Source organism: Molothrus ater, chromosome 10, assembly GCF_012460135.2.
Source record: "Molothrus ater isolate BHLD 08-10-18 breed brown headed cowbird chromosome 10, BPBGC_Mater_1.1, whole genome shotgun sequence".
NCBI classification, from domain to species: domain Eukaryota; kingdom Metazoa; phylum Chordata; class Aves; order Passeriformes; family Icteridae; genus Molothrus; species Molothrus ater.
Window position 1 is genome coordinate 5,638,064 of NC_050487.2, and position 71,235 is coordinate 5,709,298.

A 71,235-nucleotide genomic window follows, 5' to 3' on the forward strand; every position below is an offset into this window, starting at 1 on the left:
TTATTATAAAGCCTATAAAGACAAAAAAACCCAAGAAGTTGAGAGCTTAGGGTGGTTATGCCAAGGAGACCTCTCAGGTGGAGCTGGGCATGTTTCATGCTGGAAAACCAGTGGGAAAAGTTCCTTGGGCACCTGCCATGTGTCCTGGCATCCTTGCAAGTGTCCTTAGAGAGCAGGAGTGCTTCAAGTGCTGAAGAGGATTCCCACCACAGGCTGTGCTCCTGGGGGAAACAGGCTGGGAACCTGTGAGGGACCAAATCCTGCCTCAGAACCCTGCTGGGAACATCTGTGGGATGGGCAGAGGACTCTGAGAGGAAACCACCCCATTCCCTGTACCCCAATATGTGATGGGGCAAGCTTTACCTGGGAAGGGATTGGATTCTCCCTCTCCACTTCCATCCCTTGTTTTTCCCATAACAAACCTTATGGGAAGGAAAACATTAAATCCGATTTATTGTGTTGTGTCAGAGGAAAAAAAACCCAAACCAACAGCATTTAGCTTTTGTGAAATCAATGCATTGCAGGAGAGAGGAATCACTCCTTCTTTAGCCTCTGGGTTAAGGCAACTAATTCAGATCTGATCCACATGGAAATTTGCAGCCCATTCCCATGGCCAGGGAAGAGCTCTGAAATGCTCCCAGTGGTGTAGGGATGATTTATGAGGCAGGCTGGAAAGAGCAAAGGAAGCCTGGGTTGTTAGTTCTGATATTTAGGGATGATAAACAGCAGAAAAGGGAGATTTTTTTTAATGTCTCTCCACAGATGCAGAAGAAGCAGAGTGGGCCTGAGTTATGTGGGATATTGGGAAGAAAGTCTGTACTCAAAGGGTGGTTAGGTCTGGCACAGGGTGCCCAGAGCAGCTGTGGCTGCCCCTGGATCCCTGGAAGTGTCCAAGGCCAGGCTGGATGGGGCTTGGAGCAACCTGGGACAGTGGAAGGTGTCCCTGCCCATGGCAGCAGGTGGGGCTTTAAGGTCCCACTCAACCCAATCCATTCCATGAAACTAAGAATAGAAAAAATGGGAGCTGAGGTGACAAAAAGCCTTTCCCAAGAAGACTTGGTAAAAAAGCCTTTCCCAGGAGACTTGGTAAAAAATGCAGCTTCTCCTTGTGCACTTTAAAAGTCACCATCGACATCGGCATCGCTTGGAGAAAAAGTCACCCATTAAAAAAATCCTGTGGCAGGAAGGGAGATATTTCAAAATGCAGCTGGGAATTATTCCCACCAAAGATGGAGTAATAATTTTGTGAAAAAAATTTAACAAACCCCAGAAAATAATTTCTCCTTTTGCACTTGAAACTGTTTTCCTGGAAATCACTTCCCTTTGCCAGATGCTGTCTGAACAGAGAAGTCCACAGCAACTCCTTGGAGCTGCTGGACCTTTCCTCGTGCTGCCACTGCTCCACCTTCTCTCCATCCCATGAAGAAAGCCCTTTTTAGAGGAAGGAGGATGCATTTTCCACCAGCACAACAGAAGGAAGGAGCAGGATGTGACAGGATGTGAATAACCCCATCCTGCAGCTGTGGGATGCAGCTGTTTGAGATCCCTTCTACCCCACTTCTTTCCCTGTGATCCTCTAAATATTCAAGTTTTCAGCCCCTTTCCAATGTTCAGATGCCCTGTGAAGGGCAGAAGTAGGAATGCAGCTCCTGTTCCTCCCCAGAACCCTGCAAAGGCAGGAGGTAAGATGCTGGTACCTCTCACCAACCTCTCCATGCCCTCAGGGTTTATTTGAGGACCATTTCCTAATTAATATGCACAGCTTCTGATCATTTTCTCACCTGCTGTTTCTTGCACATCCCATCCACAGAAAATTCCCCCCAATTTCCAGATAAATCCAAGGCCCACTTTTGAGCTCGAAGCTGTACATTAGTCAGACTCATTTGCCTGGGAACATGAAAGTCCCTTCCTATTTATCTTCTCATTTGAACTACATAAATAGCTCCCAGCACAAACTCCTCATCTTTCCAACATTATCCCAGCAAATAGCAGCCTTTGAAAAAGAAAAATTAGTGGTGGGTAATTATTTTTGCGGCAGATACCAAAATGATAATTTCTTAAACAATTACTTTGAAATATTAACAATTGTTCTCTAAATTCCAATTTAATTCCTGATATGAATTATAGTTTGTCAGATCTGGGCTTAGGAAACATTTGTTCCTTGCACAGAACATAAAAAATGCCAGTGTAACCTTTCGCCTCCGCAGCCTCCGAGCAGAGCCAAATGCCTCTGCTCTTGTTTTATCAACACAAATAATTAAAACACAGGAGAATGTTTGGGATTTATACAGTTGTTTTTGGCATCTTATTCATATTTATTTGATCTGTAAGATATCATTTTAATTAAAAGCTCGCTCTCTCTTCCTCCCTCCTCTGCCCAGAGAATAAATTATTTATAATAGCCCTGCTGCCTCAGACACGGCTTGGAATGTGGGATACTGTGCTGGGATCCCTCTGGAGTGCCAGGCACTGCCCTGGGCACAGCCCTGCCTGCCTCAGCAAGGGTAAAATCCCCACAGTGATGGCTGGATCCACCAGAACCCTTTGGCACTGTTTCCCCCTAGAAACAAAAAGGTGTTTTCTCCTGTGTGAGGGCTAAATTTGTTTAAAAGCCTCTCTGTGCTGCCGTGGTTTGGGGCAGGGGTTGGGATTATCCACATGCCCCCGTCAGCAGAGGCAGCCCAGGAGGATCTGTGGGATCACACAAGACCCCAGCCAGCAGCTGGGAAGTCTCCAGTGGAAGCACAGTTACTACAAAGACCTTTTCATCTCATTTTTCTCTTGCCTGCCTTTGCTCCCCACAGCCCAACCTTTACTCACTCCTTTTCTCTTCAGTCAGTTTCAGATGCAGCTCAGAGCAGTGGGTTAAAATACAAAAAAATGGGATTTTTTTTTCTTATTGCTTTTGAAGTCTGAGGGTTAAATCTAGAGAAGGAGCCTTCCCACTGAACACAGCACTTATCAAAGCCATCCTAAAGCCTCTGGAGTTCAGCTGAGCTTCCCAGGCATGCCTGGCTGGCTTTTGCACTGGATCAAGAGCCAGGATCCTCTTTGCAAGCCCAGTATTTGGAGGGAACAGGGTCCTGCAGCTTGCAGAACAGAGCCTTCAGCACATCCCACGGGTCACAGCTTTCCTGGGCAGCACCACCCTGCTGCTAAACGGGCTCCTCTGGGACTTCTCATGGAGAAAAAGCAGCTCCCAACGTCTGTATTGAAGTTCAATTATCCTTGATTAGTGCTGGGATGGATGAGGAGCTGCAGGTAAGGGTTTGGGGTGGGCCCATCCCTTCCTTCACCATGGCTGCTCCCACAGCAGCTCCACGGCCACTTCATGCCCTGGGCTCCCTCCAGACTACTCTGATTTCCATAAATGAGGCCAGAATTCCTCCCTGGTATAGGTCAACTAATTAAATCCCAGCACCTCGAATTATTTATGATCCTTTACAGCTATGCAAATTGAGCACTTGGAGAATTTTCAGGAGTATTTCTGAGTAACCAGTGGAGCCCAACCTGAGATGAGGGTTTAAAGCAGAGCTTGGTTTTACCTAAAATTGGTCCAGGGGCTTTTTGCCAAGCTGACCTTGCACTTTGGGAGTTTTTCAGGGTGGATTTTTCCAGCACCAGGAGCTGGAGGTTGAATGGCCCTGGTGTAATGCAGAGGAAGAGGCTGTGGTGCAGCTCCAGGATCAGCTGCACATGGACACGTTGCTGCTTTGGAGGCCATGGGGACCATGAGGGGACATCAGGGAGCATCTCCTGAGGGTTTGGGGAGCTCTGCTCACCCCTCAAAGGCAGCATCAGCTGGGGCAGAGCTGGTCCTTGGGTTTGGAACCTCACAAGTTCTCCTGGTGTTCCCTCTGGGGTGCAGCCATGTCCTTCCAGGGGATGATCCCGGTGCAGGGGATAATGGGAGAACAGAGTGCTTAAGGAAAAAAAAAACCCAAAGCAACCCAGCAGGGTTAAATGGATGGGGTGCTGCATTTCAAACCCTGAGCAATGGGGATGTCCAGTGTGCAGGAGGATGAGGGGATTGGTACACGTCCATGAGCTGCTTCCCAACCAGAATCAAAGCCCACTGAAATAAAAGGGAAAAAACCAAATGGAATCCCTCTTGCAATGGGTCTGAGGGAATTCCTTCAGGAAATACAGCTTGGGCAAGGACCAGGGGAGTCACACTGATGGTGCCTCTGTTCCCCACAAGCTCTGGCCAGCCTGGAGAAGTGGAGACCTCCCAGCACCTTGCAGGACCTGAGCTGGCTGCAGGGAGGACAGAGAGGCACTCTTTATCAGGATCTGTAGGGATAGGACAAGAAGCAATGGGTTCAAATAGAAACAGGGAAAAATTAAGTTAAATATATGGAAGAAATCCTTCCCTGTGAGGGTGGGGAGGCCCTGGCATAGGTTGCCCTGAGAAGCTGTGGCTGCTCCAGCCCTGGAAGTATCTGAGGCCAGGTTGGACAGGGGGAAGAACATTTCCCCTAGACATGGAATTTCATCACAGTCACCAAGCCCATGTGGGTATTTCTCCAGCTCAGTTTACATTTACTCTGTTTATTTTCCATATTTCTTCAGTTCACCCAGCTCCCTTTTTCCTTTTTTCCCTTTCTCACTAGCCCCAGTCTCCAGATACCTCCAAATTTTCTCAAGGAAAGAAGCTGCTTTCAAGCAGGACAAAAATAAACAAGGTCATTGGAAAAGATAAAAAATAATGAGTTCCTTTCCTTAGCACTCCTTGCTTGCCTCTCCCTCCCCCTCCCCCCCTTTCATCTCACTCCAGAAAAAAGGAAAATAAATCTTTTCTAATCCCCTCAGAACTCTGCCTCCAGATCCGCCTGCGATGCTGGAAACGGCAGCGTGGCCCCAGAACACATGAAAATCAATTTATTGCCCATTCCCCAAACCTTCCTCTTCCCCCCACACCAGCAACATCCCATCCCACCCCACTCCACCCCTCCAGTCAGGCTCATCCCAGCCAGTGGCCTCCCCTGTGCTCCTTTTCCTGATCTGTTTGATTTTTTTCACAAAGTCTGAGAGATTTGGAAATTGATGGGAAGTCTCGGAGCTGGGTTTTAAATGCTTGATTAAAGAGCAGCCAGCAGAGTCAGAGAAAGTAGGAGAGAGCTCTTGGGAATGAAGATGATTTTGGCCAACCTGTGCTTCCAGCAAAATCAGCTCCATTGGGGTTTGGTCATATCCCTTCTCCAGGGGCTTAAAATCCAAAAAATTAAAAAATCTCATCTTTTTTGTCATCAGAAAAGAAATTTGTTCCTACACCCATGCAGGGAGGAAAAGAAAGGTCTTAAAAGTTGAACTTCTTTGCTCTGGCACTTTTAAAAAAGGAATATTATTCCAGCTAATGTTCTGAAATGACATTTCATTCTGCAATTGAATAAAACATTTCATGGGATCTAAAATTAATCAGGGTGGGAAGGAGAAGGGTTTATTTTGGGAGGAGAAAAAAAATAAAAATGAAAGGGTCTGTACTTTGTACTGATCCAAACCATTCCTCATTTGAATTTCTGGTGGGGGATTGGGCAGTGAGCTGAGAAGGTTTTCATTTGCCCAGCTCTAATTGGAAGCCCTGAACCGGCGAGGGCTTTACATTTGCAAAATGCAAAGCGTGGAGAATCCCAGTGGGAAGGCTTTGGCCCAGCTCCTGCCTTCACTCTGTTGGTTTGATTGATGATTTTAGGCCTGAGATGTTGGACATGATGGGTGGGAGGGGGTGAATACATCAAAGAAAGGACGTGGCAAAATCTTTTCTTCCTCGACATGGTGTAGGGGCTCCTCCTTCTCATCAGATTTCCTAAAAAAATCCAAATATTCCCTGTAATCGCTAAAGCCACATTGTATTTTACCTAAATCATGTGTTAGTGTTAGCTACAGAGTTGGGAAACCCCTCTGGAACAGCTGGTCCAGCTTAGCTCCATGGTCTTGAGGGTATCTTCCAGATGTGTTGATCCCCTGGGAAGAGGAGGTGGCTGAAGATCCCCAACTCTGGATTAAAACTCTCAGTGTCGGTCCCAGGAAATAGATTTTAAGTAAAATCATGGAATCATGGAATGGTTTTGGTTGGGAGGGACCTAAAAGCCCATCCAGTCCCACCCCCTGCCATGGGCAGGGACACCTTCCACTGTCCCAGGCTGCTCCCAGCCCTGTCCAACCCTGCCTTGGACACTGCCAGGGATCCAGAGGCAGCCACAGCTGCTCTGGGCACCCTGTGCCAGGGCCTCAGCACCCTCACAGGGAGCAATTCCTTCCCAATATCCCAGCTAAACAGGGTAAAATGTCAGTGGCAGCAGATTTCAGGCCTCAGCAGCTCGGCCTAGATGGGGCAGCCATGGTGTCCCCTGTGCCAGGGCAGCACATCCAGGCAGCCCCTGTGCTGTGCCAGCACTGCCAGGTGGGATTCCCATCCAGCCAACAGCAAATCCAGGCTCAGACACATCAGCACCTGGCCCCAGGTTGGGTGGGCCAGCTGAGCTGGGACCGTTTTGGGCTCAGTTTTGATGATGGCTGCCATCTCCAAAGGACACCCTGCCCTGCAGGCCATGTGTCACATCTCCAGCTCGACTATCTCCTCCACCAGCTCTGGTCTTGCTCTGGGCTGGAGCCCCAGGCTTGCCTAAGCCAGGCCTGACAACAATGGACCTTTAGACCCTCCCTGACGCTCCCAATCCCCATCTCAAGGTGGGTTTGCAGCTCCAGCCTGCTCTGGGCTGGGTGAGGCAGGATGTCCCCTCGTGTCCCAGCTCCTGCCAGCCCAGGGGCTGCCTGTGCCCTCCCTGCTGGCTGGCCTGTGCTCAGAACCACAGATGGAGGCCAGAAACCAGGAAACCCAAGAAGCTTTACATGAAAATCACTCTGAAAAGCACTGCAGAGAGGAGGGGGAGGCAGGGGAGGGGGAGCAGGGAGCAGCTCCACAGCTGTTGCCTTTCATGTCCTTTAAAGCTCCTGTTATGTCGTTTTTTTTAATTAAAATGTTTTTTAAGAGGCTGCTGGGATTTACTGCTCCTTGTCCTTGGTGGAGGTGAGCAGTGCCAGGAGCAGCCAGGGGCTGCTGCAGGGATGGGGAGGCAGAGCCACGGGGCTGAGGGCACAGATCCTGCCTGCTCCAACCTCACATGGGAAAGGGAGATCCAGAAAAAAATCAGAATGCTGCTCCAGACCCTCAGACAGGGCAGGAATAACTCCAAATCCCTGTGTTTGTGCCTTGCTCAGGCTCAGTTTTGCTGGTTGTTGCTCTCCACCAGCCACCAGTGGCTCAGGCTGTGGCTAGGGGGGTGAGCAGTGAGCTTGGGAAAGGGCAGATCCATGGAAAACCAATCCTTCAATCCTTCCTCCTGGTAAAACATGCCCTGAAAGCCTCACCTACAAAGAAAGGCTGAGCTTTAATCCCAGCCAGGCAGAATTTTCTGTGGATTTGTGAAATAAATGATCTCTCTGTGCTTAGCCAAAGCTCTTATTAATGTTTTCACACCAGAGGAGACACGCACTGCAATTGCAGGACCTGTGAGTGATGAATAATGAACACCTAAAAAACCAGAGGAAACATCAGCATCTGGTGATGTTTGTAGGCCATCAGCAGAGAGAAGGCAGGGTCGGGCTGAACACTTAAAACCACAGTTTGACCCCAAGAAAGCTTCTCAGGGAGAAGGAGCCCTGGTCCCAGTGCCCCGTGCTGGTGATAAGTGGGTAAATGATGGCAGAGGATAAGCTCAGCCCTGCTCCAGCCGGGGCTTTGCGCAATCTCACGGTTCATTATCGAGGAACGCAGACACCCGGCAGAATCCTAACCTAATGAAAGTCTTATTTTCCTGAGTAACAGTTCATTACTGGACTTGCTGTGCTGCTCAAACCCCTAGGGTAGAAAAAAAAATAATAAAAAAAAGCCCTGTGCAAGGGCTGAACAGGCAGTGAAATCCTGGTGGGTTGGGCATTTGCAGTTGTGCTGCAGCTCCCTTTGCTGCTTGCTCTGAGTCAGAAGGGGGGTTGGAGCCTCTGTGGGGGTTTTTAGGGCTCTGTGGGGGTTTGGGATAGGGATCAGGTTCCCATGCTGTGCCAGCAGAGCTGCCCAGGTTGGTACTCACCCAAGGATGGTGGCCTCTCCCTGCTGGCACAAAAGGAGGTGTCCAAAGGTGACAGATCTGACTGGCAGCTTGGCAGTCTGAATCCAGACACATTTACAAATGAGATGAGATGAGCTGGGAGAGCTACTGAGCCCCAAATTCCTGACCTGCATCTCCCTAGAGGGACCTCAGCTCAGCAGGGTGTCCTGAGGGCAATGTCTGGGAGCAGGATGAGGGCTTGGATTAGAATTATGGAATCATAGAATGGTTTGGGTTGGATGGGACCTTAAAGCCCACCCAGTTCCACCCCCTGCCATGGGCAGGGACACTTCCACTGTCCCAGGCTGCTCCAAGCCCCTTCCAGCCTGGCCTTGGACACTGCCAGGGATCCAGGGGCAGCCACAGCTGCTCTGGGCACCCTGTGCCAGGGCCTCACCACCCTCACAGGGAATAATTCTTTCCCAAAATCCCACCTAATCCTGCCCTTTTTCAGCTTAAAGACACTCCCCCATGTCCTACCAAGGGATCCCTTGTTCCTTTACAGAGGAGACTTTCCAAATCCATGTTTGGAAGGAAGGGGAGGATGAGCTTTCCCTCCCCTGTAGAGCCAGAGCCCTCCCAGTCCCCAGGACCACCATCACAGACCATGGTCCATGGACAACCTGCCAGGAGCCTGCAGAGACACTGCTGCTCAAACAAAGCTGCTCATCCTCACTTCCAGCAGAAAAAAGTGGCAAAATATTGTCATCTGTGCCTTTTCCCTGCTCATCTGTTCCCAAATAGAAGGGGAAAATAGCAAGACAGCCAACTGAGAGCCTCAGCAAGTGCTTGCTGAGATCCCCATCCTGGAGAAGAGGCACCTCCCAGTAAAGGCTGCTTTCATCCCACTGTTGTGGGAGCAGAGCCTGGGGCCAGCCCAAAATTGTGGCTGCTTCCACACCCAGCCCAGCTCCAGGCTGTGCTGGTAATGCAGGGGCCTCAAGAGCTGATGTACAACATGTTTGCACTCTCCTCTGAATAAAAGAAGGGGAAAATAGGACAGGTAGTGGTGCAAAGCTGCAGTCATGGATCAGGCAGATGGACAGGGAAAGGCTTCCCTATATTCTGTTCCAGGGGAATCTGCCCTTCATGTTTTCAGCCCACCCATCCTTGGCTCCTGAATCTGTTTGGCTACATTATTTGAGGGTGTAGCAGGCAAAATCCCAGTGGGTTTTGGTAAGACTGAAGCTGTTCCATGGAAAATGTAAGGAAAGCTCCTTCCTCAGCCTGCTCTGCAGTGCAGGACAGAGCAATTCCAGAGGTCTGGACCGTGCCCCTGGAGCCAGGGAGGGCCATCAAGATGCAATCCTGCTGTCAGGCAGACACAGCAGTGCCCTGCTGTTGCCTCACTCCACTTTACCAACACCACCCCCTCCTCCCAGAGCAGCAGCTCCTCCTGCCAGCCAGGGCTGTTGAAAAAATGAAGACTCACTGTCAGAAATTTGAGGAAATTACAGTTATTTGTGTTTTTTTCCAGGAGAGAAGAGGGCTTGTTTCTGTTAACAGCCCCAGCTAAAATTCAGGTATTTAGTCTCAAAGTTGCCTGTGCTTTCTCTATTGTCACCAGGATGGCAAAATCCCCAAGGGCTCCTGATCCCATCCATCATGGACACGTTTTGGGACAGGAAAAATGTCCTTCTGGAAGGAACCATGCAGACATGGAGCAGAGAGAGAGCTAAAACCTGAGCATACACCTTGTTTTGCTGTGATTGGTGAGGTGGGAGGAATCCCAGCCCATAAGTTTGAACACATCAGTTCTTCCTTCCTGACATCCTTCCAGTCATGGTGAGTGCCTCATCCCAGCTTCCTTCTCCAGGATGTTATTAAGAGTCTCCATCACTGCACAGGAGTTTGGCTGCAAACAAGGAAGGAAGGAGAGATCCTGGGTGAACCAGCAGAGCCCTCCCACAGCAGGTTTTACACCTTTCTCCCCAAAATCAGTCTCTGTAGAGCTGAAAATAAGGGCAGCCATCTCCTTCTCCAGCCCCTGGAAGTGACAAGGACAGCCATGCACACTGATTTCCTGATGTTCCCATCAAACCAGCCCATCCTTCCCAGTCCTGGCCAGCTCTAACTGCAATTCTTCTCCATCATGGATGGCAGCACCTCCAGAATGTCACAATGGGACACAAAATGAACGGCACTCACGTGCTGAGGTGTCCAAAAAAAGGTGTGTTTATTTCTGGACCTCAATATTTATAGAATTCCAAAAGTGACCGTGGATTGGAGGATGAAATTGCCACCTCTCCAACCACACTGGTCAAACCAACAGTCCATCAATCTCTCCTCCTCCAGAAAGGAATGCAAAACAATCATCATTTACATGAAAAGTGCATGAGAAACTCCATTACAAGAATATAAACCTCAGAAGGCTTAGAAGGACTTCAGAAGAACAGGGCGACACCAGAAGAGCTCCAAAGGGCAAGGAAACAAGAATGAAAATTCACTCCTGGCTTTCAGTGGACAGGATCATGTGGGGATGGAAGAGGGGGATGGTTCACTCCCCTTTAAAACAGAGATTGGGAAACAGAACTCTGGCTCCCAGCCAAGGCTGGTGGGACCATTTGCTGCCACATCCAACATCTGCACAGAAGGGACATGCTCAGATGTGGACAAAGTCCAGCTGGGAATGAGGGTCATCCCCATCCTGGGGTATTTCCCAAGTGCCAAAGTCCACACAAGGTCCAGAGAGAAATAAAACACTCTGGATCCAGCAGGGAAGAACCTGCAGGAGCTGCCACCTGCTCAGTGCTGTTTCCAGGAGGAAAGAGGACAGCTCCACACACAGAGCTCAGGATGGTGCCTGCTGGGTGCTGACTGCCCAAAGTCCAAATCAAACCCTATAAAAAAAAAACCTCAATGTTCCCATCTCCACCCCAACCACAGCCCTGAGGGGTGGCTCAAGTGATTGGCTTCTGCCTCAGTTTCTCCATGTACAAAATGGAATTAACTACATGAAAACACCCCCAGAAATCACATCAGGTTCTTTGAAGAACAGGGAACCTAAAATTGGTGGGTCTATTTATAAGAGTTGCAGGTAATGGAATGCTAATCCCATTCATTAACACTCAGACTCTGCTCATTAGTGTCGTTTTACTCTTCCTTCACAAGGCCCAGATTTCTATTTTGCACATAATCTGTTTTATTAAGCAGGTTTTTTCAGAGCAAAAAGTTTTCTCTTCCATGCATGTTTTTTTTATAAGTCCCCTCGAATTTAATTAGGCCTCAAAAGGTTCAAGGAAGTTTGGGTATGCATCCAAACTTCAAGAAACTCACTGGGAGCTCTACCTCCAAAGCTTTCAAGTTTTACTGATCATTGCTCCATGTTCCACATTCTTCCTCCATAATTATTCTGTTTTTCAAGATGAGAGCTCTCCTGGGGAAGAAAAGAGCTTTTGTCATATCAAACATCTCCCAGTGGGTGAAACCCCAGTGCCAACCTGGGCAAGGGGCTCTGCCCACCCTTGGGAAATGTCCATTTCCCATCCCTTGGAAAAGGAGAGAAACAGGGCAGAGCTTTTAAAGTCCTTCCCAGATTCTTTTCTGCAGGGAATTGTTCAATCTCCTGAGTGATGGATTCTCCCTGTGGGCTCAGTTCTCCTCATGGGATGCTGAGGTTGAACCCCAGCACTGCACCAGCAGTTGAGCTCTGCTCCAGCCAGGAGAAATCACTGGGAAAAGGAAAGGCTGCTCTTTGGTGCATCCTGCTTGGTGCTCCATATCATCAGTGGAAAGCTCAGCCTGGGACCAGCTCACAGCAGACCCCACATCCTCACAGAATCATGCAATCATTTAGGATCAAAAAGCCCTCTCAGACCATCAAGTCCAGCTGCTCCCCACCACTGACATGTGCCAAAATGCCACATCATGCCACATCCACACGGCTTTTAAATCCCTCCAGGATGGCGTCACCCACTCTGGGCAACCCTTTCACTGAAGAAATTTTGCTGATATCCACCCTGGTGCAACCTAAGTCCATTTCTGACCATCACCTGATCCTGGCTCACATCCCAGTCCCAGACTTCATGTGGCAACGTTTTTGCTAGCAGCATTTTTGGGAGAAAACATCCCAAACAGGAGCAGAGATCCACCTGCAAGGCCTCCAGATGCATCCCTGCCATCCAGAACATCCCCCAGCCCAGGATCTGGATCTTCACTGCCCTTCCCAGTGGGTTTTTCCAGGGGCAAACATCCTCAAGCTCCCTGGTGCTGCAGAGGCACCACAACAGGGGCAGCACCCACTTGGAACCTGAGTGATTCCTGCACGTGGAGCCCTCCCAGTCTCTGGGATGTGCACCCTGGCCCTGCAGCCTCTTTTCCTGCTGCCAGGCTTCCCTGCAGCCAGCAGGATTTGCATTCCCCCCCTGCTGCCTCTCCATCCACTCCCCTTCCCCCTGCTGAGCCCCCTCCACCACCAGGTAGAGGATTTTGGGAGCTGCCATTCCTCCTCATTAGCATAACCCAGTTAGCTCCATATTGCTCCAATTTAGGCAGAAATTGCAATTTCATCTGGTGCTTTAAACAAATGAGAAAATGTTCTAAACCACGGGCTGTTATTGAATTAAATATTAACATAAATACAGAGCTGAATGGAGCACTGGATTATTAATTTTAATATTTAATCCAACAAGAAACCTTATGGCTGTTTTTGGGTGGTTTATTTTCTTTAATCCAATTTCCCATCAGCACTAAAATTAAGTTTTCTTAATGAAGGAAGGTGATCAGCAAAGTGTCCTCTCGTGGTCCAGGATTCCAGAGCTCGTGACTGTGAGCGTCCAGACAATAAAAAGAGGAAGCAGCAGCAGTAATGATCCCTCTGTGCTGGCATGGGCAGGAATAAAAGGAACATAATTAATATGATGTGCAGCTCAGATGAATACGAGCCAGAGGAGATTAAAGAAAGCAGGTGACCCTTAAGTGTTTATCACTCCCAGAGAAAACAGCACAGATGGCTGACTTTGAGGGAGACAGCTTTGAACAGCAGCTCACCTCAGAGAGTGTGTGCCAGAGAGAGTTTTGGGGTGCAGCCTCCAGCCCAGGCCTGTGCCCTGTCCCCACGTCACTGTCACACCAAAGGCATCGGTGGGGACAGCCGGGGAGCAGCTGCAGGGCCACCCTTGGGAGGATGGGCTCCTTCCAGCTCCACTGGCACATCCAGCAGCCTTTGAGGGATGCCTGGGGAGTGCTCTGCAGGAGGGACTGGGGGTGCTGGCAAGAGAGCAGCTTTATCCTGGGGAGGGCAGCGTGGTGATTCTGACTCCAGGTCTGATTCTCCTCAGCCACCCTGCTGCTCCCCACATGGGCTGCAAGGGGAAGGTGGGGCAGGACATGTGATGGCATTCAGAGCTGGAGGGAGATAGGAAAAGAAAACCAATCCCATCAGGAAAAAGGTTTGGGAAAAGCATTTCTCAGCAGCTGCAGCTTGTGTAAACCAGTCTGGTGCTTCTTTATTTACACCAGCTGGGGATCTGCTCTGGGAGCCTGGGAGGAGTCTCCCCCCTGCCCGTGGAGCAGCGTCCCTTCTTCTGCTTGTATTTCCATCCTGACTTCAGACATGGTCAGTTCTCTGCCCTGGTGACATGGTAAGGTGGCAGTTGTGTTTCCATAGGGTGTGAGGGGCAGGAAAAGCCCCTTTCCTGACTCCTGAGCTGGCCTTTGGCCTTCCTTTGGCTTCTTGCACCACTGCTGCTTCCTCAGTAACTCTGAGGAGTGGAAGGAGGGGAAGCTCTTGCTCTGTGGTAGGAGCTGGGCGTGGAGAGGGAGAGGGAGAGGTGGCCAAGGGTGGAGAATGTTGGAACTCAGTGCATCCCTCTGGGTGTCCAGAGCTGCCAAGGACCCTGCCGGGGGGCTTGGAGACCCTGGCACACAGCCCAGAGCACCTGGGGATTTGATTATGACCCGTGGAACAAATTACCAGCTTTGTATGAGGACCTGAAAGTCACAGAAGTTTAACCAGTAAAATAATAAAATGATCACAGGGTGAAAATGTTGATTTTAGGATTTTTGATATGGAGGTCATGTGGACAAGATGGAGCATGTCCAGCCTTTCTTCTTCTTCTTCTTCTTCTTGGTCTCTGTCTTCTGCTGTGATGAGATTGGTTTAGAATAGGAGTGCACTAACATTGGTGATAGGTATTGGAAAGTAATTGTAGATATGTTACTCGTAGTTTGTAGTATAAAAAGACAACACCGCCCCGAGGGCAGTCAGAGTGCCTGTGGCTGCCCTGCTGAGCTAACCTCGGCTGGGCAGAAAGAAAATTTTAGATAAGAATTAATAAACAACCTTCAAGACTGAAAATTGAAGAGTTCTGACTCGTTCTTTGGACACGCGGGCCGAAACAGAGACACCCTGCACATCTTGGGGCAGCAATCAACAACGGCTATCCGAGAGGAGGAGACCAGCTGAGAGGGACCAAGCTGGAGGGGATGGATGCCAAGGGTTCATTGGGATTCTGGAGGATCCAAGTGAATGAGCAGACAGCCCTGATCAGCAGCACTGAATAGCAACAAAACTCTCTTGCCCAAGTTATTTTCAGGCAGGTGCATCCAGCTGGAGCCAGGCTGGGGATGGCAGTGCCTGGGTGGCTCCTCGTGCACTTCACCCTGCCCATTATCCCCCCCCAAATCTGAACGTGCCCTGCAAGAGCAACTTCCCAAAATGGAGCCTTGGTGACCCCAACAAAGGCACAGATGGCATCAGGGCAGAGGGAGAAGGCATGGAAAGGGCTGCTGGAGAAGTTGGATCAGTGTATTTAGGATTGCACAACCCCACTGGAATCACAGAATCATCACAGAATGTCCTAAATTGTAATGGGCCTTAAAGTTCATCCAGTCCCACCCCCTGTCATGGGCAGAGACATCTTCCACTATCCCAGGTTGCTCCAAGCCCTGTCCAGCCTGGCCTTGGACACTTCCAGGGCTGCCCTGGGCACCCTGTGCCAGGGCCTCACCACCCTCACAGAGAAGGATTTCTTCCCAGCATCCCCCCTGACCCTGCCCTCTGGCAGTGCAGAGATGTTACCCCTTGTCCTGCCACTCCAGGCCCTTGTAAGAAGTCCCTCACCAGCTTTCCTGAAGCTCTTCCCACTTGTCCTACCTTCCCCAAGGCAGTGAAATGCCTGGAAAGGCTGCTCAGCTCGTGGTGGGCAGATGCAGGTGTTTTTCTGCCCAGGCTGATGCCAAGCAGAGCTGCAAACAGGAGAGGAGGCAGCCCAGCCCTGCCAGCACATCCTTGTGTTTCATTGTTTAAGCTCTTAAGCTCCTATTTGAATTTGAGCTGTAAAACATTGAACTGATTAAAAAAAAAAAAAGAAAAAAAAAAGAGGAAGAAAAAAAAAAAAGCTTCAGCCTTCCTTAGTCCAGAGAGCAGGGCTGGAGGAATGTTTCAGGCAGCTGTGGCTTTGCTGAATGGAGGCACAGCTTTTCACATTTCCCAGGGCACAGGGATGGAGACCTGTCCCTTTCCCACTCCAGGAAAGCCAAAGCAGGGCCCTGCCAGGTCCCACAAGTCCTGCCTGGTGCCAGTGCTGGCAGGGGCAGGAAAGGCAGCAGGAAATGTTTCTGTGCTGCTGGTTTTGGCTAGAGAGGGGCCTGCAGTGCAACCCCTGGCTGATACTTCAGATATTCCCTGTCAGCACAGAGGCACAAAAACCCCCTGACCTCCAGCACCTGCTCGTTGGGGGCTGGAGAGGAAAGGAGGCTGGTGCAGAGCCAGCAAAGGCTGTCTTGGGAACAGTGACATGGTGATTGCTGATAATCACCCATAATGATGGCCCAGGAGAGCTCTGTGGCCACGGGGAATCCACTGATTGCCAGCCCCTCCTGCTCTGACAGAAAGCACTGAAGAGAAATGTCCTGGAATTGCAAGGCAAGCCCCCAAGGAGTGTGTCCACCCCTTGGCCACAAATTGGACATCAGTGATGGCATCTCTTGGCCCACTGTTGGATCTCACCTTGTGCTGGAAAATAACCCAGCCAGGGGCTGCTGAGGCTTTCCTTGGCAAGAGTTCAGTTCATTTCCAGAGAATCATGGAATGGTTTGGGTTGGGAGGGACCTTAAAACTCATGGGCAGGGACACCTTCCACTGTCCCAGGCTGCTCCAAGACCATCCAACCTGGCCCTAGACACTTTTAGGGATGGGGCTGCCACAGCTTGTCTGTGCCAGGGCCTCACCTCCCTCATAGCCAGGACTTTCTTCCCAATGTCCCATCTAAACCTACCCTCTGTCAATGGGAAGCCATTCCCCCTTGTCCTGGCACTCCAGACCTTTGGAAATTCTCTCTCCATCCTTCTTGCCAAGGACTGGAAGGCCACCATTAGATCACCCCAAAGCTTCTCCAGGCTGAGCAGCCCCAGCTGTGCCAGCCTTTCCTCCCAGCAGAGCTGCTCCATCCCTCTGCTCACCCTGGTGCCTCCTCTGGACTCTCTCCAGCAGCTCCAGGTCCTTCCTGTGCTGGGCCCCAGGGCTGGGGCAGCTCTGCAGGTGGGGTCTCACCTGAGCAGGGCAGAGGGGCACAATCCCAACCCCTTTGCTGGTACCCAGGAGAGCACAGAGGATTTCTGGGCTGGGACCTGTCCAATCCCCAGCCTGGCCCAGCCCCTGTGGTTCTGGCAGAAAAAGGTGTGATAAATGTGGCAATCAGGTGTGATAAATGTGGCAATCAGGTGGGAAATGGGATCTGTGAAGGGATGTGACTTTGGGGAGGGCAGCTGGAGGGATGAGAGCCAGCACTGCAGCTGTTCACAGCTGGAGCAAGCTTGGGAAGAAAAAGGGATCCGTGGCAAAATGGGCTGGATCTGTGCTGGGCTCTGTGGAAAGGCTCCCATAGAAAGGTGAAGCATCTTCCCCACAAAGCCAGGAACAGTCAGGGCTGTGCCTGGGAAGGAATAGAGCCAGGACAATCAAACCTGCCTGATTCCTGAGCCAGGTTATCCCAGATGTGAGGTCCCTGCAGATGCAGCCTCTGTGCAGGTGGGCTGGCACAGCCACGCGGGGCCGAGCCAAATCCCAGCGATCCCAAAGGAATCTGCTGCCTCCACACCACTCCTCCTGTTCAGCTGGGGCACTCCAGAGGGGTGGATCTGTGCCTGGCACCTTGGCAGGCCCCAGGCAACTTCGTGGAGCAAAGGGAACCTGCAAAACAAAAGGACACACGGGCAGTTGAGGGATGGTCAGAGGTGCCTTTGCTTTCCAGTGATGATTTATTTGCTTTGTACCTGGTGACAAACACGAATAAAACTCGATTTCAGCAGTGCTTCTCACTCTCCTTTTTCTGCCAGGCAGAAGAAGAAGAAGAAAAAAAAAATTGTGACAAAAATCCTCCACTTCAGGAGAGATTTTTCTCTGGGACAGGTTTACAGCAGAACATCCCTGGGAGGGGCTTGCAGGGGTCCTGGGGATGCAGCAGAGGGATGAATCCTGTGCCATTCCCAGGACAAGCTGTGGCTGCTCCCCCCGAGTGTGTGCTGTGGACAAAGACCACCACTGTGGCTGTGTCACAGGAACAGGGGCTGGAATCCCAGGCAGGATGGATGGACAGCAGGCTGCCCTCCTCAGATACTTGCATGTTCCTTATCCTCCTCATTCATATTCACAGAATTATTGAATGATTTGGGCTGGAAGGGATCTTGAAGCTCATCCAGTTCCACCTCCTGCCATGGACAGGGACACCTCCCACATGGCTGCTCCAAGCCCCATCCAAGCTGGCCTTGGACAATTCTAGGGATGGGGCAGCCCCAGCTTCTCTGGGCAACCTGTGCCAGTGCTGAACTCCTCTCTGAGTAAAGAACACACCCCTCATTTACATCTAATTTACATTCAGGTAAACCTTGACTCAGGAATTCCTGCTGGGCAGTCTTCTCTATTTTCTGATGGGCTCTCTGCCTGTTGTCCCTGCCTGCATCTCTTCCTTTGTCCTGCTCCCAGCTCTCCCCTGTCTCATTTTGCAGAGACCCAGGGGATGCCAGTGCAGCTCTGGGAATCCCAGGCCTGGGAGGGACTGGAAAATGCTGTGTGGATGGCTCAGCACCAGGGAGCAGCAGGATGAGTCCCTCCAGAGGGAGCAGATCCCAGATCCAGGTTTCCTTTGGTGGCAGGGCTGGGACACGGCTCTCTGCAGCCTTCCTCTGCTGGGGAAAGCTGGGACCATTCCCCTCCCCCTGCCTCATTTTCCTCCTATTTCCAGGGATGGGCTTGGAAAACTGAGTGTGGCCAGTGGCCCCCAGCTGCTCTCTTAGGGATGTGCACAGAAGCCCAGGGGGGATTTCTCCCACAGCATCAGGGAGGTACCAAGATGTTTTTGACCACAAACTCCGGCCAAAGAGCTTTTCCCCTAAAATACCCACCCTCTGCCAAGGTACCCCTTTCCCTTTTCTTTTTTTCCCCCCAGCTCCGAGGCTGCAGAGATGGCACAGACCACGAGAGGACACCCTCCTACCTCCGACTTCCCCGGCGCACCGCGGCTGGCTGGGGAAAAATATCCGTGATAATATTACAGGGAGCGCCTGGAACACACACGTCGGAGAGGAGAGCGAGCGAGAAACAATATGTTTATCCTCCTGCCGTATCCAGCCATTTATTTAGGCAGCAAGCAGCCCTTTAAATATACAAATCCCAGGCAGATTAGGCTGGAATAGGCAGGGCAGGGATTAGGGGCTGCATTCCCAGTGCCTGCGTGTGTGAGGGGAGGGCTGTGTGCTTTCCTTTCTCTGTGTGTGTGTGTGTGTGTGTGTTGGGTGACTTTAAAATGGAATAAACCACATTTAGCAGCTAGGTAGCTATGGAAACATCACCAAAATTGTTCTCCCACCTTTCTGCCGCACTGCTTTCCGCAGCCCTGCAAACGCTGTCAGGGGAGGGCTGAACATTGTTTCTTATAAATAATAGAATGTAAAGAGCTACAGGAAGAATCATTGCATTAGGATCGTGGAGTGGGGATAGTTCAGGGGGAAAATCGTCCAGCAGCTCTAATATTAGTTTCTGATGATTTAGCAATGATAAGGCACTTAATTTTGATCTTTTTCTGTTTTTTGGTTTTTTGTATTTAGTTTTTTTTTTTTTGCAGTTTATGGAAGGTTGCAGACTGAGATGCACTGTGGTGTGTGCATCCACGGGGAGGTGTGTGTGTGTGTGTATGTACATAAATATACGTGCAAAACATCCTCCAAAAGGCTGAGCACAAACAGGAATATCACAACAGCAATTCCAGGGTTCAAAAGAGAAGGGTTTCACCTGCTTCCCAGCTTTTCCTGCATGCCAGAACCACCAGCAGAGGCAATTCCAGCTCTGTGGCTCTGCCCTGCCCCAGCCTGGCTCCCCAGTTTCTCTCCTGACCTATGGATTTGCAGGTTATCCTGCCCATGGCCCTGCTGGAGCACTGCCAATCTTGTTGAGGTATTTAGAGGCTGAGAAGACTGGTTATATATCACAGCTGATTTTAAAGAGGCTTTAAACCTGGGAATTAAACTCCAGCCAGCTGGACTCAACCAGAAAATGCTCAGCTGTTTTCGCTGGGGTCAGAATTTAATCCTGAAGGTTTTCCAGGGCTGAGGGAGGAGGCTGAGTCCATTTGAGTCCCTCTCCTAGGGCTGAAGTTTGTGCTCTGGTGCAGCCCAGGTGACAGTGTGATGTCCAGTGGCACATTGCTGCTATGCCCCAGCAGGAGGGGCTGGCTGGGAATGGCCAGGACAAGGACAGGGAGCAGCGTGGGGCTTGCTGTCCTACAGTGGCTCTGATCAGGAGTGCCCTGATGTCCCCTCATTTTGGGTGCTGCCACAAGTCCAAAGTGCCAAATGTAGGAGCCAAGTTTGGGGTCTCTATCCAGCATCAGCCCTGGCCCTAGCAGGGACCCATCCAGCTCCACATCTGCCTTCTCCAGGGCACTTTATTCCTGATTTTTGTTCCTTCAGCCTCTCAGATCAAGGTCTCCTGTCCCCTGACGGTCCTGCTGCTACCACAGGTATCTGTGCTTTCCTCTCACACCATTCCTGGGGCCTGAGACAGGGACACCAATGATGCCTCAGGTTTTAGCTTTTAACTTTTTCAGATTCTGTACCTCTTTAATGTGTAGTTCTGAGCTTCATATTAGGGGATGGGGAGCTCTCTGCACACAGTAGGGAGACAAAACAATTCCTTCTCTACCTGGGAACCAAAGACAACCACCCAAATTTTAGACCCAAGAGCACAAACAACATGGACTGAAGAAGGATGGGACTGCATAACCATAAGTTGTAATTGGACAATGAACTCCAATATGCAAATGGACCAGAACTTAATAAAAGTTAGAGACCCCATGACTGATCATGCATCTTGTGACCATTTTTGTTCATCTTGGGTGCAGCCCTGGCTGGGCTCTTATGCTGCCCAAGGTGGATCCATTGATGCCTTCTAATAAATCCCTGCTTTATTCTTTAACTCTGTCCAGCCTCTGTTCTAGGTCAGCCTGGATAAGGAATCACCAGGACTCCTCACAGCACCCAGGGATGCTCCAGGATGGATCCAGGGGGATGGTGACAGGCTCTGCTTGCTGCTCCATTTCCCCCCTGTAACTCCTCGTGCTGCCCATGCCTTTGTGGAAATTCCTGCTGGCATCCTCAGGAGGGTCCTGGATGCCTCTCCAGTCTCCTCCCAGAGGGCTGACAGCTCATTGGGACCTCACAGCTGCAGCTCCTGTTGGTTTTCCCCATGTGCTGTTGCCAACAATTAATCAGTTGGACTCCATGGTCCCTGTGGGTCCCTTCCAGCTCAGGATATTCCACAGTTCTACATCATCTCATTATGCTGCAAAGCCTCTCTGCAGTCACCTTTTGCAGGCCCTGTCCTGAGCAGTGCCATGTCATAACAAATTTCACTTTCCTGCCTGCTCCCCTTCCCCCATTTTTTGTGCAGAAGGCAGCAAAAGCCCTGGCACACATCCCTGGAGGGCTTTACCTGTAATTCCTGCCTCCTGTGCAGAGGGATTGCTGCTTCTCAGACTCCACTGGAGTCTGGTTGGTTCACAGCTTCACCTCCACTCTTGCAACTCTGAAAGACTTTTTGGAGGCTCAGAGAAGAGTTCAGTGCCCAAAGTGTTCTGAGCTGGTACAAATCCTGCTATCAACCCTCTCCTTCTCACCTTGATGTGTTCTCAGCTGTTTCCCATCCCTCTTTCCCCCCCAAGCCCAGCAAACACACAAAGTCCTGCCTTGCCTTGGGGTCTGGTCCATTGGCTAAAGCTCCCTAGGGAAGCAAGACTTGGATTTCGCACCCCACCACAGCACAAGAGGGAGGGAGAATCTTCTGCTACAGCTGCCCTACATCCCTGACCCTCCAATGAGATCCACAGACTCCCCCTGGATGGGATCCTGTGCCAGCACTGAGGCTGAGCTGGAAAGGCACCTTGTTTTGGGGCTGCCCAGGACTCCAGGAACTCCATGAGGAATCTCACATTCCCCCAGCAGGGCTGCTCAGCCCCCAGGGCTCTCTTGCAGGGAGCCAAAGGAGCTGGAAGCTGAAGGACACACTGAGTCTTTTAGGGTTTGAGGTAAGATTTTCCTGTCTATGTCCAAGAGAATTCACCTGGAGCCCCACTGGAACATGAGCAGAGGTGTCAGGGCCCTCTGGAGGCTGACTGCACATTCCTTAGGCAGGATGAGCAATCCTAGCAAGTCCTGGTGTTCTCCTCTGCCCCCAGGAGAAGCCAGACCAGCCAGCTCAGCACAGGAACCAGCATGAAAAGGGGATACCAGGAGAAAACTCCACAGAAATTGCAAACCCCTCCCTTCAGGCCTCTGGAGCCATTTCCACAGTTCACAACAAGGAGCCAGTGACACCCAGGGATGCCTGAAGGTGTTTTCACACCCAGCTGCAGGGACAGAAGAGGGGGCAGGGACTGTCCATTCTCCATCCCCATCTCCAGGCTGGAGACCTTGGCTCCCACCAGGGTCTCTGAGCAGGGCTGCCTCTGCCAGGGAGGGAGGGGGTGAGGAAGCAGCACCTCTGGCAAGATCCAGAGTAAATCCTGCTGATGGATAATGGCAGAGCTGTGCTGCTCCAGCCCCTGTCACACTCCAGCCAGCCTGGGGACACTGCCTGCCCAGGGAAGAGGCCCTGCCCTTCCTCAGACATTGGATTTGCCACGCATGGAAGGGGCAGTGCCAACTTCTTCCTCCTGCCCAGTCACATCACAGCCCACTCTGGATGCAGGCACTGGCAGCAGCTCCCTCTCCAGCCCAACGTGGTGCTGCTTTAACAATCAGAAGGATGGAAAAACAAAACCTTTTATTGTCTACTGTTAAACTTTACTGTCTAATGTTTTAATAAACAGTCGAGTTCTTCCTCTGATCATTAAATCTGCAGTAAAGCAGGGTGGAAACCGGTTTATGAGATTCTATCTGCATCACTACCACACAAATGGGAGGTCCTGGCAGCTGCAAACAGCTACTCCCAGGTCCACAGCTTCCTGCCCACTCTGAGGATCTGCTGTGGGTTTGGGAGAGGAGCAGCTCACCCCTCCTCATGGGAGATGGGCAGAGTGAGGCCTCTCCAGGGCCTCCCCAGCCAACCCCCTGAGCTCCAGTGGAGAGAAGATAGTGCTGAGATGATGCTCTGCTCCTCAGAAGGAGCAGGAATTCCTCCTGGAGAGGGCCAGTGGGAACACCACCCTGAAATGGTGTCTGACAGGTGAGCAGCTGACTCCTGGATTTGTGACAATTGGAAGCATTTCCATGGCAGCAGTTTGCCATGTTCAGTGGTCAGGGGCATGGTTTAAATCTGGAATTATTTCCTGTTGTACCCATGGAATCACAGAGGAACTGGAAAATCCACTGGATAGGAACTAAACCAGTTACAGATAAAGGCTTAAAACCAGAAATAATGAAATTATTAAATTATAACTCCGCAGGGTTTGGGGTGACAGGGATGAGGAATGTCATCCTACAGGTGGGAGCAAGCCGAGGGCCACCCTGCAGCAGCAGCTTCAGAGCTGGGTCAGTGCTCAAGTGCCTGGAGAAACTCAATCCCTTTGTTATCTCTGGGATGATCCCTGTTTGCTTGAAAGCATTAACACCCTTTAATCTTTGTCTTCCCTGGAATCCCCAGGCCCCAGCTGTTGGCCCTGTGGACCTGAACATGAGCAGTGCTGGTGGTCCCTCACACTCATTGCCAGCAGGATGAACTCCCAAACACCTCCCAAAAGTTCTTTGCCACTTTTCCTCTGCAGGAAACAATGCCCATCCCACCACCCTTCCCCACAGCAGTTTTACTGGCTCGCAGTTGTTGCAGCAGCTTTGATTGCCAGCAGTGAGGCTTCATCTCCTCGGGGGTGGCTCTGTCAGCAGCAGATCCCAGATTTCCTGCTCACCACCATTTGTGGGCTGTTCCAACCGTTTGTCCAGTCATAAAATTATCAGCACATTATCCCTGGGCAAAGACTTGTAATTGTCTCTTTTTATTACTCAATAAACAGTTTGGAAACCAAACCCCAGAGTGAGAGTAGGAACTCACTCACTTCTTTACAGCAGTGCAAAGAGAGAGGTGAAGGAACACTGAAAGGTACCAAAAAATCCCAGGAAGGAGAGCATTTTGTTTAGATTTACTTTAGTAATTAATGGGAAATGTGGTGTGGGACACTTACAGGGGGAATGGAGAAAAAGAGGCACAACCTTGAGAAGTCCTGCAGGGGAAAGTTGCTGGGATAAATATCCTTGATAACAGCTCCAGCAGCTCACAGCCCAGTTTTCCATCCCTTGGTCCCAAATGTCAATATTCCCTTGTGAACACGCCCGGAGAGCCTTGGGAAAGAAAAATACAGCAGTTAGCTGGCACAGCAGAGCTCCAGTCACTGCAGCTCTATTAGAGCCATATATTCCCAGCTGCAGCCGTATATTCCCAGGAAAAGGGGCTGTGATGGAGGAAGGAGATCGTTCCAAATGAAAAAGAGATGCAGTTTACACAGAGCCAGAACTACTCCTAAATCTAAGCCTAATTGAATTATAAATAGCCTGGGTGCTTTCTTTCTATCCACCATCTCGTTAAACTCCCAAATATATGGATATATAATCCCACATTTTCTAAACATTTCTGTTTGAATTTCAGTTCCAATGTGATGTTTTATATCTCAAAGTTGACCTGTTTTGAGGAGGAAAAAAATTAGCTGAGTTCCCCCAATCAAAATGCTTCACTCTGGGATGAATGAAATGTTGGGAGGGATTTTTCCCCTTTTTCCAAATATATTCCTCACTGGGAAGGAGGAATATATATATATAAAATTATAATATATATTATTTTATATATATATATATATATATATATATATATATATATATATATATATATATATATATATATAAAACATATTCCTCACTGGGAACTACCAGAATGGATTTTATTAATTCATTTAAGCCAAGTTGAGCCATGGAAGAGAAAACAAGCCCACCCTCCACCCAATTTGCACAGCAATGATTTCCAACCTGCTTTCACATTTCAAATTAAGCTATTCAATCTATCCCATGGATTTGGGATATAGGAATTTGAGGGGTAACTAGGGATTGATAAATTGAATAATGGGTTGTGTCTAAAACAACGGTTTATTGGGGAAATATCTCTGGCAAAAGAAGTGGCCAGAGCATGCTCTGTCCTGTTGGACATGGATTTCTCCCAGTTCCCATCACTACAGCTCATTGTCAGCTTTGGAAATGAAAGGAGTGGAGATTTTGTCTTAAACACACTGGTCTGACAGGCCAATCTCTAGAAGAATTAGGTTTAAACTGGATATTGGGAAGAAATCCTTCCCTGCGGGGAGGCCCTGGCACAGGGTGCCCAGAGAAGCTGTGGCTGCTCCTGGATCCCTGGCAGTGCCCTTGGCCAGGCTGGATGGGGCTTGGAGCAACCTGGGACAGTGGAAGGGGGTGGAATGAGATGGGATGGACTTTAAGGTCCCTTTCAACCCAAACCATTCTGGGATTCTATGAATCCACTCCCAGGCTGTGTCACTGGAAAGTCTGGGCAGGATGACACAGCAGGAGGTTTTTATGGGATTTTTTTTTTTTTAGATTTTTCTGATGCCATCCTTCTATTCTGCAACAGCATTGGGCTGGAGAGAAAAAACAAAACTCCATGTGGATTCTGATTTGCACTTGTCAGAGCTTTTGCTCCAGGCTGCCTGGAGGCTGTTGGACAACTCTGTGCTCTCACCAGGTTTTCCTGACAATGCAGACAGGATTTTGTTTCCAGAGCCAGGCTGGGAAGCACAGATCCCACAGCAGCCCTCAGCTGAAGAGTCAGTCCCCAGCACATGGGCTGCAGTGGGATCTGAGCTGTTTGCAGAACACAGAGCTCCCACCTTTCCCAAGCCTCTCACAAAGGGCTCAGCAATCAGGAACACCAACGTGGCCCTCCTGACTGCCTGCAGCAGTCACAGGGGCTGGGGAGGCTGTGGGATCCCAGGGAAGATCAGGCACACCCACACAGAGTGACAAGGACACCTCAAAGGAGCAGCCATTCAGCTGGGAACTGGAGATGATTTACCCCAAGGGAAGGTTGTTTGTTCACAGCCTCTTGAAGAGTTTCCAGTAGAGCTGAAGGAAGGGTGGCAATTCCTCTGCACACCAACCCCCAGGATTGTTCATTCCACTCTGGAATGAAAACTAAGGCTTCTGGCAGGAGGGGGACAGGCAGCAGAACAGATGTTCCAGGTTCAAATCCCTGTTGCCTGAGGGGGACAGAGGTTCTCCAACCCTGGTGACCAGGAATGACACCTGGGATGTCCCAGGGTGTTCCCCCAGCTCGCTGCCACTCCAGGTGGGCACTGAACCCTCAGGGATGCTGCATCACCCCTGCAGCTCCTGTACAGGGGCTCAGTACCCATCACTGGTACCAACCACCACAGACAGGTGCCTGCATCCCCACCCAAAAATACCAAATAAAGGGCATTTTAGAAGCAGAAAATCCTCTTACTCAGGCAAAAGTGCTTCTTCTCACTCCTCTACCATCCATACCCCCTGGATTTGGAAGGCACCTGTACCACTGAAGGCTTGCCAGACCCTTGGCTGGCCAATTCCCAAAACCAGAAATATCATAAATAAATCATCTTTACTTCTTTCCCTTTCCTGATCCTTCTTTAAATATCCCTGTGAGACCACCAGCCTGAGACACACCTGGGCCCTGCTTAGCTCCAGGCAGTCCAGCGTGTTCCCACATGGACACCATTCCGCTGCCTTGGGAACAGGATTCTTCTCTAAGCCTCTTGGAGGCCTGAGGACATAGAAGAGTTGGCCAAAAGGAATAAATCCCCTGAAAAATCAAGGAGGTGAGTTTAGACAGCTTCAATCTGAACAGCCAGTTCTGGGAGGCTGTGGAAAGCCAGAAGTTTGGGATTGGGAAGCAGAGTTATTTCCTCCTGGGAAGCCTGGTGGGTCACACTGCTCTCCCAAACCACCAGCTCAGGCAGAGATGTACATCCATTTTAATCCATTCCCAAATGTCCTGCAGGATGGAGAGAGTTTAACCCACTAAAACCACAGGTTAGGGGATCACAGCCCTGCAGAAGGGAGGATGCTCCATGCAGGAATCAGCACAGGAGCATCCAGCCCCAGGGCTCTGCTTCAGACACAGCATCTGACTCCAAACATGAGCAAAGACAAACTGAGGCTCAGACAGAGCAGCAAAATAAATCAGTGACAGAATCTCCAAAAGAGACAAATGAAGCTGGAATTCGTCCTTGTTTATTTTAATGTTTGGAATGTTTTCCAGGTGATTTATGCCCCCACTTCAATGTGTTTCTCTCTGTCTCTCTCTCTCTCTCTCTCCCTTCCCTTTTTTTCTTCTTTAAAACAGGAAAAAAAAATTTGGGGAGTTAATTGGTTTTCCAGGCTTGGCAGCCAGACACTGTAATTGATCTCTGAAGAGATGGATTTGTCGGTGGGCTGGGCATGAATTTGACAACCAGGCAAGGAAAGAAAGAAATATTTCCCTCTGCACACCAAGCAAAAGGGGGGTCACCCTGGCAGAGCCAGTGCCCCGGGGCCAAGGCCCCACTTTTCCCAGATTTCCAAGTTAAATAGTGCTTGGTGCCTTGGGCCCCTTCCAGTGAGAGGGACAGGAGATTTGAGCTGACTGGGAAAATCCTCTCGTTTAGAGCTACATCTCAGATGACATTTTTGGCTTTTCTTTTATCCCAGCTTTTCGAAGGTCCACATGGGAAAATGCCTGTTTGCCTTTAATGTGTGGCATGGGACACTCTTTGCCTTTCCATTCTCTCTGCTGTTTTTCCCTGTCTTTTGGAAGTCTATTATCCCTGGATACCTCAAGCAAGACACCTGTAACTGCAGCTCCTGCCACCCCACACATCCCCAGTCAGCACTGATACCTCAAACCCCACATCTCTCACCTCCACTCTCCCCAAAGAGCTGGTGCCACCCTAAACCTCCAGTAGCTTATTGTGAAAGCAGAGCTCTTCCCACTGGGAAGGAAGAGGAACCTTGAGTTGGGGGGACAAGGATGCCTCCCACTCCCCACATCCACTCTCTTCCACCAAACTAAGTTCCCACTGTTGGGCAGCACAACAAACCTGGACCACGCACACAGGTTTTTCGCAATTGGAGCAAAAAATTTCCTATTCTGGTGAGGCAAGAGGCCTGATCCTGCTGCTCGTGGAGGATGCTGTGCTTGAAGGCAGCTCCCAAGCCTGCCAGGGTGCCCTGCTCCCCACTCCCAGCCCGCAGCAGATGGCAAGCAGCCGTTCCCGACAGACGTTCCCGCGGCGCCCGCAGGGAATCCAGGCTCCCACTGATCTCTGCAGGTAAACCCACCTGGGAATTCGGTGCAAAAAGCACAGAGCAACAGATTTCCCAGAGCCAGCCCCGGGGTTTAGGGCTGTCTGTCTCCACAGGGGCTGAGCAGGGCATCCCAGGGTTTGTGGCCACACTGCAGCCAGGCAAGCGCTGGTCCTGGGAACAGAATCCTCCTCCCATCACAGAGGGGCACCCATCCCTCTATGCCAGAGCTTCCTAAAGACTTTGCTTGTTTTGGAGAGTGCACATCCCAGGAAAAAAACACCCTGCAGAATTCCTCTCTTCAGCACTAGGCTCTTCCTGGCTCCTTTTGCTTTTTGCTGCACATTTATTCCAAACACCTGTCTGAAGATCCACTGGCTGAGCTCGGAAGGAGCCAGGAAAAACCAACAGCCTCTCCCAGACAGACTCTCCTTCCCCTTGTGAGCAACCCAGAGGGGGATATCACATTCCTATACACCTGCCAACCTGCCTAGGAGATGAGGAATTGCAGTCCTTTCATCCTTAGAGCCCTCTTGGAAAAGCCAAGCTCAAGCCAAGCCTGGTCTAGTTAAGCTGTGCTGCTCAGAGTGCCCCCTACAATGACTGAGGCAGCGATTCTGTGCTGCTGACACTCCCCTGGCACAGCCCTGCAGCAGGAAACCCGGGCTTTGCTCAAGGCAGAGTTAAAGCCTGGAGCTGACTTCCACGGGAAGTTGTGGTGGCCAAGAATCCGTGACATTTCAGAGAGGAAGCAGGAATGTGCGTGGATAACAAGAATAGCCGGAGTTACGCCAGCTAAATACCAACATCTCTGCTGAAAGGGATATTAATATTGCAGGCCACCTCCAGCTAGAGGAGATGATGAGCAGTTCTAACACGAGGCAGGTTCTTGCCTTCTGCTGCTCTTCCCTTTGCAGCACCCGCTCCTCGGAGAGGAGACCGAGTTACACAGATCCCATCCAGCTCCCGCAGTTCTTATCTTCCAGCGCTTTTTTCTAAAGCCTCTGTCAAAAATACTAAACAGCCTTATTTCGCCGTTGTTTGCGCTGGGTATAAAACTCTGTAATGGGAGATTTCTGGAATTGCAAAGCAGGTTTATGGCAGGAACGCCGCTCCGTGCAGGTGTAAGATATCACTCACTCCCGAGCACCGCTGCTACCGCAGCCTGTGACAGGGAAGCAGCTCACAAATGGTCACGCGAAGGAAAACATCTGTTCGGAGCTAGCAGGTACACAGATCATCTGCAAATTGCACAGCTTGTGCCTGATTTTCCCTGGCTTTGTTTAGCGACTCGCAGCTCGGCGCCGCGGGAGGGATGCAGGCAGAAGGGACCTCCACGGCGCCGAGCTGGGGATGGGAACGCCAGGCACAGCATCCCGCCGACCGTGCTCATGCTCTAGGACGGGCTGCAGACACCGTGTAACCCAGGACGGCTCCAGAAAGCCAGGTCAGGCTTTACAGCAGGCGTAGTGGCCCTTCCCCCGCCGAGCCAGGTCTCTCCTGCCCCAGGGATATCCCGATTTCCCTTCTCACAGGTTCCTCGGGCACGCAGCGTTGCCTCCACCTCACACACAAAAGATTTCCTGATCCCTGCTAGCCCTTTACATCTGCTTTATGTTATGGGGCTCGGATTAGGAAGCAGGAGGATTGTGTTTCCAGCAGACAGGATCTCTGGTTGATCTCCAGCCAGCCCCAGGACTCGAGCACAGTTCCCAGCACCGTGTGTCGTGGCTGGATGGAAGGAGCACAGAATTGTGGAATGGTTTGGGTTATAGTGACCTTTAAAGGCCATCTAGCCCAAGGCCCCTGGCATGAGCAGGGACACCTTGCAGTGATCCTGAATCAGAATCCTCCTGTGCTGCTCAGGATCACTCACTCCCTGCCTTCCCACCTCTGTGAAAGGACTCAGACCCCTCTGACTCCAACCACAGTGCCAGCTGTGTCCCAGATCCCTCTGCCTGCTCGGGATTGTTCCAAGGAGCTAAGAGGACAATTTTGCTTTGTTGTCTCTTAAAAAAAAAAAAAAAATAGCAATTTTGGTGTGCTCTTTATTCCTTGAGAAAAGCAAACGGAACAGGAGAAGGGGCCCCATCCCTAGTAGCACACTTGCACCACCTCCTCTGAACTCCTGCTGCCCTCTGCTCTCCATCACACACATCAACGCCCTTGGCACGGGATTTATCCTGTCAAGAGGAGTTCACCACTCCTGGCACTGAGCCACAAGATTTATTAAGTCCAGGACACACACCTCAGCAATCAATGGGAATTTCAACTGGGATCAAGCCTTTTAAAATCCCATTCCTCAAACACAGTGGTGCAGCAAGAAGCCCCATTAAACACCTGCCTTGGGTGGGCAAAGAGCTGCTGTACCCTGTCTGGTGACACTGCATGGCATTTGTCCCAAAACTGGGGTCTGGGCTGGTGAGCTCAGCCTGGAGCTGCCTCCAAGGCTCATCAGAGTAAAGGTGGCCTTTTGCAAGAGGCAGCTGCTGGGAAAACCTGACTTGTTAGTGTAAGAAAATGAAGGGGAAGAGGTGATAAAATTGTTCTCTTTCCATGTACCAGGAGGTTTAACATGAAGGAAGAGAAAGTGCCGCTCAAGGTGAAAGAACATCAGCAAAAGGTCACCACTCACTCATTAATACATTTAGGTACGAAAGTAGAATAAGGCTTCTGGCTGTCCGAGGAATTAGGGGATAGACAATGCAATAGGAATGTTTTTTCAGCTTTGGAGAGGGACGAGATGTTTCATCAGCTGCAGTAGAAGAGGGCAGGACCTGCTGGTCCTGCCCCAGCCCAGCTCTGGTTGTTAAAGCAGCATCATGCAGCCCAAGGATGCCAGAGCCAAGGTGTGTGGGAAAGACAGCTGATTTAATTGGAAAAAACAACATGACAAGTTTGAGGTTTGGGTCTGAGGCAGAGCAGGAAAGCCAAGGGAAATAGAAATCAGAAATCTCCAGTATTGCTCAGGAGGCAGTTGACCAGCCTTCCAGGGGAAGAGAGGGTGAAGCACGAGCAGATGTTCTCTGCTGACAAACCAGCCCTGCCTGTCCTGCAGCAGCCCACACGGAAAACCATATAGAAAATCATTAAACAATTACAACCTCCATTGAAAGGAGATCAGCCTTTGAAGACATCTCCCCAGAAACTTCCATTCGCAGTTTTCAAATAACCCCCTGTCTCATCAGAATAATTGCCAGGAGTAAATGCTTTGGAGCTCAGCAAACACTCAGCACAAGGAAAGCAAAGACAAAAGAGCCAAGGTAACCCTGCAGGTTCTGATCTGTGCAAAGCCACAGCCCTCAGACCAAGCACCCCATGGAGATGTCACCAGCATCAACCCTTGCCAGCCCCAGGGGCCTCCAGGGAAATGGGCTGTTCCCAGCAGAGAAAGGGCTTTTTCCATCAAACAATCCCTCTGTGCCAGCTCAGCTTTTTGCCAGAGGAAAGGATTCACCTGAAAAAATCGCCCAGCCAAAAAAAGGAAGTTCTAATACACTGGCTGGTTTAACACACAATATTATCGCTCCCCACAGACAGAGGCTTCTCTTATTTTGAAGGTGCTTAGGCACCTGACTTTAGTTAGGCCGAAATACTGCTCAGAAATCTGGCCTTTCATGCAGAACCAAGATAATCTTTGAAGACACAGCAACCCAACCGGCTTTGCTAAATCAATCTCCCCGTTATTTTATTCAGCGCAAAAGAAGCTCCCAGGGATCGCATTTCTACCAGAACTTGTTAACAATTTATAGCTATCACCTTAATCATTAAAAACAAACAATGGGAAAGAAAAAGAAACCATTAAATTAATCCCTGATGGGGAATCCCAGAAGAGAAAATGAATTCTTTTTTAAGACTGCCAGAGTTAGGGGCCAGATCGTGTGAAAACGCGTGGAGCAAACGTGGGAGCAGCTGAGGGTGGCAAGGGGGGCCTGCATTGCTCCAGAGCTCTTTGCTGTCATTCCCTATGGAACTGGTCACCATGGTGTGATCCAGCAAGCTGATGGTCAAGGCAGGATGAGACTTTTAAACTCTCAGAGTGATTTCTGACAGTGCACGGGCTGGGATGATTAGCTCAGCTAGGAGAGCCAGGCCCTGCAGGACCACCCTGAGGACCTGGAGCAGAGCCAGGCACCCTTGGGCTGCTGGGGACAGCACATCCCTACTGCCTTGGGAGCTCTGACTGTGCTGCCTCCATTAAAATCAGCATCCCTCCCACCCCCCTGTGTCTCTGACAGCCCAGGGGGCTCCTGGGGCCAGCCTGAACCCATAAATCACGGCAGGAAGGCCTGGAGGAAACATGAGGAGCTTTTATTAGCCCACTGATAGAGACAGAAACAAGTACACCTCTCAGAGCAGGCCCTGCTCTTGTCTCCCCAGAACCCAAGCCCACACATTTGTCAGGTTTGGGCTAGATTTTTGGAGGCACTTTTTTACCCACCATTTGGGCTAAAATAAAGGCATTAACTACCCTGCAAAAAGCCATAGCTCACCACACTTACATGTCCGTCCCCCCCCCCCCGCCAGCGCAAAATGCCTGTGTTAAATGCAGAATAAAAGGCAGCAGGGGGAAGGATCTTTCAAAGGGAAGGCAGTGGAAGGCCTGGCCAGAGGATCCTCACCTCAATCCCAGCCCAAGGGAATGCCAACACTCCCTTCATGCCTGGCCTGTCATCGAGTCATTGAAGGTGATAATGGGGATGGATGAAGAGGGAGAAAACACACGAGGAGATCGCTGCACCCATTGCACACTGCTGGATGAATGGAGGCAGAAAACACACAGGTGACAACTGCCTGCACTGCACAGTGCTGCATTTAGGTCCAGTTTGCTGAGGCTTGGAAAATCCAGCATTTCTTCCACTCGCATCCTTCCCAGCAGAGCACTTTGCTGAGCGGGCTGGTCCCAACAGAGGGCACTGACACACTGACCAACCTTCCCCAGCGCCTCCTCCTGGTCCCTCCCGCAGCCCGGCTGACCTCCCCGCTATTCGGGCTCTCCATCGCGGTCCTGGCAGCGGCTGCACGGTCCCACCCAGCCCCGATCCATGGGGCCGGCACGGGAAGCGAGCATCCCTCCCGGTGATGCTCAAAGCAGAGCATCATTCCCAGCAGTGGCGGGGAGCGATGGTGGGAAAAGCTGGGAGGGGGTGGGAAATGGGGGGCCTCACTTTTTTCAGGCTGTTAACTGTAATTAGCCTGGTTTCTGCGATGTAATTATCCCGCAATCTCAAAGCAAACACCCTGGAGGAAATTGCACGGTTAAAGACAGCGTGGCATTAAAAATAAATTATGAGTCCTGCTCGCCGTTCCTGCAGATCTGTCAGCGTTTTCCCTCAAAAAGCCCCGGCTTGGGGGAGCTGGAACCACCCAGCTGTGACTCTCCCTGCCAAACTGTCTGCCGAGACAGAGGGAACGTCAGAATTCCAAGCATCCCCCTTTGCCAGCTCGGGAGACGTTTGTCACAGCCCAATTACAGCACGGCTGCGCTCAGGGGGAGGGGAGCCTGTTTTGTTTGGGGTTTTTTCCCAGAGGAATTAAATTCTGCCGGCTATTTAATACAGAGCACGAACAAAGCGTGCAAGGTGTTTGGAAACAAGTCAGCTCCTCACAGATCACAATACTCCTGCCTCTGGCAGGGGGAGCCTCCTCTGCACTGCCCTTTTTGTTGCTGCCTGGGTGATTCCCATAAGAATTGTGTTTTATCCCAAATTTCTGTCCCTGGAGGTGGAGGAAGCCAAGCAGTTCAAGAGTTGGAAGCTCATGGCTCATCCTTTGGTTGGCTTCCACATGCAGAGCTCAGCCCCAGCCCTGTGGCCTGAATCATGGGGAAAGGAAGGAAGGAAGGAAGGGAGGGAGAATTGGGAAGCAGGTCCAAGCTCCTCACACAGCTCTGTAGAATGTGGTGAGGCCGCCAGAGAAGACTCAAAGCTTTCTGTGGGCCTATTTGTAATTTTGGAGTGTCTTTTCCACTCTTCCTCTAAGACAGTACCAGCCCAGCCTCAGCCATACACTTAAAGCCACCAGAAGACTTCCCAATGTCATCCCAAAGTCTCTCTCCCATGGCAAGTTCCCTTCACATGAAGGAAGCTTCAGATGACAAGAAGGTGTCCCCAAGGGAGGATGTGCTGCTGTGTCACATCCCAGGAAGGAAGCAATAAGCCAGTACCTCAATGACTTTAAAAGCTGTAGGAGACATTCAAACATCTTCTGAGCATCTACAGAGAGCTGGGATGTGGCACCATCTCCAAACCTTCATGGTCATCACCACACACTACTTGGTTCATTCTGCCACAGCTGAGGGGTCCCAGGAACATTCTGAGCCCCTGAGAAGACACTTTTTCTACAAGAGATGACCCAGAAAAGACCAGCACCGTGCTTCTCATCAGAAAAACAGCTCCCTTCAGGAGTCCTGCAAATGGGCTTCTCCAGAGCAGACCCTTGCCCTGGGCTGTGGGTAATTAGTGGGTGCTCCTGGAGAACAGCCCCAACCTCCAGCAGCACCAAGCCCCACTTAGTTAAACCCCTAACACAGCTTAAAGAATGAATCAATCCCAGTGACTGTGCTCTCCACGGATCCCAGTCACTCACAGGATGCAGAGAACACGTCTGGAGAGCCCATTAAAAGCCACTCGACTGGAAAATAGTTTCTGGCCTAATTCTAGCTCTGGGGTCTTGGTCGGGGAGAGAAATCTGACAGCGAGAGCGTGTCTGCAGGGAGCACGAGGCAGAGCTGTTAACTACTTCACCAATCTAATGGATAGCACTCTCCAACAGTAATTAATAATTAATATTCGTAGCCTGCTTAAATCTGTTGACTCTGTAAACCACAGCTTCTCACTTAAAGGCCTCTCATCGTGCTGAGACAAACTGGAGAACAACCCCCACGGAGAGACTCAGCATAAACAAGAGCAGCAGCAGCTCCCAGGCCCAGTCTCAATCCCTCTCCTTGTCCCATCTCTGTCTTGTTGAGCTCAGCATCATTCCTTAGCAGTGTCTCTGTCCTGGGTGGGCACAGGACACTGAAGTCACCAAGTCCAACCACCTTCAGAGGGTCTGCCCAGGTTTTCCTGCCAGGGACCATTCAGGAGAGCAGTGGAAGGTCTCTACACACAGACAAAATTCCCCAGTGGTCTTGTCTCCTTTTGAGCACTGGGGGTTGATTTGAAGGGCAATAAATTCAATTAATGTCCCCAGCTTGAGTCTGGTTTGCCCATGATGGCAGCTGGTGAGTGATCTCTCCTTGTTCTTATCTCAACCCACGAGCCTTTCACTGTATTTTCTCCCAGGAGGGCAGTGCTAGTGGCCTTGGGAGCAGCCTGTTGTCCAGCCAGGGACACAAGTTCACCCCACCCCAGTCCAAGATAAATATGATAATCTATAGTAGGATTTATTCAATTCAGGAGCTGGACTCCTTGCACCAATGATCAATTTGAGCTTTCTGGAGGCTGAAGTGCATCACCAGAGCACTGCAGTTTGCTGCATTCCCTCCAACCAATCCTTCCTATGGATCCACTGCAGATATTACTCACAGCTTCCCTCTTTTCCCCACTCCCATCATTGTCACCACCCTGACTGAGAGTTTCAGCCACCAGGAGATCACTGATGGCTGTGGTGGCTGTGGAATTGGGCTGTGGGAGTTAATGGCACCCAGGGAGCCCAAATCCAGCTGGGAGGTGCCAGAACCCAGGTTGGGTCACACACAAGGGAAGGTGGCCCAGGGCAGGATAAGTCTGCTGGGTGGCAACCACAGATCCCAAAATCAACGTCACAAACCTGAACAACTTGAAGGGCTGGACCAAGAATTTGTGGATCTGGCCTGTGGGATCACCCAAATTAACCTGATTTTGTGTCTGTAGCACCAGCTCCAGGGACAATGGGACTTCCACAGAAATCACTTTTTCTTTTCTGCTCAAAATTGAAGGACAACCCTTAATAATTTAAATCTCACGTTTTAGGGTAATTGGATATACACAGATGACTTTTTTTTGTAGCTGATTTGGGCCATTCATTCTGTGTGTCTGTTACTACTTCTGCTGTATTCCAAGTTTGGGAGAAAACAAGAAATTCCTTTTTCCTGATAAAGAACATTATTCCATCATCTGCATTACAAGTTGTCTTTTATCATAGCTATGATTTAATCTGATGATAAACTTCTAAGACTCAGGCAATAGTTTCACTCACCAAGTCACATTTGATACCTTATTTCCCATGGAAACTTGAAATTCTGTTCAGTTCCTTTAATCAGTATTCAACAAATACAATCCCATTGAAATTTGTTTTTCTTTCCAAAGGGTAATGGAAAAAGGCCTCCTTGCTAGCATTCAGATGTGAGCACACCTAAAAATATCTAATATCAGGAAACAATTACACTTCTTCACTTGAATTAATAATTTGCATTTAGAAAGGAGGAAAATATGCCCATAAATAAATTTTCCCCAGCTTCCCATAAAAAACAAGGACGATCAATGTGAATCTGTAGTTAAAAGTACCAAGAACGTGGTTGTTCTGCAAAGCTGTAACTTGGTTTTAAACACTGAGAAGCCAGACCTTGGGAGAATGGGACAATTTTTGCACTGTGCTTCAAAACCTCAATATTTTGGGGAAAAAACTCAAACATTTTTTTTTCTGGTATGTGTACATTCTTTTATATTCCAAGACAGTAAGTCCTTCCCTCTGGAATCTCCTAGGGAGCTAGAGAGTTCTGATTCCCCAAGGTTTCCAAAAACAGGAGGAAAAAAAGAAAATACAGAAATACTTTTCTCTTATTTCCTCTTTCTTAAAAAGAGGAAAACAATCATTTGGGTTTGAATGAAACCTAGCACTCAGCTTAAGTAAAATTCTGTCTTAATAAAGTCTGTCAAGACTTTGGTGAAATTTCCAGAGAAATGGATGTGGGATTTGAAATACAAAGTTCAACATTTTCCTTAGGAAAGCTGAACATAGGGCATTGAGGTAAAGCTAGATTTTTGGGGGAGTACAATTCCCCTCCTACATCCCACCCATGAAATAAGGGAAATCAGAACAAATTTCCAAACTTTCAGTGCTTCCAGATGTTGGGGGGGAAGGCACATCAAAAATATTTTTACAGAAAGACATAACTTACCTATCTGTCTTTTGTTTATCAAGGGAGACCTGGTGGCTCCAGAATTTCTGCTGAGGCTCCCAGCTGCTGCTGAGGTGGGCACCATCATGCAGGGAGTGGGAGAGACCCAGTGGATCCAGAATTTCTGCCACCTGGTTCCCGCTAGGGCTGCTCATCCCTGCACTCCCAGCTGAATTCCAGCCTTTCCTCCTCATCCATGGATCCCCATCATCAGGCAAAAGCAGCTCTTCAGGTCCAAGGAGATGGATTGAAGGGAGAGGTCTCAGACTGTGCTGCCAGGAGCAGAGCTAAGACACCGCAAACTCATGGGGAAATGGTGTTTTTCCTCTAATTTCTGCTGATACTCCACGAGCAGCATCCCTGAGCACAGTGCTCTGATCCTGGCACCAGCATCCCTCCAACCAATTCCTCTCCCTGGTATCTCCACTCCCCCTTCTCTCCTCAGGTTCAACCCAACAATATCCCCTGTAGGAAAGATGGAGCATGAGAGTTTGGAGAGCACAAAAGCAGCCCCTTTTGGGACATTCTGCTGATGACTGGAATAATGATGGCATTCTTGTTAGGAGCTGTAGAGATGACATGGCAAACACCACTCACAATTGTCATAGAATGTGCAGAAGGCAATTTGGAATAACAAATGTTTTGAATGTAGAGCAAGAACAAAAGAGCCCCTTGGTGGCTGGATCTCTCCTCCTGTGGTGTTCCAGGGCCCTCCTGGGATGTTGCAGTGTCTGGAGCAACATCTCAGGTGGTGATGCTCAAGTTGAACCACCCCGAGTCCCTCCCTCCTCTGTTTGCAAGGATCCTGCAGGAATTCTGGCCAAAACAAAACACAGGCCAATCCAGGCTGCTAAGGAGAGAACGAAGAAGCTCATGCTCATGGAATCATTAAGGTTGGAAAAGACCCCCAAGATCACCAGTGTTCCTTCATTCAACCCCAGAACTCGGGCACCCCAAGGATTGTGTTGGGAGAGGTCTTCCCTCCACCGTGTGCAGGTGCCCTCCCACTATCCCAGCAGGATGCAGGCTCTCTGCCTGGCCGTGTGTCCAGCTCCCACATTCCAGAGGTCTGCTGTGGGACAGGGACAGCTGGTGGTGCTGGAATGAGGCTGGATCCCCAGGCACACAGGGAACACCTTCACTCTTCCACACATCAGCATCTGAGGGGCAACCTGAGCCATGGGCAGCAGCAGGAGATGGGAGGCCAGGAAAGACATCAAAGGCAGGAGGAGGAGGGGTCCAGAGGATGAGCAAAGGGGTTGAGGAAAGCCAAGGAAAAGAAGAGGGTGCCTGGGAGGCTCTCATTTGAAAGCTGAAGGCTCCCTGCCAAAGCAAACAGTTGGACATGGAGGGCTCTCCATGGCTCTGGTTCACTTGGACCATCTGGCATTTATTGAAATTGCCTCCCTTTGTGTTTGCTCTGATGAAGTGGGTTTGTATTCCTGCTTTCTCTCCCTCCTTTCTCCTCTCCCAGGCCAACACGTGGCTTCTGTCCCGCCTTTCATCTCCCACATCCTCACAACAGCTATTGAACAAAGAGCCCCACTGCAGGGAATGAATCCCAGGAGGAATCAGGGACGGGGAGAAAATGCCTGCACATGGACAGCCCCATGCATGGCCCTGCTACCCCTTGTCTTACACGCTTCCACTGCTCCCCTTGGCCCTCAGTCTGGGAAGGCAACAGACTGAGAGGAAAGATGGAAAGAGAAATCAGAGCAGAAGTTAAACGGGAGAACAGAAAAGCAGGGAGAAAAAAATCCTTCCAAAAGGTGCAATTGCAAAGTGATGACAGGCTGGTGGAAGGGAATTAGCAGAGAGGAGGGCTCTGTTCACCTCCTCCCCTCCCTGCTCTGCTGTGTGATCAGAAGGAAGCCAAAAGAGCCTTTTTGTTGGGAACTTTGGCATCCGCCGCTCTCCTGCAACAAGGGCGAGAGACTGAAATAATCAACATTTTCTGCGGCACAGAAATGCAAACACTCAAATTCACATCTCAACTGACAGCTTCAGTCAAAATACATCCCCCTGACGCTCTTCACTTAGAAAAGATTCACAGACTCGTTTCACAGCAGAGCCTGCAGTCCCAGGCCACATTACACAGCCATGCTGCCAGAGTTTGGATTTCCTGTAAGTCAGCAGAAGCCTCTGAGGCTCAGGATGCAGTTCCAAGCCTATTGCACGGAGGAGCCTTTCCTGTGGTTTTTCAGGAAGCCTGTCCCAGTGGAAAAGAAAGAAAGAAAGAAAAAAAAAAAGCAAACAACACAAGCACGAGGGTAGGGAGAGGTTTCCTTTGCCCTGCTCATTCTCTGGATGCTCCAGAGCCAGGACATCATTCAGCACAAGACCCCATCCAGCAAATTCCCACCCCTGTCACTGCCATCCCCCACTGGGAGATCCATATAGACTCCAAGGACTGCAGAAAGGAGCTCGGTGGCTCTGCTGGCACAAATTAGTGGAGCTGAAACTTTAGATCAGTGACAGAGCCTCTTCCTCCTGGGAGCAGTAAATTGCAATGCTGGTCCCTAAAGACCCTCCTTGCCATTAAGTGATTAATGAATTCATTAACACCTCTAGGAACATGGGAAATATGACACGGACAGCCTGCCTAGGCTTTGCAAAGTATTTTTCCTGAGGAACAGCAGAGAAAAGTGGCTAATTAAGCTATATGGCCCATGGCAGCAATACTACATTTATCCAGAGGGGACAAGCAGAGGCATGAGATTCTGTCTCCTGCTCCTGACCAGCTTTTATTTGACCCATAACGAGATGCTAAAATCAAGGGTTTATTGCTATTATAAACCTTTCATTTGAAGGGGGGAGGGAGAAGGCTTTTTACTGTAATGACTTTAATGACTTTCCCAGCGTTCCCAGTCCAGAGGTGGAATGGTCCCAGCCTATCTGGAGGTAAGGAGAGGGGAAGGAATTGCACAATGACCTCTTCAAATCCTACAGAGAGACTTAATTCTTGCCCTAAAGCCACGATCACATGCTCCAGCCCATTTCCCTGACAGTTTTATTTACCAACTGTAACATAAGCAACAGCCCAAGCACTTGGGATGAAGTGTGAGCCGGGCTCAGGCTGTGACACCTGCACTAAATCACGGCCCAGGATCACCTCCCTTCCCACCTCAGCAGGACACTCCTGCTGCTCCCACAGCTCCAGCCAGGCAGCTGAGGGAGCCAATCCATCCCTGCCACAGGAATGACAATGCCAGTGCCCCACGTGTGCCTTGGATCCGTGTCTCAGGTCTGGATTCCTGTGAAGCCTGGCTGAAGCCTTCCACCAGAGCCCAGGGGCAGCCAGGCAGGGCTGGCTCCAGGCAGGGAAGGGATGCCCACATCCCCTACTCTGAAGGGATAAATAGCTGCTGCTTGCAGCTCATTTCCCTTCCTTCATCCTGGGCTTCTTTGTGCCTACATCCCATTGTTCACAGAATCCCAGGATGGTTTGGGCTGGAAGGGACCTTAAAGCCCATCCAGTCCCACCCCCTGCCATGGGCAAGGACACCTTCCACTGTCCCAGGTGGCTCCAAGTCCTGTTCAAGCTGGCCTTGGACACTTCCAGGGGGAAGTGGGGCAGCCACAGCTTCCCTGGGCATTTTCTGTATTGTTACAGACAACGCTGGGCTCATCTCTGCAGCCACCAATGACTGCAGGAATTCCTGTCCATAACCCAAGTGGGACAACTTTCCTTCAGCCCAGAATGGCACAGAGAGTTGAGACTGTGCTTTTCCCAGCTCCTCGGGCTTCTTCACTTCCAGAGCAAGCTGAAAAGGAGCCACAGCAATCCAAGGGGGCAAGAGATGCTCTGTACAAAGCACTTTTACCACTCGCAGGCAGTGGAGGTGGCAGGGAGCCACCAGGATTTCCTGCAGGTGTGGGGGCTTCAGGAAACATGAAAATTGGGGAGAATCAGGCTGGAGAGATGACTCCATTTTAAAGAGAGTAAATTGGAGAGAGCTCAGAGAAAGGCCCTATGAAGATGAAAGGACAGCAGGTATTGATTTACGTAGGAAGATCAAAAGAGCTATATTTGTATATAGTAGTTTAGCTAAGTGATGACTAAGTGTTTAACGGGAAGGGTTTGAAGGACACAAACCCAGAGGGGGTTTGTGCAGTGCAGGAGCTGAACAGGAGCAGCAGGGTGGGAGAAAAGAATGGGAAAAGAAGCAGATCCCAGCTGCCTGCAGATGTTTTTTGGCAGGGGGATGTGAGCAGCCCTGCTGACACCCAGGCCCACACCAGTGTCCCAAAGGTTTCCAAAGCCCATCCTGAACTGCTTTCCAAGGCTTTCCAAAGCCCATCCTGCACTTTGCTCCCTGCAAGCCCACCTCCAATCAGCTCATGCCATGCCACAGCATCCAGGGGCACAGGGAAGGTCCTCAAAGGGGTCCACAGAGGGTGACACCAAGGTGACTGAACATCTGAGTGCTGGGAGCCCTGTGGCTGCCCTAACTCTCACAACACCCCAGGACAAAACCAGGAATAACCCTACATCTCAAATCCACTTCTGAGGACCCCACTGTCCTTCTCCATCCACTCCAAGGCCTAAGGAATTCATCCCCAGTCTTTGAACTTACTAAGTATGACTGAAGGCATTGCTTCTTTCCTGAAAACAGTGTTTGAAAATATTAACCTGAGTGTTGCACAGGACCCAAACCATCTGCAGGCTGTGGTGACATCCCTGATTGCAAGGAATCTGCTCCATTCTGCTCCACCTCTGCTGGGTTACTCAGGATTTGCAGGGAGAGGGATGGGACCACAGCCAGAACAGCAAAGAACTCTTCTGTTCCTCGAGGTAATTCAGGCCCAGGTGGGAGAAACCCAGTTAAAGTGACTGTAATGAGTGACTTACCCTCAGCCTCCCTCTGTGGGCCTGGATTGGCACTTGTCTGTCTCCCTTGTGCTTCCAAGAGCAGAGCCAGGAGCATTTCAGAGGCTGACACCTTGGAAATCCTCCAAGGAGAAGAATCCTGAGTGCAGAGGATAGGAAATAAACGTATGGTAACTGTCCTGGGCTGTGCAGGGCTGCACAGGGAAGGATCTGGGGGCCACAGGCATCATTAAACAGCTGAAATTTTTAGTTACCTCATAGTTCTGAATCTGCTTACTCTGCTAAAGGCTGAGCTGCCCATCTGAGCAATGCCAATCCAGCATTCTCCACAGAGAAGAGATGGAGAAGGGAAAGGGGAAGACAAGCAGGACACAGAGAATCTGATAAGAGAGCTTGATTGAATCACCCTGTCATTGCCTGGGACACCCTGAAATCTTTATGGCCTCACTTCACCACCTGAAAATACCCAGAAAAAAGCTTTTGCTCCAGAATCTGGAGGGACATGCAGGCAGTTTAGATCAATTCCAGTGCTCTGCTCTCTGTCCACATCATTCAGCATTTTATCCACCATTTGCTGGAGTGATTCTCTTCTCTGGGAATGTTTATAGACAGCAGAAGGGGAGGTCACAAGTAAGTAACCATGAGAACAGGGCAGGTCACAGTGTGGGTTAAATGAGCCCACCTACAAGGGCAGGACTCATGGCCCCTTACAGACCCACTAAATACACTTTTCTCACCTTTTCCTATCAAGTGTCAACGAGATCTACCCCAATCGAGGGCCCCTTGATCCGTGTGGCCAGGCAGGGTTCAGGAGGATAAACATCCCCACGTGGCTGGAGAGGGTGGCAGCACAGGGGGTGTTTTGTTTTGCTCAGCCAGACACAGTCACTCGGCCACAAGCTGCTCGCCCCCTCTTGCCTGCTTTTGAGGTGCATCAGCCTGCAAAACTGTAGTCTGATGCAAGGCAGTGCAAGATAACACCTCTGGAAACCAGGAATGCAAATGACAGCTTCTTCCAATGTAAGAGATTACCTCAGAAAGCACCAACTGCAGCAGGACTAAAGATGCTGTCCCTGGAGTAAGTGAATATTCATCCAAGCAGGGACAGGAACCAGGCTTTCACTGGACATTTGCATTTTCTTCTTCTCTTACCCTCCATTTTCTCCCATTTCACCCACATTTGCATTACTTTATATCAAAAAACAACCCCCTCCAGCATTTTAGAGGCTGTGAGAGCCCTTGTGCAGAGCACAGCACAGCTCTGGGCTTTTAGAGCTTTTCCAGGAGATGTGGGGTGTCCACACAGGGAGGGGAGGCCTTGGAGAGCATTTAGAAGGATTCCACACACACAGCTGAGAGCTGCAAAAAGTCTGAACTCAGCTCAGCTTCCTCAGTTTGCCAAAGTGTTGCTTTAAAATAATCCCAAAATGTCTAGGCATCAACATGGAAATATCCTGGCTGGCAGGGGACTTCCCAGGGTTTTGACAAGAAGATGATGAGATTCAATGCCTGGAAGCTCAGGTCAGATAAATCCCAAAATGTAGTGCGGTTTCCCAGCAGGGAGGGACACTGGAGGGTGTGGATCCTCCTCCTTGGACACTGCTGGAGTAGATAACTCCCTTACAGGCAGGCTGCCATCCAGCTCCTGGGAGACAGGAGCAGGAGGAGTGGGGCTGGAAGGCCCAGGGTATCCCTCCATGCCCCTGCTCCCTTCCTTGTCCCCTCAGCCACGACAAGAACAGGAAATTCTGGGTAATCTGCTGCTCAGCCTTGCACTCCCCATGAAGCTGCAGTCCAGCCTCACTCCCCAAGAGCTCAGGAAGGAATCTGTTGATTTATTTTCCTCCCCCAGGCTCATCTGGCCCAGCAGATGTTGCTTGCTTGTTCCTTTTGTTATCTCCTCACCTTCCTCTGAATGGTCAGAGAAGGGCTTGGCTGGAGCTGCCACAGCCAGGGTTTGTGGGGGTCCCCTTGCTCTGTGCCCTTTGGTGGTGCCACCTCTCCCAGTCCCACAGAGTTTCTGTGACATTTAGTGACGATGGTGGGTACCAGAGGCAGAGTTCATAACCTGCACAGCACATCCTTTAGTCTGTCAAGTGATCCCACTACTCAGAACATGCCCAAATAAACATATGTAAGAGCTGAAATCCAATCTCTCCCCTGCCCTGTCCCCTGGAAAACTCTTTGATGACTAAGCCCATTAGGGGAGGAGCAAATCTCCTGGAAATGTCACAGCTGATCTCTGCTGACCTTATCAAAATGCAGGATCAATACATTGACCTGTTCGGAGCAGCAAACCTTAAGCAAAAGCCAAAGAGAAGCAATTAAAGCAGAATTTCAAGAATGAGAAGGGTGGGGGGGAGATGGAAAAACCCCCTATTCTTGCTCTAGAGGGTGAAAAACAAATGAGCCAAAAGGAACCGTGATGCTGAGAATTATCATCTACATAATTAGTATTTGATAAAGCAGGAAATAAAACACAACACTCATTCATCATGCTGACAGCTGCAGGACCATGGTTCAGGCTCATCACTGTGCCTTCAGCAGAGCAGGTTCCCATCCTCACCTGCATCTCAGGGTGCCCAGCAGGCCCTGGGACATCCCAGGGGCTGGTTTGGAACATGATCCAGGCTCTGGACTGCCTGAGTTTGAAGGGTGGAGAACCAACAGTCTTGGAGACAGCTAAGGAGCTTCCTGTGAGTCTGGACCAGGCACACAGGGACCTTCAGGCAGCCTGGAGACATAACTGGTTTCCCTGACACCTGGAACTCCACCAACTCCCCCCTCACAGCTGCAGCAGTCCCTGCCCTGGCTTTGAACTGGAAAAAAAAAAAAAAAAAGAAAAAAAAAGGAAGAATCACCACTTTGAACACCTCATCCCATCCTGAAATGGCAAAGCCATTTCAAACAGCTTGGAGCCAACCTGCCTTGCAGGACAAGTATGGACAGGGGCAAGGAATGTGCCTGGCTACCCAGGGAGACGCAGTCAAAGGATTTCTGGTCAAACACAACCCATCCCAGCTCCTATAGAGCAAAAAGCAGCACCTCCCCTCTGATTTTCCATAAGATGCAAGAGTATTTTCTGATAAACTGGTTATTAACCTTCCCATGAAAAGGGCAATCCACAGGGAAGGGGCTCCAGAGTGCAAAGAGGAGATGTGGTTCCCACAGAGGACAATCTAAAGGAGCAGGTGACAGAAAGAACACAAAACAAAATCAAAGAGATGGAGATTAAAAGGTAATCACTTGTAGGACATCTAGAGCAGCTCTGTCTACAGGGCTTTGCCCAAAGGAGAGATATTTTCCTTCCTCTTTGTAGCAATTTTTAAGATTTACCTTTGCTCACAAGGGTGAGCACGAGGCATTTGAAGGCAACTTGGGGACACAACAGGCAGAATCCAACTTTGCCTTTGCTGACACAAAGAGCCAAGTCCCTGCTGGCAGCACCTCACATCGATCCTGCTGTGCAGGGCTGTGCCCAGCTGCACTCAGGACAGATCCCTGTCCATCTGTCAGGCACAGCATTTCACTGGAAAAACACTAAAAAATTCCCTTGAGTGCTGCAAGTGCCCCAATTCCCACGTGAATCCTCTCACCATTAACCACAGGCTGCTGTGAGCAACAGGAAGAGCTCTGGTCCCAGCCCTTCCTCCTTCCCTCCCCTTTTTATTTGCCATCCCCTCTAATTTCATCAACTTCTTCTGCTGCCTGGTTCTTCATAATCTCACCTCATTAACCCACAACAAGGCAGGATCTCAGCTCTCCAGCTGACCACCTTTTCCCAGCACAGACAGAGCCCTGTGAACAATGTCTTTGGGATGTTTCAAAAAAAAAAAAAAGCAATCAAAGCAAGTCTCTGCTGTCCTGGGGAATTCTCTGTGCACTGAGAGCCTCATCAAACCAGGGGAAAGAAAGCAACAGCAAATTTAACAGGGCCATCCCTAGCAACCACAGATGGCTGTAGTTCCTAAATAAGCATTACATTAGTGCAAAGGAGAGGGGGAAAAAAATTAAAGGAAGAAAGGAAAATATAACAGCTGTACCTTAAGCCTGGAGGCTGATGTTAAATCTACATTTGTAGATGCTTTCAGCACTGGCAATAAAAGTCAAGTTGCTTCCAAGTTAAAGGGGCACTGCTGAGTGTTTTATGCAGCATCCTCGACCTGCTGATCATTTGATGGGAACATCCTCCAGCTGTCCAGCAGGATGGGGACCTGGGAAAACAGAAGGAGATGTGTCCACAGAGGAAAGAAGTGGGGGAAAGCATTAATATTTAATGGAGTGTTTTACACTCCTTTGAATGGAGTGTTCTGCTACAAAAAACACCCACAAAAACCAAACAAATACAAAAATCAATAGTGCACAATGGCCTTCAGTGCACTGACAGAAACATCATTCGCCCTCTCGTCACTGCTGTCATGTTAAAGCCACAGCTCCAACAATTTCCCCAGCCTGGAATTCTGCTGGGTGGGCAAAACAGAGGAAAAAGAATTGGGGGCCTTGACTGGAAATCTTGACCCCTCCAAAGCTGAAGAATTCTCACTTTGGAAGAGGGAGCTCAGGTGGGGTTCATTAAATCAATCACGGAATTACAGAATGAATCACAGGATCCCAAAAGTGTTTGGGTTGGGAGGGACCTCAAAGCCCATCTCATTCCATTCCTGCCGTGGACAGGGACACCTTCCACTATCCCAGGTTGCTCCAAGCCCTGTCCAGCCTGGCCTTGGACACTTCCAGAGGACACAGCTTCTCTGGGCACCCTGTGCCAGGGCCTCAGCACCCTCACAGAGAAGAATTTCTTCTGTTTATCTAAGATAAATCTCCCCTCTTTCTGTTTGAAGCCATTACCCCTTGTCCTGTCCCTCCATCCCTTGTCCCAAGTGCCTCTCCAGCTCTCCTGGAGCCCCTTCAGGCACTGGAAGGGGCTCTGAGCTCTCCCTGGATCCTTCCCTTCTCCAGGTGAACATCCCCAGCTCTCCCAGCCTGGCTCCAGAGCAGAGGGACGCCAGCCTTTGGAGCAGCTCTGTGACCTCCCATGGACTCACTCCAGCAACTCCAACACCCTTCTGGTGCTCTGGATTCCAGGGCTGGGGCAGCTCTGCAGGTGGGGTCTCACCTGAGCAGGGCAGAGGGGCACAATCCCAGTCCCTTCCCTGCTGCCCACACTGGGATCAGCCCAGCACAGGGGGTTCTGTCCCAGTGAGCAGAGCTGGGTCACGCTGAGCTCCTCATCCCCAACACCCACAAGTCCTTCTGCCCAGGGCTCCTCAGGAAAGCTCTGCTCCCAACTGAGGGGATGCTGGAGGTTCTTCCCCATGATCTGGGAATGAAACCACAAGTTTGCTGCCAGAAAAGAGCACAGCTGGCACAAATATTGGAGGAGTGTGTCATGGTGACATGGCTGGACCTCCAACACTGTCCTGAGTCACCTCCACTCATGGCTGTGCCCAACCTGCAGCCAGTTCAGCCCAGCACCCAGAGGAGCATTTTCCTGAGGCAGAATCTCTCCATGAAGGGGTAGGAATGCCAAGGATCAGCCATGGGAGCTCCCCAGAGATGCACCTTCATAAACAGAGACAGCCCAAACCAGTCCCGATCCCAAATCTCTGAGCTCAGGTGACACACACATGTCTGTGCTGTCAGGGGTGAGGTTCCTTGCAATCTCACACATCCCTTTTCCTCTCCTTTGCTCTTTAAAGGTTTCATTTCTCTCCTGTTTCCATCAGTCTATGACAAAATGCAAAATTACCTCCACCGTGTCCGAGCTGTGGAACCTTCTGCCTCCTCTTGAACGGTTCAGCATTTTTACCACATTCATTTATTTTTATTACACTTCATTAGAACAATGATGTCCTCTAAGGTACTTGGGTTCTTCAGCAACCCATGACTACTCCCTCCCTCACAAACATTGCAGATTATTCCTGTTTTGCTGTCATATTCCCTCTCCATCCCTGAATTAGCTACGCCAATTAATTACCAGCCCCTGGGACTGCTCTTAGAGCACAAGCCCTGAGGCTGAGGAGCGAAAGGGATGTTATTACACAAGTGAGCAAGGTTTGGCTGCTCTTACCTGAGCTCCCTCGGGATTTTCCATCAGAACGTTGATTTCCTGCAAAAGGAACAACTCACCTGGGCATGTCAATGCCAACACGTTCTTGTTTCTAAACAAAAAATTACCCGAGTGTTTTGACAACATCAAAACATCATGTTTCATTATTTTGAGGGCATGGAACACTTTGATATTAATTCTAAAACACTTTTCACTTAGAAGTTTCTCTTCTAATCCAATTGCTTTAAATGCCAAAATCAAGTCAAAATATGTAAACAAATTTTAATGGTTTCACAGGGACATGTCAGGACAAAAAATACATTTAAATTAAACTCCATAATTTTTCCCTGAAATGGGAAATGCGCTTCTTGCTCAGGTCTAGACATCAGTACAGCATCTTGGTGGACTCTGATGTAACTGAGAGAGCCCACCCAGGAGAGATGGACAATGGGGCTAAGAGGGAGTGCAGGTGGGCATGGAAAAATCCAGGCTGAGCCAGGAGAGGAAAGAGGCAGAAGGATGAGCTGGGAACAATGCTGCAGGCCAGGGAAACGTCAATTTGTGGTGCCAGGTAGAGTATTTGCACCTGGGCCAGCTTTCAAGGAGTTCGGGATGGGAATGGAGAAGCTGCCAAAGGAGGCCATTTCAGAGCACACATTTCAAGGACAATCCACAGAATCCTTTCAAATCCCAGCAATTAGTGAAAAACTCACCCTGGAATTTCCTTCCCTCTAAAGCAGACTCCCTGCTTTAGTGGCAGTGCAGAGCTGCATCCTGTTGGCATCAAGGGGAGATCTGGAAACTTCATCTCCATCATTCCAAGCTGCTCTGAGCCTGGATCACCAGAGAAAGCAGATCAGCGCTGAGTGCCTGGCTGGGAGAAAAGCTGGAGCCATGCTCTGAAGAACATTAATTGCGTATTAATTACCCCATTCATCATAGTGACACCCTTGTCTGCATTCTCAGTGGCACCCTTGCCATTGCTGGGACTGTCACACTGCTTTGGGTAAACTGAGACGCTTCTGCTGCCTCACCTCAAACCCTCCTGGATCCCAAAGGGTGAAAAACAAACCCAAAAACCCCACACCTTCACGAGAATCTGAATGACAACATGGCAGGTTGGGAACTTACCCTTCAATGGCAGCAGGGAAATGCAGATGAGAGGGGACTTCCAGGACAAGGGTGCTCCCAAAGCCCTCAAAGTTTGGGATTCGTGGTACAATTTGTCAAGTATCATTTTACAGAGCCCATCCAGGGCTTTGCTGCAGCTTCCCACAGGCAACTGCAAGTTCCCATTAAATCACAGAGAGCTGTAAACCAATCACCAGGGAAAATTTCTGTTCCATCACCGGTGCTTTTTCTTTATTTCATTATTTATAGCACTCTCTGATTTCCAGCAACTTTTTTATTATAAAAAAAAAATTATTTTCTTTGTCTGAAAATTGATATAAAAAGAAATCCATCTCTCAGCCGTCATTTCTCTTAATGATGTTTACATCAGCAGATGGGGAAAAAATCACTTTTTAAACAGAATTTATTACCCGCTGACCCAAAGCTTTCCCATACATCACTATGCTTTCACAAAGTTAGTTTCCACAGCAACATGATGTAACTCTCCAGCGTGCCTGGGAGCTGCTGATGTTAACTCTTCCACTCCTATCCATATTTCTTTGTCAAGGGGTACCTTGGCCACATGGACACCTCAAAACTGGATGATAGAATCAATCTCCTGAGTTGTAAGGGACCCACAAGCATTATCCAGCCTTCAGCTCTGTCCTCAGCCCTGGCCTGCAGTGACACCCCAACAATCCCATCCTGTCCCTGAGAGCGTTGTCCAAACGCTCCTGGAGCTCTGGCTCAGGAATGACTCAGGCTCTGGAATGCTCTGCAGATAGGGACATCTTTAAGTTGTCTTGTTTAATGAGACATCAAGTAACAGCTTCAAGCAAGAGGGAAAGGCTGCAGGTATCCCAGGGAATGGGACCAGCTGGGCAGGGGTAGCTCAGAAGGAAGGAGATGGATGTGTAGAGATGTTCATACAAAATCATAGAAAGGCTTGGGTTGGAAAGTTCCTTAAAAAACATCCAATTCCCAAAGGCAGGAACACCTTCCACTCAACCAGGTTGCTCCAAGCTGGTCTTTTCACCAATGCAGCTGAAAGCAAATTTATCACCAGTCACAGCAGGACCACCTAAGCCCTGTGAGAGATCTTCCCCCAGGCCCACCTTCTGGTCGCTAAGGCCAGATGCCAAGAGAATCTGGGAACAAAATATAAGATAGGATTCTTCAGCAAAAGGCTTAGTGAAGATGGACAGGCAGGTAAAATAGTGATGAATTCCTCTGGGGTGAGCACTTTGTGCTGTGGGTCATCTCTTCAGTGAAACTTTGGTGCAGAAGCACCCAGGAGCAGAGCCCCCCTGGCTCTGAGAGAGCATCCAGAGCTCTCTCCAGCAGCACAGCCCACAGAGAATGAGCACAGGAGCAATCAGCACCAACATCCTGAGCAGGCGAAGGGCTCAGCACAGCACCAGGAAACTCTCCAAGGATCTGGCTCCAGGCTTTGGCCCCACAGCTCCAGCCCAGCTCCAGGCCTGGGTGGATTTAGGAGCAGGTCTGGCCTCTCAGCAATCAAGATTCAGCTCCAACAGAGACAGCTGCACCTATCACTGCATCCATTGATTGCCAGGATGTTGATAAACAATTGATTTTTTTCTGCAAAAGTCACCTGGAAGGAATTTTATGCCTCTCTCTACCAGGAGTGAGCGATAGCAGGAGCCTAACAAACACAGAGAGCACAAACTATCTCCTGCTAGGGCAGATAATTCCTGCTAGCAAACAACTGAGTAATAGAAAGAAGTTGCTTCTGCTGGGATTTGGGAGTCTACCATGGAGGGAGATGGGAAAAGCATTTACTCAGAGCTTTGGCTCAGATATCAGTGTGTCACTCTGGCGCCTTATCAAAGGAATCCAATATCTCTAGCCCCTTGGCTCGAGCCAGTTACAAAGCAGTGAGTGATCCACCTGAGGAGAGATGGCAATCAGCTCTCAGCACAGACCTGCCAGAGATCAGAGGCCAAAGAGAAAAAGGCTGTGGGACCGTGGGATGCATGTCACAACCCCCAGAGACAAATTGTATTGAGGGGAAAGCAGCCCCAGGAGAGCCTTGTTAGGAGAATGTCACACAGAGAGCTCTGGAGTCAAAAAACAACCAGGCATTTCAAGGGGACAAGAGAAATGCAAGTTCCCTGAGAATTGGTGCCATATATCAGATTAGAAACCAGAAATCTGGGAGCAAAACATAATCCAGGCATTGGGGTCCTTCAGGAAAAGAGGACCATGGAATTAATTTATCCCTAACTTGGGAAAACTTTAAGTAGCATTCACAAGAGACAGCAAAGCAAAAGGGCACAGTGGAAACCAGGCCCTGGCAGCTCTGATCTCCCCAGACATCCCTGGATGCTGCAGAGCTCTGCTGTGAGAGTCCTCCAAGGAATTCCAAGTGCACTGTGGATCTGTATTTCTCTCTGGACATCATTCCCTGTGTGTGCTGTGCAACAGCTCACTGACATAGCACTGCCAGGGTCTACAGGGGCAGAACTTCCTCCTAAACTTCCTCCTGCTCTGCCTTCAGCACTCCTAAAAACCACACAATGGCCACAAAACATCTCCAGCACACACAGCATGAAAGATGCTTCAATATCTGTTCCCCACAGCCTGGGAGGATGGAGGGAATCCCTGTGCTAAACCACTTCTCACCTTTCCCAAAGCACAGAGCTTCCTCAGTAGCACCAAAAAGGGGGCAGTCCTTGTCCTGGTCTGGCCTGAATAAAAGGATTTGTGGAATTTAAAGGTGTTTTCTAAAATGAGTCTCCACCCATAGCTGTACTTTGGCTGGTGTGCCAGCTGTGTGCTCATGACCACAATAATTCATCAGCAAACACCAACAGCTTTGGGAAAGCTGACTCAGGAGACTGAGACCTTATTTAGCCAAAAACACTTGCTCTGATTGATTTTTTTCCTAAAAACAATTTAAGCTTCCTTTTCTGCATTCTGTGTGGCAGCTCTTGCACAAGTTAAAGCCTCCAGCAAAGCCACTCTGTGCTAAGAGGAATCAGTTCTGCCAAAAATGATCTGAGCCCCATTTGCAGTGACATGAGCATACATTGATGGGGTTACCATCATTATCAGAGATCAGACACAGGATTAGGATCATTATCAAATCAGCCTCCCCATGCCATTTCCTCCACTTATCTTGAAGTCCTCGAGTCTACCAGACGATGTTGACCTTTATATCAAAAAATGTCGAGCAGCCTATTTATTGGAAAGCTCCAAATTAGATGACCAAGAAGGAGAAAGCTTTTCCAGCAGCAGCTCCCACCCCCATCAGCAGGATCCAGGAGCTCCAAAATGCAGGGAACTGGCTGCAGGCTCATCAGAATAGTCTGTTTGATTGAAGGAGATGTGCTGATCCATCAGGCAGCCAGTCAGTGGGTGTTGTCCATTTCCTGCCCAGGACTGGGAGATCCATCCATCCATCCATCCATCCATCCATCCATCCATCCATCCATCCATCCATCCATCCATCCATCCCCAGAGTTGGCTGTGCCAGGCAGGAGTAGCACATGCAGTGGGACTTTAAAACCCAGCCCCATGGAATGAGGGGAGTTTGGGATTGAGCTGGCAAAGGGAAGCCTCAGCAAAACCACACCCTGTGGAGGACCAGGGCATGGGGCTTGGAAATGGGGCCACAGCCCTTCTCCTGCTCAGGGATCCTGTAAGAGAAACTACGATGGGTGCAGGATTCTGATGTGTGTCCCACATCAAGGACAATCCTTTCCCAAAGCTTCCCATATCCATTGTGTGGGTCAGGCTAAAGCTCGGCTCCAGGTCCAACAGTAACATGAGACAGTGAAAATGACTCTGTTGGAAAGATAAAATCAGGGTACACAACCCATGACCGTGACTGGAGCAGTTGGAACAACCCCACAAGGGTTCGGGATACCAGCATCCAGCCACCACAGCATCCAGGCAGGATTTTCCCACAATCACCTGCCCCTCCTGAGACTCAACATCCCATTTCCAGCAATCCTGAGGTCTTACACCTTACCCACACTGCCACAGAGCTGGGGCCACTCGAGACCTTGTCACCCACCCTCTGCATCCCGGCTGCTCCTGCTCCTTCCCAGCCTTTCCACCTGATATTTCTGCTGGAGGGATCAGCCATTGAACTCGGCCCTGAAGTCCCGCCCTGCTCATGCAGAAGTGCCCCTGGGGTCCAGAGGAACATAAACCAAACCCAGCTGCTCTCTGCTGTCACAGCCTAAGTGCATTAATGTCTTTTTATCTCCGTGGGGGCACCGCAGGCCGCCCCCTGTTTCCACGCAATTGGTGTTAATAAAATCTCTCTCTGCAGAAGTGACAAGGGAAGGATCCTCTTCACATGGAAGATTTTATCTGCATTGAAATTGAAGTGCAAGCCTTGTGTTCCATAAACCCCTCTGCTGATAGCTCTCATCTGCGACCCTCCTCCGAGACCAGCTTCGGGCTGATTATTCCCAAAGAAAACATCTCTATAAGGCAGGCCTCAGCTCTGGCTTGCAATCAACAAGTCAGCTCTGAAACACTTCTTTCAGCCAGCTTAGGTAATTTTCACTGCAAAATTAAAAGGAAAAATTGTCCAGAGACAAAACATTGCACAGAACACATGGGAAATAAGATCCGGAATGGATTTGGCGTCGTGGCCAAAAATTGGTTAGTTTGGATTGAGGTGGGAGCCCTTGGAGCTGTGAGGCAGCAGCTGAGGGGAGACCTGAGGAAATTAAAGCAGCTGCTACAGCCCTTTCTTCCTCTGCACACATGGGCCAGGGAAGACAGGAGCTCTGAGCTGTAGCTGAGCCCAGGTGTCCAAGCTCCATGGGAAGACCTAAGAAAATAGATGGGAAAGAAGAGAAGAAGCAGCTGAGCAAGGAACACACCTGAGTGGAAAGACAGCAAGGCTTTGTGCCTGCCTCCAGAAGCAGGAGGTGGGAGAAATCCAGTCTTAAAGATCCTGAGGTGTGCAGAAAACCCACAGAAGTGTGGAAGGCAGGAAAAGGGAGGCTGAGGAGAGCCAGGTGCAGCATCCTCTCAGGATGCCATGGAAATCAGTCTGCATTCCCTTGCCATCCCAACAGATATGGATCAAACACGTGCATGTGAGTCTGTTGGGGTGCTGGGGGTAATGCTGTACCCCACATGCCACCTTAGTTAAGCCTGGATGGCCAAGTGACGCCCTTAAGCCACTTGGCCATTCTCCTGGAGGTATTTCACCAGAGCCTTGAGGGTCTAAAGACCAAGAAAAGAAACGTTCCCACTGGCTTCTCCCACCTCCCAACATCTTCCTTTTCCTATCTACAGAAGAACTTCACCATGCTCAGATTTTCCTCTGTGCTCTTGAAATCCCAGATCCATCTGGTGTGTCTTTGCTTTCACACGGCCTCTCCCCCATAAATCACTCATTCAGTTCTAGATTGATATTAACCATTTTGCCAGAAGCTCCTTATCTGCACAAACTGCTCCTGAGTCCACACCAAATGGAGAGAAATTATGAATGTGCTTCATCAGTCAAGGCAGGGAAAGTGATAGCAGTGAGGAGAGACAGTAAATAAGGAAAGCATCCACCAAGTATTTCCAAAGTAAATCAAGTTACAGGAACAATTAGAGGAAATAGAGATTTTGTCTGCAATAACAGCCCTCTTGCTTCTCCCAGCCACACAGACAGTTATGCAGCATCAAAACGAAGAACTGACTTGCATTTTTAAGTTTCAGATTGTTTTTTCCCACTTGGGAGAACAGTTTGAATCTCTCTCTCTCTCTCCCCTTCCTCCATTCAACCAGCACTACTGAACTCAGCTATAACTTGAATATTCAATTCAAAATCAGGGCAGAGTTGAGGGTATTGATGAACCCAGCCAAGGTCCCTCCACCCACAGGTTCAGCAAAGCTTTTTGCAGGAGATTTTGGCCTGAGAGCAAATGAATGCAGCCCTAAAGCCCCTTGTGCTCAGCAGAGCACAACTGGAGGAATTCATTACCCATTTTTCTGGGGCATTTTTGTAAGTCCAGGTTGCAGCAGGCTAGCCCAACTCTGCCCAGTCTGTGTTTTTGAGCAATGAAAATAATGATTTCTTGATATTGAAAAAGGATAAAACCTTAACTGGCCCCATCTAATTGGCCATGGAAGGCAAATGATTATAGACTAGAAGGCGGCGATTCATGGAAGTTTTACAATTAATCTAATTAATAATCTTCAATTAATGTATTGCTGTCTCTGAAGAGGTAAAAAGGAGAGGTGTGACTGCTGTGGATGGAGACACAGCCCAGCAGCTCTGCCAGCCACAGGGTGACAGCTCGACCTTGCGAGTGTCACCGCTCCCTGGGAATTCTGCGTCCACATCCAACCCCTGCTGTGAGCACGGGGGGAAGGAACAGCCCCCACCCTCGGAGATAAGAAGTGACAAGTGCCTGAGAGTGCTGATGTGCTGGGACATCAGGTGGGGACAGCAGCCAGGACAGAAGGACACGTGTCCCTGCGAGCGCCGGAGCGGAGCAGCGCAGCGGGGCCTTGCCTTCAGCCAGGACGGTGCCCTTGGAATGCTCTCCTGCCTGCCAAGCTCATCTCCCTCGAGCTGCCTGCAGCCCTCACCTTCCTGGCCAAAGTCAAACCCTGGGCAGAGATACACACAGTGCAATAAACGTGGGGTTTGCCCTCAGTGGGGACTCTGCATCCCTAGGTATGGATTTTTCCACCTTGCAGATTTGAGATGGAGACTCCTCACCTAATCCAGCTTGCAGGAAGGGTCTGACTCCCCACAAGACCCCAGTCCTTGCTCTCAGGGCAGGATTGGAAGGAGCAGGAATAAACTGAGTTGCCTTCACTGCAGCCTGAACAAAAGCAATGGCCTGCACACGATGGCACTGCCTTGAGAGGATCCCAAACCCTGGACCTTCCTTCCCCAGCACCACAGCCTGGGCTCCTCTTTCCTACCTGGCTGCATCCTCCAGTCTCCTGTGCCTTGGTGGAAGTCCCAGTGGGCTAACACAGGATCTCACATCAGTGCCTCATTATCCTAATCATTCTAATCACCTCATTAGGCACCTCATGGCTACTCCACATCAGCTGGCTTGAGGTTGCCTTTCCCACCATCAAGCTCATCTTGAGAGGGACAATTCTTCTGGATATGCAGAGAGCCTGCAGAAGGCAGAAAGAGAGAAGTGGCTAAAAATCAGGGATGTTGCAGTAAATAATTCAGGATTGGACACATATGGCAGTGCCAGCCTCTTCCCTATCAGAGCTTTCCTTCCTAATGAATGTTAAAACAGGGACTACAATTAAAATAGAATTGCTGTCCTGCAGGAGTCGGGGAGAGCTTTTATGTCTTTCCCTCTCAAAAGTAAGACAAAAAGTCAACAATTCCTACAATTTGTAAAACACAGTAAAAAATATCCCAAACAAACAAACAAAAAAAGGGGAATAAATTTGATCCAAAAATTATGATGCCCCAATCCAAACCAGGGCAACTGAAAGTCCCACACAGCAACTGGGACTTCTAATTTAAAGAGAATATTTTAAACAGCCCAGATTTGCTGCCTTTTTTTTTTAATCAAATGAGAAAATTAATTTTTAAAATCCTCCCTGGAAAAAAACAGTTTTTCAGTGGAAAGCAGCTAAAATGAAAAATTCTTTTGCAGGTCCTCTGTGAAGAGGAAAAGGCATTTTTCACTGGAGGGAATCTGTTCTCTTTGCTGATGAAAGGGAATGATGCCTCTGGACAAATCCCTGCAAAGAGGACAGTCTGTGCCAGGGCACAGAGCATCTCCAGGCTTTTCCCCAAAACCAGCCCTGGCAGAAACCCTCCGGTGCTGCATTGGCTCCTAACTGCAGGTTTCATTTAAAGCAAAGAATTCCACTCAACTCAAAACAAAGCTCTTCAATTTGGATTTTTCCCAGTGGTTTTGTTGTGGTTTTGAAAGTGAAGCTAAAATCAACAATTACAGAAATTGCTTTGCCTGTGTAACGAGTACAGCAGTGGAAAATTCCCATCCTGCTCTGGACTCAAACTCAGAGCAGATCCTGCTCACAGGATTGGCTTTAAGAGCCAAATGAATTTTCCTCTGAGTTACCAGGAAGCACTGCTGAAATATCCCCTCCTGGAACAAAACCCACCCTGGTAACTTCCAGCAAAATCCCAGCCTTAAAAGGGATCAGGATTTGCCCTCCCAGACAAGGCAGTGGTGCCCTACCAGTGCAGAGCCCTTGTCCCTGGAACTGTTTAATTCCATATGCTTCAGAGGATAGAAGAGAAAAAAGATAATTAAAAGGTCCTTAATGCATCTGGCCAATTAAATAAAGCTGTAAATGGCAAGGAAATAATTCCTTGCTGACCCCTGCAGCAATCAGCTGCTGACCTGCAGCATGAGAATTGATTAGCCCTATCTTAGCATGGCTTGTATAACTACAAATGTTATTATTGGCCATAAAATCAGCCAGCCCTTTATGCAGCCCATTGGTGGCATTTGGCTCCCTGACCCCCCCAGCCATGAATTTTGCTGGCTAGAAGGAACAGCCCTGGGCTGGGAAAAGCCTTCCTGTGCATTCCTGTGGGACTGGGAGGTGGTTTCCAATAGTGGGCAGCACTGTCCCAGTTTGCCCCAGTCCAGCCCTCAGGTAAATTTGATGCAGTGAGGGGTTAAGTGCCCAGAATAAGCTCAGCCTTACAGCTCTGAGCTGCTGCTCAGGCTTCCCTCACCCCCTCTCACTGTCAGTAACACTGCTGTCAGCAGCAGGCTGAGTGAAATCCTCCCCTTTTCCTGAGAGACAGCAAAGCTGGGCCAGGATCTGCCCCTGTCCTCCTTCCTAAGAAAACCCCATTTTCCTGGCACAAGTGCTCACTCAGCACCTGCCCTGGAGCAGAGCCCCCCGGCCAAGAGCTACTTCCAAACACCTTTGGAGCTGATCAATAAGGAATTGCTGGCTTCCTCACAGCTCAGAGCCATCTCTCCATATGTCATCCCTCTTTCCTCTTCCTTCCTCCACCTTTTGTGCTGGGCTGGATGCACAGGAAGCCACACTTGGTCCCCAGGAGCTCTGGGAATAAACTGGCAGGTGACATTAGGAACAGGGAACAGCTTCTCTCTGGGCAGGGCTGGAGATGTGTGATCTGGAGAGCTGAGCTAGTGCTGACTGATGTGGCTGGGTGGTACATTCCAAAAATCTTGGATAAATCCAAGGTGTGGAGGGTATCTCAGTAGAGATACGAGAGTTGGAGCCCAAAATCTGGAATCTGTAGTGAGTTTTTATCCAGTTGAACCCCTCAGGGCCATCAGGGAGTGGATATTTCCTGTGTCCCAGACAAACCCTGGAGACAGAGGTGTCTGGAAAGGGGCTGCTCTGTGGCAGGACACAGAATCCCATCACCTCAACAATCACTACAGCCCTGGAATAAGGAGAAGCAGGGAATGTCAGGAGTGCTACTAAAACTGGGGATGCTCTGAGGACATATTTCCACTTGGTCACTGTTGATAAGGGAGTCTGAAAGAGGAATAACCAGCTGGCCCCCCAGGCACCAAAACCCAACCTGGTGCCAAAAACTTCCCAAAATGACACAAATGATCAATGCACAGGTTTGGTGCCTCTGGGGACCAACAGGAGTGGCCAGTCAAAAGCAACCCACCCTGTTTTGGACACAGCACCAGAGACCATCTTCAAGTGAGGAATCAAAGATTCAAATGAGGAATCAAAGATTACGTGAAGGGATGCTGAGACAGAGACTGGAGGATTTGGGAATTGCACCAGGTTTCCAGCCTTTCCTGGAGGGCTGGCTGTGGAGAGGAGATGCTCCAGGCTGAGGATCGTTCCCCTTTCACCCTGTACCCAGCTCCAGTGTCACACTGTCCCCTCCAGCAGCAGAGCCCTGCCCATGGCCTCTCCAGAGTCACTTGGAGTCTGGGAGACACCTCTCCTGCTCAGGGGAGCAGGATTGCATTCATAGCCTCAAAACAAAGCATTTCTTTCCAAAAGGAAAAGAGGCAGAGGGGAAAGAAGCAAAAGGAAAGGTAGGAGGGGGAGGGGGACAAAAGGGAAGGGGCAGCTGTGGGCTGCAGCCCCAGCCCTGCCTGAGCCCCTGTTGATGACAGCCCTAGTTAGTGTGGGGCTGGCTGCAGCCCTGGCAGGGAGCTGCTCCCATGGAGAGCCAGGGAGCGAGGGGAGCTTTCACTCACCTGCAAAAGCCTGAGGAGCTCAAACCTCTCAGACAGGCCCCTGTGTTTGTATTTAATGTGCTCACCTGAGCAGAGCTGAGAGCAGGGGGTGTGAATATCAGTGTGAATATGCAGCTCCCCATGCCAGAAGGCTCCTGCTGCTGCTCTTCCCTCGCTGCCTGTGTTGCTCAGGCCCTGCACAGAGAGGGGCTCAGGATTCACACAAGCCATGTGCTTTTACAGGATTGCTCCCTACAACATCCAGACAGGCCAAGAGTACTCTCCAGAGCCTCACTTGTCCCCTTCACCTAAACGAAGGGAAGCAGGAGCAAAAAGTCCCAGCTGACAGTCATCCAGGCTGGCTATCAAAGCCTAGAATAAAAACTAACTTGCATTTTGTTGGCTGCTTCTCTCCTACCCAGTACCAAATGTCCCCAGTGTTTGGGCAGGGGAACTTCCCATTGTGGCTCCTCAGTTGGGGTGGCAGGTGCCAGGGAAGGTGAAAGGAAAGGGAATAAAGACAGCAAAGGAATGGCAGGGAAGGGAGAGGGAGGAAAATAAAGAGGTGAGTGAGCACAAAGCAGGGGGGGCTGAGTGAATCCATCAGAGGAACAACTCAGCAGCTGCTCCTGCCTTCACCCCGAGCTTTGCTGCAGCTTTGGCTAAGTCCAACAACAAATACCCACTGTACCAGGGAGATTATCCACCTTCAAACAATGGAGGGAAGCACAGAGGAACAAATGGCATCCCTGAGGACTAAGCAGGCCATTCCAGATGCTGGATGCTGGTGCTGGCTGAATCCCATTGCTCAGCCCATCATGGGCAGCACCAGACCAAGGCTCTCCCCTCTCCAGTTCTGGAGGTCAGGACTAGGATGGTGCAGTGTATGATGAAATGTTTCTAATCACATCCACAAGCTCTCTATTTCAGCTTGTTTTAGCCACAAATTGCTGCACTTGTGAGAGCTTTAATGTGCTTTGGGGTGAAAAGGAGCAGAGTTTTGGTTCACGTACACATAGAATCCCAGAATGGCTTGGGCTGAAGGAACCTTACACTCATCCCATCCAGACCCTGCATGGGCAGAGACCCCTTCCACCAGCCCAGGTTGCTCCAAGCCCCATCCAGCCTGGCCTTGGACACTTCCAGGGATCCAGGGGCAGCCACAGCTTCTCTGGGCACGCTGTGCCAGGGCCTCAGCCCCCTCACAGGGAACAATTCCTTCCCCATATCCCATCTAAATCTACTCTCTGGAAGCCATTCCCCCCTTATCCTGTCACTCCACCCCTTGTCCCAAGTCCCTCTCCAGCTCTCCTGGAGCCCCTTTGGACACTGGAACAGTCTCTCAGTTCTCCTTGGAGCCTTCTCCCCTCCAGGCTGAGCCCCCCCAGCTCTCCCAGCCCATCAGTGCCCAGATAAATGCACCAGAAATGCCTTTACCTGCCTAAAAGAGACCCGTGGAAGAGAAGTACATGTGGAAAAGCAGAAGATTCAGTAATGAGGTGGTGCTGAAAACCCCCTGAACAAGTCCAGGCAACAAATGAGATGCTGCAGTCAGAGTTAAACATCATAAACAACCTTAACTCTGCTTTCCCTTTCCAGGCAAAAATCAAACCCCAAGACAAACCTACAAGCACAGTGAGATATTTGCAGGGACATGCAGGTTTTGAAAAGTGGCATATGGATAACAGTACCTTGAATAAAAAATTTTGAATTCCCCTTATTAAATCTCTGCCTGCAAAATCCATTGTGCAAAACACGAGGTCAGCTCTTCTTGTTCTGCCTCCCCTCAGCTTAAATGCATCATCCATACCAAGGCAAGGCTCCAGGATAGAGATTTCAAATAAATGTAAGGGTTTATGGAGTTTCCCAGCCAAGCGGCTTTCAGGATTCAGAATTACGAACCAAGTCAGGAATATTTCCCAGAGATTCATTAAAATCCTTTACTAGACCCTTAAAAATATGCCCTAAAAACACCCCCCCCCCCAAAAAAAAAAAACAACAAGAAAATAACAAAACAAAACAAAAAAAAAAACCAAAGCAAAAAAACCCTCCAAAAACAAACAAACAACAACAACAACAAAAAGCCAACAAAACAAAAAATAAAGAAAGAAAAGAAAAGGGAAAGCAAAGGAGAAGAAAAAAAATACTGTTTCTGCATAAGCAGGTACAACTGAAATGAATTAATTTCATTTACTGTATTCAATTACAGGAATTATTTAAAGTTCTGCTCATGTTTCTGTGTCTCTTCATCCTGGCTGATGCCATGAGACCATCAAAGAACACAACCAACACATATCACACACATGGTACCTTCTTTACTACCTCTCCCTCACACAGAGAAGGACAATTGTGCTCTGCAGTGTTTTCTTTCAGAGTGATTTTGATTTAGAGGTGTTTATTCTTCCTCTTTCTACTCTTCTAATCTGACACTTGATTCAAAAGAGGGGCAAGGTATCCCACTCCTGCTGGAGGAAAAGCCAAAATGTAGCACTCTTGAGCTGAACACAGAATTTTTTGCATGGTGCCACCTTGAGTCATTTTCTTCTTGTCCTTTCAGTAAATACCTTGAAGGAATGAAAACACCAGAGGCTGAACAAAAGGGCTCCAAACTAACACATAACAACCTGCTTTTTAGGAGAGTTGTGTGAGTCCTTGAAAAAATCCAATAGTCTCTTGACTTAATGCTGGAATCCACTAGAGTAGGTTTTTATCTACTTGTGCACGTTCCCTTCAGGAAGGTGAAAATACAAACACAGGCACAGGAACACTCTTAGGCATCATGGATGGAATTGTCAGTCCTGTCCCAGTGGCCCCTTGTAGGGGACACAACACACTGGCCCAGCTCAGGCTCTCACTGCTGGCCCAAACCTGCTCAGACCACACCAGGACAGGCTTTATGTTGGGCTGACTCCTTTTCCTCAGCCAATATAAACTATTCCATGAGATCTGGATAATTCAGCAGAAGTGGAACAGCATTCCAGCAGCTGATCTGAAGCCAGTGCTCCTGACAGGGTTAACCAGAGCCTTCCAAGTCATGAAACCACAGCTCCCAAAACCAAATACTCCTGAGCCTTTACCCCTTGCACTTTGTTGGACTTCCAAGAGGTGAAGAGAATAAATGGCACATCATGGAATTATTAAGGTTGGAAAAGCCCTCCAAGACCATTGAGTCCAACCTGTGCCCCATCCCCACCTTGCCACCCAGCCCTGAGCACTGAGTGCCATGTCCAGGCATCCCTTGGACACCTCCAGGGATGGGGACTCCAAATCTCCCTGGGCAGCCCCTGCCAAGGCCTGAGCACCCTTTCCATGGAGGAATTCCTCCTGACGTCCAGCCTGAGCCTCCCCTGGCCCAGCTTGAAGCTGTTTCCCCTTGTCCTGTCCCTGTTCCCTGGGAGCAGAGCCCGACCACCCCAGCTGTCCCCTCCTGTCAGGAGTTGTGCAGAGCCAGAAGGGCCCCCCTGAGCCTCCTTTTCTCCAGGCTCAGCCCCTTTCCCAGCTCCCTCAGCCTCTCCTGGTGCTCCATTCCCTTCCCCAGCTCTGTTCCCCTCTCTGGACACGCTCCAGCCCCTCCATGTCTCTCTTGCACTCAGGGCACACAGCTGTGCCCACATGACCCCACCAGCCCATCTGAACTAAATTATCTGTGTAAACATTGAGTGCACTGAGCAGCTTCAGCAGATTCCCCAGAGCAGACCCAGCTTGGTCACTCAGCTCTCCCATCAAAGGCCACCAAAGATGCTCCAGGTGGTTCTGGGCACAGCTGAACTCACAGAGCAGCACCTGGCACCACATCCAGACATTTCAGTGATGTTGCCATGGACCAGCACACAGCACATTTTCATTTCAACTCATTGCCTCTAAGCAGGAAGCATTTTTAATTTCCTCCAGCATTAGGGATAATGTTAGCCACTACAAATGAATTGAAAGATGCCTCCCAAAATGCATTTTCAAATGCACCCTGAATAGTAAACACCATTCAAGTAAGATGCAGCCAGGATTGTAATTGGAAGCTGCAGAGAGTGCTCTTTCAGGATTCATAAAAAATGGCATTTTGGTGAAAAGGTTCATGTAATAAAAACCTTCACAAGTAAGGGCCAACTCCTCCAAAACATGCAGCTCCTTCAAACAACACAAAGTACCCCAAAACTCTGCAGGTGAGCTATGTGGATGTGTCACTGCATGGCTCCAGCAGTGCAAAGCAGGAGGAATACAGAAGGAAAGGTTCCTGGAAGGACAGCAAGAACTTTATCAGGTCTGGAATGGCTTTTCCATGAAGAGTAACCCAATGGGTTGGGATGCTGCAGCCTAGAAAAGAGGCAGGTGAGGGGGATTCAAAAATCTTGAGTCACTGGAGGAGCAGGGAAGGATCACAGAATCCCAGGATCATTGAGGTTGGAAAAGTCCTCCAAGACCATCAGGTCCAAGCTCTGATGGATCCTCACCTTGTCACCCAGCCCAGAGCTCTGAGTGCCACATCCAGGGGCTCCTTGGACACCTCCAGGGATGTGGACTCCAAACCTCCCTCGGCAGCCTCTCCCAATGCTTAGCAACCTTTGCCATGAAATTCCTGCTGGTGTCCAACCTGGCACAGCTCAAGGCCATTTCCTCTTTTCCTGTCACTGTCTGGGAGCAGAGCCTGACCTCACCTTGCCACAACCTCCCTTCAGGTACACAATTGCTCCTTGACCACCTGGTCCAGCCCCAGAACAAGGAGCATTAGAGGGAAGCAATCAAAGAGATCCACAGCAAAAAAAAGGAAGATGGTTATGAGGAAAGGGGGTTGGAAAGTTTACATGTGGCTCAAGGCAGGGCTGGGCAAGTACTTGGAAGTGAAATCCAGCAAGGATTATTAGACAGATGAGTCTTCCCTGACACAGAAAATATCCTAAGCTGAAAGTAATTAGGGCCCAAGAGAGTATTCAAGGAAAGTATCAGAACTGTTTGCCTCCCTTCTGTTCTCCAGGAAAGCAATTATGGTCAGTGCAGAGGGTGGGGTTTTATCAGCTGCCTTTCCTCACTGCAGTGAGCAAGGGAACCTTCCATCATCTCCTGGGGCAGGGCAGAGCTGTGCAGAGAGAGAAGAATGCAGGCAGAACTGTGGTGAGGGGACAAGAAATGGGAAAAGGGGGGCAGAGTGGGACAAACACAAATGTACATGGTTCTACAGGAGCCCTGAGGACCAATCCTGGTCTTACTGACTTCAAGGGAGAGGGAGGAGAGGCTGAGCTGCTGTAATGGGGCTGTTGCAGCTGTGATGGTTTTAAGAGAAATGAAAAATTTGCAAGGAAAAGCAGCATCTCCAAGAAGAGCAGGTGCTCAGGTGGGGAGAGCAGTCGGCACTTGAGAAATGCAACCGCTGGATCAAACCTGCAGTGGTGCATCCCAAAACTCACCTATTTCCCTCCCACCCAACCACAGCACCCTGAAGCAATGAAAGGTGCTCCTCTCCCTGCCAGGGGTGGCTCCCTGAGCTCACTAAGACAGATGAGTCCCAAATAAGGATCAATAACTGGGCTGTGAATAAGGCAAGATGGACGAGGGAGGGAATGGGCACTGAAAAGGGCAAGTTCCAGGCAGGATTAATGATGGAGAGGGAGTTGCACTGGAGCAGAGGACTCAGACTGCTCAGCTCTTTGTGCCTTCAGGAGGGGAAGGGTTTGGAAGGAGCAACATGTCCCAAGGAATCCAGATGGCAGTGAAAGCTCACTGGCACTTCCAGAGTGCTTCTGTCTCGGGGTTTAGATGGCAGCAGGGACAGATCCAGGAACAAGGGAAGGACCTGGAAAGCCATAGGAAAGTCTCACAAAGGCATAAGCTTGTGCTGGTAACAGCTCAAGAAGGGATTGGGAAACAACCCCAAATCTGCTCATCTCAAAGCTCCTCTCTACCTCTCCTACAGCATTCCACTCTTATTTCCTTCAGTTCTCATCTTCCAGGCCACAGCCCTGTGCCCAGCCAGGCTGCTGTCACAATCAAAACCATTCCTCCAGTCTTGTGTCTCCATCAGGATGTGGGGGGAGGCAATAAACACCCCTCTCCAGCAGCAGCTGCACAGCTTGCTCCAGGCACAGGGTGCTTGGAGGAATGTTACCTCGGAGGAAATCATTAAAGAAATCTGGCTAATTTTGTAATTCACACCTGGACTGCAAATGTTAAAGAGCCTGCAATAATCTCTAATGAAATATCACATTGTTTAAAGAGTTCCCAGTGAAATTCGCCCTTAATTGATTTTTTGATCTGTGAAAAAACACCGTGGAGAGAGAGAGAGAAGATATCAGTCAGACTCCTGTTTTATCCCTCCTGCAAGTGTTCTCCTGCCTTTGTTTCCTTTGTCCCCAAGGAATCAACACTAGCCTGAAGAAAGCAGCCTGGAAGACACTACAAAACTAATAAATAACACTCGAGTGGGAATCCTGAACAGCACATCCTCTTAAATCATCCTGAAAAAGGTGAAGCAGTCTCCTAGGACAGCTCAAGAATCACAGAATGTGGATTCGTAGCAAGAACCATCCCAGCCAGACCCCGTGGGCTGGAGCTTCTCCAGCCATCAGGAGCCTCCCCAACAGCACCAAGGCTGATGCCTTGTGCAGTGACACAGCTCATCTTGCCCTCAGGATATCACAGGGGAGCTTAATCCAGACATGAATGACACAGAGCAATGGCCAAAAATACTGACAGCAAAAACCTGGCAGAAAATTCCTGACAGCAGCAGCGTCCGGCTCAGGACGTGCCAGGGCAGCTGCTGGAGCCAAGGAAGCAGGTCAGGATTAACTCACAAGATAATGCACTGCAAAGCTCTTCCAAAACCCAGCAGCAAACTGTCATCAAGCAAATGAGCAAACAGTAAAATATAGCTGGGAGAGATGAGAGGAAATGCATCTCTAAACATCACCGGAGACCCAAATAAACTGCTGCACCAGGCGGCTGGAAAACACCGGGCATCAATAAGGCTTTAACTAACATTTACAGCTGCCAGAGCCTGCTGCAAATAACCAGAGCTAAAAGGAAAAAGGGGATAAAATGGAGGAAAGGATGTGCAAGGGTTTTCTTAAGAGCTGCTGGAAGGAACCACATCCCAGGCTGGCCAACTGAACCAGCAGGGGAACACCTTGCATGGCAAGCAAATTGGGATGGGATTGATGGCAGGGTGAAATGTGGGAGGCTGCCAAGGGAATGGGAAAGCTCTGGACATGCTGAACATCTTCAACAATGAAGCCTTTGATAAAATAAAGAGACTCTTAATTAAGGAAGGAAGGAGAGAAGAATCCTCACAACTGCCATGTTCAGATCAGTGCTGCTCAGTAACAGGTTCAAGTGGCTAAACCTGGGATAACCATGGATAACCTGGGAGAGCAGGGGATGCCTTTCCCTCAATTACACAGCATTAATATCAGGCCTATAATATGACCCTGGCACAGGTTTTCCAGAGAAGGGATGGCTGCCCCATCCCTGAAAGTGTCCAAGGCCAGCTAGGACAGGGCTTGGAGCACCCTGGGATAGTGGAAGGTGTCCCTGCCCATGGCAGAGGGTTGGACTGGATGAGTTTTAAGGTTCCTTCCAACCCAAACCATTCCATGATTTTACGATTCTATGGTTCTTGAGGGAACGATCAGATCACTTTTGCTTTTGCAGAGCATCTGTTGGCTTATACTCCCAGCAAGGGTGGTGCTTTTCAGCTCCTGCTGGAGAACTTTCCTCATCATTCCATTCATACATCTCTGTGAGACCCAGTGACACTTCCACCTCAGCCAGACGGGGTTCCAATGGGAGTGGTTCCCCTGTGCCCATGAGTTTTATCCTTGACTCAGCTGGGACCAGTCTCTGCAGGAGCGTGCAGGCAGAAGCATCAAGGGAAGCTCTGTGTGGAGTTTTCCATCCTGAGGGCTTTTCTTTCCTGTACCAATCTGAGTCCTGAGGACTTTTCTTTCCTGTACCAATCTGAGTCCTGAGGGCTTTTCTTTCCTGTACCAGTCCCAGGGACTTTCTTCAGCATCTCTCCCTCAGTTGGCCTTGTCTAGACTATCACACTGAGCATCTGTGGCATTTCATAATCTTCTTAGGAATTGTGACCTTCAGTTCTGTGTTACAGTGACCTGAAAGTTTGTCCAATAAAAACATGAGCTTTATTTTTAAAATACACAAATTCCCCCAGCTCAGCTGTTTCCAGGCAGGTCCAAACCATGCCACATTTTCTCACATCTGCAAAGTGCTGCTGTATGTGAAGCGTATTTCTTCCACCCCACTTCCTTGGGTATAATCATGCACAGTTAATTTTTAAAAATTCAACAACTCAGTAATTTCTCCCCTTGTATATCCCTTCACCTTCTGGGAAAAAAACAGGCAAAGAGCCAGCTCCACACAATGGACATCAGTGACAGCCCTGGAAGGTGACAGGTGCCAGGACAGGCCATCCAGGAAGCCTTCAGCTCTCTCCTCTGGAGCTGGGCACATCTGCAGATCTTCAAAGCATCCTCTGTGTCCAGTGCCTGCCACTCCCCACAGCACAGGAGCTGATGTGAAGGACACAGTGACCTGGGTGAGGTCACAATGCCCAGCGGCCAGGACACACCTGGGAGCCACTCCCATTTCCCAAGCCCTGTTCCATCCCCTCTCCCTGGAGGCTGGAGCCCTTGGTTTGTTGTTTAAGGTACAATTTAGTGCACTCCTTACCTGCTTCCTTTGAATCTAATGATCCACGCTCTCAATTTGATTTGTCTGCCTTGGAAGTCTGCTCCTCACTAATTCCCATTCATCCATCTAGTTTTCCTTGTTCCCTGCAAACTGTCATTTTTCTGACTGCAACATATTCAACTCCATCATCCCAGGCATTTTATTTGTGTGGTTCTGCTCTAATGGCGAGCGTGGCTGTTTCAAATTATGCCTTGCTTTCAGTTTTGCTTGAGTGTAAAAATGTCGTGTAAAAATGAACTACCCTCTGATGAAGGCTTTCAGCCTTCCCATTTGAGGAACAGCAGGCAGCTCTTTGATTCTGGGAGCAATGGGAGAAGGAGCAATCCAGCTTTTGTTTTACAGATTGCTACAATAGATAGCTTCCCTGTAGGAAGTGCAGCACTATATTATGCTTATGTAAAGGGTAATGACTGGGAACTTGGAGAACTCTCCTCTTTGGAAGTGCCTGACGACCAGGAACAGCAGGTGTGGAGGAAGAAGAAAGCTCCAATGCCTTTCTGTCCCGACTTTCTCTTCTTTTATGTTTTGAGACTGAGCTCGGTGTCAGAAGCGAGTCGGCTCCTGCAGGCACATGAAAGTGGAAAGGTGTGAACGTGGCAAGGAAGAAGCCCAAAGGAACAGGGGGAGGCACGGCTAGGGCTGAATCCCAAAGCCTGGCCCTGAGCAGCAGCAATGAAAGGGGCTGTGCTCAGCAATAAGAGGCTCTTTAGCTCACTGTGGGGAAACTGGGCAATTACCCGAGGAGCTAGATAAGGGAGAGAACAAAGAGCTGAAACGCTGCTGGGGAAAGCCTGTGCCGTGTTCCAAGAGCAGCACAGCACAGCACACCAGCAGCAAGCTGAGGAAAACTCCCTGACACCCTCCACAAAGACATTTCTGACCCACGGGAACATCAAATACTAAAGGTGCCCCTCTCAGTTCCTGCAGAGTGAGGCAAAATGCTCCTTCCCGCTGCCAAACAGCACAATGAGGCACCATGGGGAGCAAAGCTGCACAGAGGGACCCTTTGCTTTGCCTGCTCCAGGCACAAAAGATGCCAAAGCCCCAGGAAATGCCACCAAGATGCAGGATCTGCTGAAGTCTGAGCTGAGCAAAGCTGGCTCAGGCAGCAGCTCAGGGAAAGCACTCAAGGATCCTCTGTGAGAGCAAAGACATGGGCTAGCACAGAGGGAGAAACAAAATGCTGCTCCAAGCCAGGCCAGGAGCAGCTCTCTGGCGTGAATCAGAAAATACAGCTTGCCTGGTTTGCCCCGATTGGGAAAGCCTCTCTGCTCTGGTCCAGAGCCTTCAGGTTGAGTCAGACTTTCCATGGTGGTTTTTCCAATTTTGGGGGTCACATCCATTACCTACCCTGGTGTGTGTCCAGCTCCATGATGTCCAACTCCCTGGGTGGCCTTTGGGAACAACAGAAAAAAAACCCACAATTAAGTAAAAAGCAGCAGGAAATTCCCTGAATAGAGAATTGTATGAAAGAACTGAGGAAGGAGAAAACCCCTGTGTATTCCCCTAAACTCTGTAAGAATTGTTAAAAGCAGCCAAACAAAGGGACAAGAAGCTGCTGGGACAACACAGCAATGCACATTTACTGAGAACATGGATCAGAGAAGCCCAAGGATGTGATTTGCATCCCTTTCCAGGCTGAGTTCTAGGAAACCAGCAGCTCCCAAACAAGCAAGCAGAGGCATGGTGACACATAGCAGCCGTGAGCGTGCTGGACAACAAAGACCTCCCCGATGCTCTGAGAGGAAGGAAACAAAGATGCAGCAAAATACAGACAAATTAAAAGAACTCCACCAGTCACAACAGCACGAAGACAATGGGAGTTCTAAGCTGTATGCCAAGGGAAAGCACAGACTGAAATACAAGGGGTACAGTCAGCACAGGAGATGCTACACAAGCCTAAAATAAAAGTTAATTCATGGAGCCGTGGTGCAAAAGCTGCAGGAGGTGAATTTACAGCTGATACACACAAGGAATTAGAAGAGAGAGTGACCTGCAGGATCCCCACATTATCTCTGCCAGAGAAAACCTCAAATGGTGTTTAAGGAGTGGGATGTCTCCCAAGCCCACTGCAGCCAGCACTGGGTGAGAGGAGAGCAGTACAGCAATATGTGACGGTAGCAATATACACTGGGAATGCACTGCAGGAAAAGGAAACCATTCTGAGAGCAACAAGACATCTCTGATCCAGCAACGTGCCCATCACAGGATGAGGTGCAAGGCAGGGGAGTGCAGCAATGAAATAAAACATTTGCTAGCACCAAGGGAATTGACCCCAGTCAGAGAGTGCACATCCAAACACAGGGGACCCGGGAGACTCTAATTGGAAGAGGAAAAGCAGGCAGCAAAGCCCAGCTCTGGCAGCAGGACACACACAGGACACACTCTGGGGGCAGGGAGCAGCAGCCTTACCGTGATCCTGATGCTGGCAGCCGGTGGTGATGGGATGGGAATGCTCCTTGGGATCCAGAGCCACCAGCAGTCCCACAAACAGCACCTCAAGCAGGGAGGATCCCTTAGAGGCTGCTAGGCTGTGGTTTAAGGTCTGGGATACAAGAATTAGGTGCTCTCTGGCTGCTACAAACAGCCAGGAGGGCAGCAGTAGCTGTGAGATGAAGCAGATAAAGGATCACACACAAGTGATTTCCCATCTTCAGCTTCCAACCCCGTCCCACAGAGCGAGAGCAGCACAGCTGTCAGCCACAGATCTGAGAGACTCAGAGATTATTGGGACTTGGAAGGATCTAATAAAACCTCTTCCTAGTCCTGCTGTGCCCCGAGACAAACACAAGTTCCAGCTGCATTAAGACAACACAGCTGCTCTGTAAAACATGCAGCTCTTTCCAAAATGCCACGACGTGGAGGAAAGTAAAATCCAAGCACACAATGGCAGGGAGCAGGGGCCTAAGTCATCCCATATGGAAAACAAACAGCTATACCTGTGGTCACAGTAATCCCAGGAACAGGTCTGGCTTGCTGGTAGCCTGCTTACCAAAACAGATGCAATTTATGTTCAAAGTCAGGAAGGCTTCAAGAAGGAAACCTCAAATCACTACTGGGTGGGTTTTTTTAAAGCCACAGCTTGCAGTCCAAAATATCTCCTGTGCCTCCCACTGAAAGGGAAGTCTCAGAGCTTTGCCATGTGCTGCTGAAAGGAGGGCTGTCTCCAGGGATGCTTCTCCCCCAGAGCATTCTCCCAGCATCAGCTGGGAGTGCTGACCTTCCCCCCAAAATAAACACAGCAAGCTGCCCAAAGACATGAAAAGCATCAAAACAAATTAAACACTTGGCCAACTGCACAGCCAGGCTTGGAGAGCCTCCAGGAGCACCAGGACCACACTCTCCCCTGCAGGAGCTCTCATCCATCATCCCAGTGCCCTCTGCATGCTGGGAAAGGCACCAGCAGTGCCAGCTCAGCACTGGGGCCATGACACAGAGCAGGCTCTGGATTAGGTCAGGGCATT

At 49.7% G+C, this 71,235-nt stretch overlaps 2 long non-coding RNA genes across 2 annotated transcripts; both read right to left on the minus strand.

The window, feature by feature from the left end:
- Positions 1 to 17,024: 17,024 nt before the first annotated feature.
- Positions 17,025 to 41,917, minus strand: LOC118690155 (uncharacterized). Its single transcript, XR_004980741.1, has 3 exons — positions 41,813 to 41,917; positions 23,720 to 23,876; positions 17,025 to 17,241 (listed from the first exon to the last, which is right to left on the minus strand). It is a non-coding gene; the product is annotated as an uncharacterized LOC118690155 (long non-coding RNA).
- Positions 41,918 to 65,596: 23,679 nt separating this feature from the next.
- On the minus strand, positions 65,597 to 70,751 carry LOC118690223 (uncharacterized). The gene is made up of 4 exons (XR_004980749.2): positions 70,711 to 70,751; positions 70,184 to 70,376; positions 69,122 to 69,165; positions 65,597 to 68,332 (listed from the first exon to the last, which is right to left on the minus strand). It is a non-coding gene; the product is annotated as an uncharacterized LOC118690223 (long non-coding RNA).
- Between the last annotated feature and the right edge of the window lie 484 nt (positions 70,752 to 71,235).